The sequence below is a fragment of the Bos indicus x Bos taurus genome, chromosome 8 (assembly GCF_003369695.1).
Source record: "Bos indicus x Bos taurus breed Angus x Brahman F1 hybrid chromosome 8, Bos_hybrid_MaternalHap_v2.0, whole genome shotgun sequence".
NCBI classification, from domain to species: Eukaryota; Metazoa; Chordata; class Mammalia; order Artiodactyla; family Bovidae; genus Bos; species Bos indicus x Bos taurus.
Window position 1 is genome coordinate 31,380,429 of NC_040083.1, and position 72,089 is coordinate 31,452,517.

At 36.3% G+C, this 72,089-nt stretch overlaps 1 protein-coding gene across 1 annotated transcript; it reads right to left on the minus strand.

Moving 5' to 3' along the window:
- Positions 1–18,256: 18,256 nt before the first annotated feature.
- On the minus strand, positions 18,257–34,119 carry TYRP1 (tyrosinase related protein 1). Its single transcript, XM_027549254.1, has 7 exons — positions 33,659–34,119; positions 31,987–32,309; positions 28,824–29,028; positions 25,159–25,326; positions 22,507–22,686; positions 19,397–19,543; positions 18,257–18,541 (listed from the first exon to the last, which is right to left on the minus strand). The coding sequence occupies exons 1-7, from the start codon at positions 34,041–34,043 to the stop codon at positions 18,336–18,338; spliced, it is 1,614 nt and encodes a 537-aa protein (XP_027405055.1). The 5' UTR covers positions 34,044–34,119; the 3' UTR covers positions 18,257–18,335.
- Between the last annotated feature and the right edge of the window lie 37,970 nt (positions 34,120–72,089).

A 72,089-nucleotide genomic window follows, 5' to 3' on the forward strand; every position in this document is an offset into this window, starting at 1 on the left:
CATGGATGGCTTTGAGACATTCAAAATTCAGTGGAGGAAATAACTGCAGATGGGGTAGAAATAGCCAAAGAACTATAATTAGAAATGAAGCCTGAAGATGTGTCTGAATAGCTGCAATCTCATGATAAAAACTTAAATGGATGAAGAGTTGTTTTTTATGAATGAACCAAAAAAGTGGTTTCTTGAGATTGAATCTCTCTGCAAAGATGCTGTTGAAGATTATGGAAATTACAACAAAGGATTTAGAATATTACATAAGCTTAATTAATAAACTAGCTTCAGGATTTGAGAGGATTGATTCCAGTTTTGAAAGAAGTTTGGGAACTTCCTTGGTGGTTCAGTGGTTAAGATTCTGTGCTTCCACTGCAGGGGGCATGGGTTCCATCCTGCATGCTGTGTGGTTCAGCCAAAACAAAAAAAGAGGTTTTACTGTGGGAAAACCCTGACAAACAGCATTGCATGCTGCAGAGAAACTGGTTGTGAAAGGAAGAGTCAATTAATGCAGCAAATGCAAAACTTCATTGTTGTCTTATTTTAAAAAATTGCCACGGCCACCCCAGTCTTCTGCCACCACCACCTTGATCAGTCAAAAGCAATGAAGCATCAACCTCTACCATCAAAAAGATGATGACTCGCTGAAAGCACAGGTGATGATTAGCATTTTTCAGCAGTGAAATCTTTTTAAATTACTGTATGTACATTGTTGTTTTTAAAAGACACAATGCTATTGCACACATAATAGATTAGAGTACAGTATAAACTTAACTTTTATATGTACTAGGAAACCAAAAAATTCATGTGGCTTGCTTTATTGCTATGGTGTGGAACAGAGCCTGCAATATCTCCAAGGTTTCTGCCTGTGTAAGCTCTGTCACTTGATTTTATATGGCCTATCTGAGCTTCATTTTACCTATAAAATGTAATTAACCCTCTTAAAAACATGAACTTTGGGGCATGGTTAAGAGTATTTAAAATCAAGTAACTAATGTACTCAAAACAGCCTCTCCTTTGCCTTCCAGCTTTTGGAGACTTTATGCTTCCTCCATTCTTACCTTTTCAAAACCTTATGGGGGGAAAGGATCTGATAAGATTACTCATGTTTATATACAAATAACTGATATTGCATCAAGTATACTTGCCCTTATATATGTTTGTTGTTGTTTAAGTCCTGTCAGACTGTTTGTGACCCCATGGACTGTAGTCTGCCAGGCTCCTCTGTCCATGGATTTCCCAAGCAAGAATACTGGAGTGGGTTGCCTTTTCCTTCTTCAGGGGATCCTCCGGACTCAGGGATCAAACTCAGGTCTCCTGCATTGCAGGCATATTCTTAACTGCTGAGCCATCAGGCAAGCCCTTATATATGTTTATCTGGGGCCAAAGGTCTTAAGCCCAAAGAATGAATATGTAACTGTGAATTTTAGGAATTAAATTCTAATTAATTTTAATATTTTAAGCACTAATTTTTGAAGGAGATATTCATTGCTCAGATATTCACTTCCCATGATTTCTGTTCCACTTCTGGAAGTGGTATGCAGTCTGCATACTTAGTAGTCAAACACCCAAGTGGGCATTGGTGACTAATAAGTAAGACTTAAAAAAGAATGATTTTCTTGGTGGTTAAGTTTTTGTTTAAAAAGACACCCGGTTTCTTCTATTTCTTATTTTAGAAAGAAGTGTCTCATCCATAATTAGGAAGCGCGGAACTCCCAAACAGAATACTATCACTAACAATGACATTGTTACTCAAAGTTTTTTCCACTCAACTAAGGGAAGGGCTGGGATAGGAATTAAGGCAGTATCTGTATAGTTGCAATTGTCCAGGAGATATAAAGATGAGGCAGATGAGGCTTTGCTTCCTTAAAGGGAAAGAACACCTTCTTACTGGAGATAAAGGGCATAAAACATACATTAAGTTCAATTTTTCAGCCCCATTGAAAGGGTTAAACATAATTATCTGAATATAACATCACTGGTGGGATCAGCATTCTAAACTGAAATTTCAGATTTAGATCATAGTATGAGATTAATGGATAGAGGTTTGAGCAAATAATTGGCTACATCCTAGACTCACTCTTGCTTCACCATTACCATTAGACTAATGATTATTTCTTTTTAATGACTAATTTTTAAGTCAGTCCCCCTAGCAGTCACATGTGGCAGAGATTGCCGCAAGGTTCATTTTACAACTGAGAAAAATAGGCTTGTGTGACATGTTAAACATCAAAGCAGCAGGTGAAACAGATTCTAAGCCAGGCAGTCTGTTGAAACCAAAAGCAGTTTGAATTCTTTAAATTTGCTAAAGTAATCAAACCAGGAGGCCTTTAGACAAAGGTGGCTGTAATGCCATGACTGTCTACCTAAGCAAAGCAAAATCTCAGCTTGTAAGTGCCTCAAGGTTACAAAATTAAAAAGCTGAGGACAGACAATTACAAACAGTCAACTCAGCTTTAATCATGAAAATGAAAAGCCAGTACTTGGTTGCATCCGACTCTTTGCGAGCCCGTGGACTGTAGCCCACAAGGATCCTTTGTCCATGGAATTTTTCCAGCAAGAATACTGGAGTAGGGTACTATTTTCTATTCCAGGGGATCTTCCCGAACCAGAGATTGAACCTGCATCTTTGCATCTCCTGCGTTGCAGGCAGATTCTTTACCACTGCACCAACTAGGCTTTAAGCTATAGCCAATCAACCAAATTCCTTGCCTTCCTCCCCTCCCCTTTCTCTCTAAAAGTATTCCTCCTGGCTCTTCTCTGCAGAGTGCTCCTAACTCCTTCCTGTTTGGTGATTTGGCTTGCCCTGATTCCTGCTGGTTTTTTTTTTTCCTCAAATAAACTCTTCAACTTTTTAGTATGCTTCACGTTATCTTTTAATGAACTTTGAGAGCAGATGAAATTTATGTTTTTGATCCATCTAATTTCTCTGATAATAACCATCATCCACATCTTCGGTTTCTTTACTGTGCCAGGTACTTTATCATAGGTTACATAGTGTGTAGGCCTTTAACATCAGATTTTAAAGGTAAGCATCATTATCCAGATTTTATACTTAAAATTATGTATCCTTAAATTCATACAAAGCAAGGGCTCTTTGCTTGTAACCTGCCCCCCTCCAATCTTTCTATCCTCCTGTCTCTCTAGTTGGGAATGACTTGAATGATCTCAAGAGTAGAAATTCACTGTCCTGTCCACTCTTCAAAACCTTTGAGTAATAACACTATAAATGAAAAGGAGACCAGGTCCCTTTTTGTTCAGAAAGATTGACTCTAATAACTGCCTGGTAATTTAATATTTTTTTCAACTTTGCTTTTGAAAAGATCAAAAAGGTACCAAAATTGACTGTCCGTATGTTGCATTAGTATAAATGGGTAGCGTGAAAAGAGTTCCATACACACACATATACGTGCATGGGATACAAATACACTGTACTTCTTTCCAGTTTTGTGATTGGATCTCTACTGAAAATAAATAGTGCCACCTGGTGGAGTTTAGCAGACATGAAAACCTGTCCTTCAAGTTCGCTGGACTCAGTTTTGTTCAGTTTGAGAGTCTACATGTTTTTATATTGTGCTATGGAGAAGGCAATGGCACCCCACTCCAGTACTCTTGCCTGGAGAATCCCATGGACGGAGGAGCCTGGAAGGCTTCAGTCCATGGGGTCACTGAGTGTCGGGCACAACTGAGCGACTTCACTTTCACTTTTCACTTTTCTGCATTGGAGAAGGAAATGGCAACCCACTCCAGTGTTCTTTCCTGGAGAATCCCAGGAATGGCAGAGCCTGGTGGGCTGCCGTCTATGGGGTCGCACAGAGTTGGACACCACTGAAGTGACTTAGCAGTAGCAGTATCTATTTATTATGTATAAATTGTGTCTCAAGTAAAATTGATTTTTAAAGTTTAGTTATAGAAATTAACAAAATGACTAGACAGTGACGTTTTCTTTGACCTCAGGAGTGGTCCTCTTATCTCTTTGCTTCAGCAGAGCTCAGCTTCTCCACTAGCTTTGTCTTTGGAGTGTCTGGGTAAGAACAAAGCTTCAATTTTACTTCATTTGACGAACACCAGCTGTTCAGCCTAGGGTCCCATCTATCTCCAACCTCACCATTGATGATTCAGAGGCAGTGCAGAGGGAAATTACAGAAAGGCCAGGTGCTATTGTACTCACATTCACCAAGGACTTCAAGTATACGTTTTTTTAATATCATCTCCACATGAGATTATACATTCAGACTCAGATAAACACTGACAGGTTTGCAAGAATACAGTATCAGATGATTTTAAATTCATGTTCCAATATTAGCTATATTTCTTGTAATATAGCCTGAATTTTTATAAGACCTGTAATTGTCTCATGAATCACAGTTTCACATGCATTTTAAAAAAATATTTATTTGATTCCACTGGGTCTTAGTTGTGGCTCGTGGGATCTTTGATCTTCACTGTGGCATGTGGGATTTTTAGTTGGCTTCCTGTGGGATCCAGTTCCCTGAACAGGGATTGATCCTCCCCACCGCCCCCACCCCCTGCCCACCATATTGGGAGCACAGAGTCTTAGCCACTACATCACTAGGGAAATTCTCTTTTGAGAACACTATTCAAATTAAGTGTTTAATATATACTCTACATTTTATAACTGATTTGGCTTTTTTCCCCTTGTTAATGTACTGAAAATGCCACAAAGTGAAAATATCTAAGACTTTTTTACATAGTCAGAGTTAAAAGGATCAGAGAAAGAGAGGAGAATTGGAAGATGAATGAGCAGAAATGGTGTGATGTTGAGGGCCGGCGTGAGGCACTCCGCCCATGGCAAAGGTCATGAGGAAGGAGGCTCGACATACACAAAGGCGGGATCGAGCCTCAGGAGTTCCCCTGGAAATCCTCGAGCATCTACCCCCATAACCAGAGCCTGCCTACTTTACTACTTTGTGCTCTCACCTACACCTCTGACTTTACGGGGGCTGTCCCCCACCACCTCTTTTGGAGAAGGAGTTAACTTAGAGCTCCAGTTAATAATAATTCCTGGGCGTTACAGGAGTGTTCCAAACTTACAAACTCCTGTGCCTGACAGGCTTGTCTGGCCACATGTGATTGCTCACAGCCTCCCAACCGTGAGAGACACGAGATGCTTTAAACCTTCTAAAAACAGGTTCTTTAGAGAAGTTAGAAAACTATTAGTATAAGTATAGTGGGCTGATTAGAAATTGTATTGGTGAAGGGTTTTTCATTTGTTGAGCCAATATTTGTTGCTAAGTCTCCACATCCCCTGCCCTTACACACATTAATGAATATATAGAAGAAATAAGTATTAACCTTTGATATTAATCACATTAGACCTTAGGCTAAGTAAATTCTTTCCTTAACTAAAATCCACTACACCCTCACCCTATAGGAATGTAACTTCATTTGGGTGGCATCTGTTTTAAGAATAATCACCCCTGGAGAAATAAGTGTCCTGGTTGACTGACCGCTGTCACAAGGAGAGGGTCATAAATTGTCAGCAGGCCCCCTGGCCAGAAGATGATGTAACACCTCTAAGACCTCTGTATACATTTGTATGAAGCACCTGACTTGGATAAAAGTCAGGACTGCTGACCCCATGTGACTTTTGCATAACATCTCAGTGTATAAAAGTAGATCATGGAAAATAAAGAATTGGGATCAGTTCCTGGAAATACTGGTCTCCCCATGTCGGTCTCTCTCTCAAACTCTGGCTGAGTCTCCATCTAGAGCGCAGAACCCGCCATGCTTACTAATTATGCCTAGGCTTCTAAGATCCAACCAGGGAGGCCTTAGTGTCTCCTCTCCTTCGGGAGAACAGAAGGACGCCTGCGGCCTATGTAAGTGGTGCAAACTTCTTGAAGTTTTATTGGTCTCCCGCGTAAACCAAGCTACTCAGCCTCTTTTCTCCACTGATTTTTCCTACTGAGCTATCCTCATTCTATTACTCTTTATATCTCTAATTAATGTCTAACTGAAGCTATTGTATCCTGATCCTCGCCGACACCGTCCCTGCTTCGAACTCCCTGGATCAGCCGGGGCTGGACTCCGGCAGTGTGGATGAATTACAAAGATGGGATAGCTGACTGGAGGATGAAAGAGAAAGGAAGAACCCAAAATGACTCCCAGATTTCTTCCTAAACTTCTCATAGATGGTGGCAATTTTAACTGAGTCACAGGGTAAAGGAAGATGAGGCATTTTAATGTAGAGAAAAGAAATAGTTCCATTTTAGATATATAGAGTTTGAAGTTCTTGAGAGTCAGTCAGATGGATTTGTTTAACCTGCAGCTCATTATATGGAACTGAAGCTCACAGCAGTGGCTAGGGTGAACTATATACAGTTTGGGAATTAGTAGCATAAAGAATGGTTGAGATGACCTAAGGAGAGTTTGCACTTTGCAAAAATCATTGGACTGTGGGTGCCCCCCGGGACCCTCCTTAATTCTGAAAGGTATTTTAATAAAGGCAAGTGGGTTACTTTTCTTGTGAAAGCTGTGACAAATAAACCCATCTTGATTCCATAAAAGTTTATTTTTAAAAAATATTATCTATTTGGTCATGCTGGGTCTTAGCTGTGGCATGTGGGATATAGTTCCCTGACCAGGGATCAAACCTGGGCCCCCTGCATTGGGAGCTTGGAGTTTTAGCCACTGGAGCATGAGGGACGTCCCTATGGAAGATTTATGAGGACAGAGCAGAATCCTTCTGTATTTTTTACCATCTTGATTCAGCATCTTCTCTCATTGCCAGAAAAGAGACTAAGTATAATATTTTCATAGCAGTTTAATGAAGAAAAATGAAAAATTTGGAGCTGGGTTCATTTTTCTCTGTTGGTAATAACTGAGCCAATTTCCCAAAATGGGTGTACAAAGAAAGTATTTGTGGTAGGATGAAAATGAGCCTCCCATGGTAGCTAGATCCTAATAGCTGGAACCTATGAATGTTACCTTTTATGACAAATGGATTTTGCACTTGTGATTAAGTTAGGGATTCTGACATGGGGAGAGGTTATCCTGGATTATCTGAGAGGACACTGATGTATAGATCAGTCTTATGGACTCTGTGGGAGAGGGAGAGGGTGGGGAGATTTGGGAGAATGGCATTGAAACATGTATAATATCATGTATGAAACGAGTCGCCAGTCCAGGTTCGATGCACGATACTGGATGCTTGGGGCTAGTGCACTGGGATGACCCAGAGGGAGGGTATGGGGAGGGAGGAGGGAGGAGGGTTCAGGATGGGGAGCACAGGTATACCTGTGGTGGATTCATTTTGATGTTTGGCAAAACTAATACAATATTGTAAAGTTCAAAAATAAAATAAAATTAAAAAAATAAATAAATAAAAAAAAAGAAAGAAAGAAATATCCTAAGAGAAAGGCAGAGGGAGATTGACAGGGGAGAAGAAGGCCAGGTGGCAGAGCAAAATCAGAGCAAGAACGTATATGCTTTTGGCTACAGAGATGGAGGAAGGGACCATGAGCCAAGGGAAGCAGGGAGGAAAACTCTCAAAACTGGAGAAGACAAGAAAAGCGATCTTCTTGTAAAACTTCCTAAGGGAGCAAGCATGGTCCTGCCTACACTTCAGTTTCTGTCCAGTGCAACTGCTTTTGGATATCTGTCTTCCCAAAAGTGCGAGAGTAAATTTGTGTTGTTTAAAACCCATCAGTTTTATAGTAGTGATTTGTTAAGAGGCAAGTAGGAAACTAAAACAATTTTAAACTCATAAAATAATTAATATAGAGATCTCCTGAGTTATTAAAAAGAAACAAAAACCAAAAAGCTTTTGTTTAGGCAGAGAGAGACATTTTTCTTTATATGTTTTGACAAAGTGCAAAATGAAGCCTCCCAAAAAAGTGAGCATAGTTTCTAATCTTACTCTCTGGGGAACTTTGATACATGAACTTTCACCTTAACTGTGAAAGAGACATGGTCAATAGAGTTGGCCACAGAGCTATGGAAGCAGATTGAGTAGGACTGAGATTTAGGGCCCAGCACAGGCTAATCATCTGTCAGCCATTCAGACTGTTAATGAAAAAATATACAGTGCATTCTTTTATTTAATAGACAGCTTTAATTCTATCATAGAGTTTAGTTTCATTAAAAAAAATTCTCATGGCATTTGATCAGAGAGAGACCCCCTCTACATTTTGCCAGGATTTGTCTGTAAGGTCATTAGAACCATTTTTTTCTGAATTTTCCAGTGATGTCTTCCAGACCCATGTAGATTGGTAACCCAGGACATCTAGCCCTCTCTGTAATTTCTCCCTCCTCAGTTTACAGAGTAATGTTAATGATGTAAATCGTGAGGTGATCTGAATGTTCAGAGGAGACAGAGGTGGTGCTTGCTCTGTAGTGTGAGCTCTGGAAGGCACTGAAAAGATCCTCTTAGTGTTTTGTGATTGCACCGTATGTTTATCTGTCTGATTCAGGTTTCCAGTCCTTTCTGGGGACTACAAATCATCCTAGTAGGCAACTAGACACACTCATATATTCAGGAACCCTTTATGTGTCATATAGTATAATAATTAGACTGAAGACATCATGAATAACTGTCAGACTTATTTACATTCACCGAAGTTTTTGATTAACAAGAATTTTTTATTCCTCAGAAATATGTTCTACTTAAAATTAAATGCCAAAGTGCTTGTTTAGACAGCTAAAACATGTCATAAAATGTTAGTAACTAGTGAAATTAATGAAGTGTTTCATTGTTGTGCTTTTTCAGTTTTTTGAGGATTTGATGTTTTTAAAATAAAGTTTGGAGAAAAATTAAATGGTAAGGTGGAGTGAATTTCTGGAAGGCTCTAAATCTGTGGGTGAATATGTGTCACTGTTATTCTGAGTCTGATCACTGGGAGGCATCAGGATGATATATAGGTAACTGGGGAAGCTTAATTTGCAGAGAAGAAAGAAGAATTTTTTTTATGGCTGAGGAATTGGGGATTCTAGTGTTTCAATACAGTACATTTTGGGATACACATCAACTACATACTCAGTAGAATCTTTGTATGTTGTTGTGTTGCTTTTAAAATTCTGTTTGTCTAACTAAACAAATCTACACAGTTGGTGATAAGATATAATTCAAGACTCTGTGCCAGTGAGCATTACTGAATTGAGTCCAATTATTGTAAAGGATATCAGTAATTATCTAAGATAAAGTTTATTGAGTTTTTATAACTGTGTTAATGTCTATATAAAGAAGAAAATAAATTATAGTATCCAAAAATGAATGTTAAGATCTTACAGTGCCAACAAAGATATGGAAAACAATGTATGTGTGCTGAAATATAACCACATTTTATTCTTTCTAGTACAAAATCCACTATGTCATCTGCAGATGAACATTCACAGTTGTAAATTTAGCTTAGTTTTCAAAAGAAAAAAAATCTTTCAAATGTATAAATAGCATGGACTGGTAATAAGCAATTATTTTTTGGAGCTCTTAGTTTTTCATTACAGTTAAGGTTTAAGTTCTGGGACTATACTGCCACCTAGAGGAAATCAGTTTTAAGTATCATATTTGCAGAGCTTTTCCCAGTTCCTTGTATTATGGATCAAGCTCCTCTAGAGTGGTGGCTTATTTCTAAATCTTTAGTTTTTCTTTCTTTTTTAAGCAAATTTTGAATTTAGTTTCTATAGGAGTATCTCCTAAATTATAAAATTTTTAAAAATTATAACACAACATGGAGAAAAGAAGAAAAGTTGAGAAACTTCACTAATGGAATAAGAATTTGTATCAAGATTAAATTGTATCTTTGTCATTTATTAATGTGCTGTTGCTGATTCCACAGTCGTACTATGAAGTTGGTTGAAAATAATTTTAAAAATTTGAATCAAATTTTTTTTTTTTTTAAGTATGTATGATGTAATGTATTTTGAAGAATACAGTATTGGTACGAAATTAAGATATTACATGTGCATGCCTAACAGTTTCGGACTCATTGCTGTATGTCTATACACATATTAACATTTTATTTATGTACTTTAAATTGGAAAATACACTCTCCTTAATTTGGAAAATTAGTTATATGTAATCTGATTGTATCTTAAAAATATGTTCTTTTAGGGTTTAAACAGACACATCAACAGTGATTAAACAGGGTGGATTAAAAGTATTGACATAAATACAACATGAATATGGGAGAGATGTATTTTGAGGTCTCCTCACAAAAACGTGGAAGCACAAAAGAGGCAGACGGTGCAGGCCCAAATGAGGCTTCGGAAAGGAAATGTTGCCAAACCCAGGAACTCCCATAGCTATTTGCATAAGTGCTAGCAAAGTTCCTCAGCCGATCTGGTCCTGCACCCCAGACGCAGAAAAGCAGATGAGGCAGCAGATGACCGTTTGCATTGCCAGGGTGTGTGAACCAGCGAACATCCCCCACATTACTCACTAAGTAATGAGGAGGGGCTTTAGATATGTTCCACAATTCAGATGGGCCTGCTAGTTGGCCCCTGGGCTTCATTCTGTGTGATCCGTACAGAGCAGAGACACTCAGGAGGCGATGCAAATGAATCAACAGACAGCACCGAGGTCCCAGCAGCAGCAGGCAGGGTACTGCCTATGCAACAGGGCGTGATGACAGATAATTAGCTGTGACATGCCCCTTGATGGCCGTGGGATGAGAGCGTTCAGTTGGAAACCAGTGTGCAACATGGCATCGTGAACCATGAAGTTTAACTTCAGAGCAGAAATTCTTTTTTGCTGAACTAGTTTTAGGGAGGTTGTTGAGAAGAGTTAAGTTTTCAAGATGCTAGGAATAAAAGATAAAATTTATTAAGCACCTACTGCATTCCAGCCATGGGGAAATGTACTTACCATATAAAGTCGGTTTTAATGTTTAAAAAATTTTTATTTTGAAAAAAAAAAAAAAAAACTGCCCTTCTATTACAGATAACAAAACTGCAGCATAGAAAAGTAACGCAACTTGCTCAATGACATATTGCTAATAAATAGAAGAGGCACGAGGCCTTCCTAGGGCTGTCTGGGTTCAGAGTTGGTCATATAATTTACCTATTTCAATCAGATGTTGAGTACTTTTCTAAAAAGGAATTTAGTAGCAGTTCCCCACTTTTCTTCTACTATTTGGGTTTACTTAGTTTTATTCAACTTGATTTAAATAAGTTTTCCTCATGTATTTAACATTCTTAAATCATACTAAAATATAGTATTTCTTGTTTTAAGTATTAAATTGGTTATTTAAAAAAATTACTCTTTTGGAACAATTTCCTACGGACTATATATTGGAATATAGTGTTGAATCCATGTTAAATTTCCTGAAATTGACAATTGGATTGTGGTTATGTAAGAGGATGCCATTCTTCTTAGGGGACACACAGAAATAGGGACAAATGTTGGTCATGGTATATGCTACTTAACTTTCAACTTTGTCCAAGAAAATATTAATCATAATATGTAAATGGGTAATATGAAAATAGAGTGACAAAAATGCACAAAGTATTGACAGTTGTTAAATGTAGGAGACTATGCAGGAGTTCGTTGTATTTTTGCATCTATTGTCTAGCTTGGGTTCTTTTCAAAGTAAGGTAAAATGAATTGATACTCTTTTTAGCTTTCTAGTAGGCTCATTTTTCTTTGACAGCTTTAAGGTGCACATTTGCAAAGTTAGCCATGACTTTCATTATGTGTAGTCTCAGTGGCTGAGTGGAGCTGATTCCCATAGCAGACTAGCCCTTTAACCCTTGTCACAAATTATCAGTGTCTTTGGTGCTGGCATAATTATCTATTGTATATGAAACCATTTGGGTGATCTGCCACTCACTCTTCATTTTGTGGCCCAGAAGGGCCTCATGATAAGTGTTCATGATGAAGGAGGATAATGTATACAAGAGTTCTAGACAATAAGAAGACACATTTTTTGTCATTATAATTCAGTTGGGAATTTCAGCCATGTGGAGATTATTAATCTCACAGGCCATTTTTCCACCAAAATGAAAAATTGCATTTCTTCTGCCTTTCAAGGATCACATGAACATTTATTTTTTAAACCCGAAGAGAAAGAGCAGATGTCTTCACTGTTCATTTCGGTTGGAAACATTTGATGTCCATAATCAACATTTTGAAATGTGTTCAAAGCTGCCACCTTGTGGTAAGGGTCTGTTCAGTTTTTAGCAGATGCAATGAGCTTCTTTGATAGCTCAGTTGGAAAAGAACCTGCCTGCAGTGTGGGAGACCCTGGTTTGATTCCTGGGTTGGGAAGATCCCTTGGAGAAGGGATAGGCTACCCACTCCAGTATTCTGGCCTGGAGAATTCCACGGACAGTCCATGGAATTGCAAAGAGTCGGACACGACTGAGGACTGAGTGACTTTCACTTTCACCTTAATGAAAGTCTGACCAAATCTGAAGACTAGCAGAAAAGAACACTGCAGAAATACATTTTAGCACGTGTTGGAAGATCTGTTTTGAAGTCTACATAAAAAATACAAGAGTATATTTCCATGTGTAATTTACTTAATCTAATTGATTGATAACCTGTCTTGCTCATTTTGCTAACAGTTTCCATTTGAAAGCCATGACAGATTTTACTCATTGTTTGTTCTTAAACTCTTTCCGAAATTAAAAGTCTAAAGTTTCCTATTTCATAGGGGAAAATAAGAATAAATTTCTGCTTAGTGGCAGTCATTCTTTACCAAGATTTCAAAATAGAAATCCCTCTTTTCTTTTAAATCTCCTTTCAAAAAGTCAAGTTTCATGAAGGACTATAAAAGTCCCTTTGCTCCAGTCTTTCCCACATACAACTCATACTTGCTGGATACAGTAATTTTCAGCTCTTCAAGTTGATTCTTCTGATTTTGCCTCCTTATTTCTAAAGAGCATAGTTAAACTTCTTACCTTAAAAAAAATTTAGAGGTAGCATGTTTTAACATGCTACTGTGGCTAATGAGGATTCAGCTTTTATCATAGCCTGTTCAATTAACTTTTCCAGCAATTTTCTCATCCTCCAGATTTCAGCTTAATTCTTTAGTTCATCTTTAATCACCCATCTAAATTAGATGCAACCCCCCCCACCAGATTTTTTAAAATGAAAGCACACTGTATGTTTCTTTCCTTCTTCTACAATTGTTAGGTATCTTGAGTGCTTGTTTGTCTGTTGTTGTGGCAATACTCCCAGCTGCCACAATTCCAGTTTCTCTCTCTCTATCCCTTACAATTAGGTTTCTGATATTATTCAGGATAGTAAGCAACCAAAGCATAAACCACAACCAACAACAACAAAAACTCCCTCCATTTTCTATATTTTCCTTCCATGTGATAAACTTCTAATGTCATATAGGCAGAATTCGGGACGCTATTCATTTCCAAATAAAAAATATTTCTATGTGGGATAAAGTACAAAGATGTAGTAGCCATTTTACAGTACTGATAGTAAAAGTAAAAAGGTAAAACCTACACGTTAAAGTTGATGGAGAAAAATTATAAAGAACCTGTCCTCCTGAAGGCATCACTGTGCTATCTTACTTACCTTGGGCTGTCTTTCAAACTTCCTAGTTGTGAGAAAATAATGCATTCCTAAAACCATGCATAGGTTTTGTCATTCTCTTTCACTAGATCCCGAGCTCTGCGAAGCTATGAGCATTATGAAATTTGTTTGTACTTGTAGCCTTAGATCAAGTCTTCTTTACTTCAGTACTATTGACATTTTGGGCTGGATATATATATTATTTTGGCTGGATAATTTGATTTCTTTTGTGCATTGTTGGATATTTAGTAGCACCCCTGGCCTATACCCACTAGATGTCTGTGGTTCCCCAGCCCTCAACTGTCTCCTGGGGGTAAACTGCTCACCAAATGAGCGCCTTTGTCTTAGATGATGGGTTCAGTGCCCAGGATATAATGCTCGATAGATACTGGCTGTATTAACAACATTATGAATTCAATGGATGTGAGGATCAGTAGAATTCAGTTCAGTTCAGTCGCTCAGTTGTGTCCAACTCTTTGCGACCCATGAATCACAGCAGGCCAGGCCTCCCTGTCCATCACTATCTCCCGGAGTTCACCCTAACTCATGTGCATTGAGTTGGTGATGCCATCCAGCCATCGATGAGGATGCTGTGTTGTCCCCTTCTCCTCCTGCCCCCAATCCCTCCCAGCATCAGGGTCTTTTCCAATACGTCAACTCTTCGCATGAGGTGGCCAAAGTATTGGAGTTTCAGTCTCAGCATCAGTCCTTCCAATGAACACCCAGGACTGATCTCCTTTAGAATGTACTGGTTGGATCTCCTTGCAGTCCAAGGGACTCACAAGAGTCTTCTCTAGCACCACAGTTCAAAAGCATCAATTCTTCAGCACTCAGCTTTCTTCACAGTCCAACTCTCACATGCATACATGACCACTGGAAAAACCATAGCCTTGCCTAGATGGACCTTTGTTGGCAAAGTAATATCTCTGCTTTTCAATATGCTATCTAGGTTGGTCATAACTTTCCTTCCAAGGAGTGAAAGTGAAAGTGAAGTCGCTCAGTTGTGTCTGACTCTTTGGGACCCCATGGACTGTAGCCTATCAGGCTCCTCAGGCAAGAGTACTGGAGTGGGTTCCCATTTCCTTCTCCACAGGATCTTCCCCACCCAGGGATCGAACCCTGGTCTCCTGCATTGCGGGCAGACACTTTACAGTCTGAGCCACCAGGGGTAGAATTCAAAGGTGAGTTCCAAGTGTCCGTCTTGGGCTAGTGATTGTATCATTGTATCACTTAAATGGACATGTTCCAGTTAGTCAATGTTCCTCTTAAACCATGGACTCTAAGTCAAATGAATATTCCAGATGTGACTCAGACACCATAGATTTCTTTTCTGTACTAATGAAACATAATACCATAGTACTTCCATAGTATCTCTTTCTTCTTTGTCAATCACATAGCACCTTTATTGGCTACATTGCACTATTGCCTTATATTGACCTTGAAATTCACTAAAATCTCCTGCTAGTTTCAGTCTTATAATCCCATTTAATTTTTCGATTATGCTTTCAAAGTGCAAGACTTTGCATTATTCCTTTTAAATGTCATCTCTTTCATTTCAAGCTCTGTTCTTGGTTTGTTAATATATTTAAATATTTTTTTTTCTTTTTTAAAGTTCATATTATCTCTCTCCACCCAGTTTGATCTTCCATTGGTTGGTTGCTTGTGTAACAATTTTAACTAGGAAATGGCAAAGAACAAAATACATTGTGTTATTGGGTCTTCATGGACTGAGCTCAGAACAGCTATCTTATGACCAGTCCTTGGAACAGTCATTTTACTAGACAGATCTTTTCCTCTGCCTCCAGTTTTAAAGATTATATGGAGATGTAAGTGAGCGCCATCTCTGAGATCTGCTTATAAGAAAGAAGACAGAACATAACTTCAGAGGAATACAAAAGTAATAGCTTTTCATTCTTGATTTTATAGGAAGGTTCAATCAGACATTTTTACACACTCTGTTTAGACTGTAAAGCTCAGCTCAGTTTGTGGCATTGGCATGCAGTGGCTGCTTATGCAATAGGAAACTGTGGATTTAAGTGGTGTGCAATGTGCTTTCCAATGAGTGCATAATAATGTCATTTACTATGTTCTATAAGCAGCCTGGAGGACTGAGAACAATGGAAAATCTCCAAGATTGCAAAAAAAGTAATATTTGCAATAAATAATACAGCATATTATAGGAGGAGTAATGGTCAATTGATCGAGATAAGTCCTAAGATCTTACAGAGCTGTAAATAAATAGAAATAAGTCCTTGAGTAAAAGAAAAATAAAGCAGCACTTTTAGGGTAAAATTATCAAAATAATAGGATTCTAGGATTTCTTAGATTTAATGCTTATGTTTTGGGACAGATAGAATGAATTCCAAATTTCTTACTATTGCACATATGACTGATTTTATTCCCAATTTATCTCTCTACTCCCCTCCATGAAAACTATGCTCCAACCACACTGACCTGTTTTATATTTATGAATTTTCCATGTTCTTTCAAATTCCTGTGACTTTGCTCATGCTGTGACTTCCACATGAAATGCCTTTCTCTACTTTAATATCTGGCTTCTCTGGTGGCTCAGACAGTAAAGAATCTGCCTGCAATACAGGAGATCTGGGTTCAGTCTCTGGGTTGGGAAGATCCCCTGGAGAAGGGAATGACTACCCACTCCAGTATTTTTGCCTGGAGAATTCCATGGACAGAGGAGCCTAGTGGGGCTGCAGTCCATGGGGTTGCAAAGAGTCGGACACGAATGAGCACCTAACACATACCCTAATGTTTGGCGAACTCATCTGTATTCTTAAGACCCAAGTCAAATATTGTCTCAATGCATGTTCTTGACTTTCCCCTCCTCAAATCCATAGTGTGTGCTTAATACACACTATGAAATGAGTACTCAATAAATCTCCAAAAATATGAAGTGAAGAATTCAGTTTCATTGATGTTTTTATAAAATATTAATAAATCTTATATTATAAAATAATTTATCTGAAAAGCTTTGAATATATAATGTTTTAATAAGTCAAAATGTATTTGCGAGAACCGAGTGATGCTCTTTGAAAGTTAGAACAATGCTATTATTATACACATTCTCTTTTGCTAACACATTTTGAATATCTTGTATACATAGCCTGAAGATTGTTTAATATAGGGAAACCCAATAACTAATCAGGTGTATATAACTTTAGTCTTGTTTCTGTTTATTGAGATGGGAATGTCAAACTGCCCATTTTCTATAGTGCATGATTATTACTGATATTATTTATTTTTAAAATTTCATTTTAATTAAAATGTTTGCCCTCTATAACTAGCCTATAAGAGTTCTTCATTGGGAATATAATTTTAGTAATACAAGATCAAAAAGAGAAAAAATATTTTGTTAAAAGATAGGAAGAAATTAATGAATGACATTCTTGCAGAATTGTACAATGAGGGACTTGTGAAGTAATATTTTTTTTGAAAACATATAGCAGGCTGCTAAATGAGAGACAGTGATATTTGAATTAAACACAATGAACTGATGTTATTTGTAGAGCACAATGATGCATTTTCTCTACCTTATGCCTCCTTGTGGGCCTCTAAGAGGAAGTGGGAGGTGAACCATGGATGGGTAGTTCTTTTGTCAATCAATTGACAGATAGGAGAACACAGTTCAAGTACAGACACTATTAACTTTCTTTTTACAAAGTAAAGCTTTTACCTCTCCAAAGTGTGACAAAGATTGTGATTTTTCTGTGGCCTTGAACCTTAAGGGGAAGATCAGTTTTAAAAAGTTAATTAGGATCCCATTTATAATATCACATGATTAACTTAAACTACAAATGTAGTTTCCTTTATATGTGTTGGTCACTGCCAAGGAATGGAAATGTATTTACATCTTAACATTGTAGAAATGCCTAGTCATTAAAAAAAAAAAAAAAAAAAAAAAAAAACTTATTGAAGTATAGCTTACTTATAGTGTTAGCTTCTGGTATACAGCAAAGTGAGTCAATTTTATATATATATATATATATATATATATATATATATATATATTCGTTTTCATTATAGTTTATTGTAGGATATTGCATACAGTTCCCCATGCTATACAGTATGACCTTGTTGTTTATCTGTTTTTTATATGCTAGTTCGTGTCTGCTAATCGCAGCTCCTAATTTATCCCTCGCCTATCTGCTTTCTGCTTTGGTGACCCTAAGTTTGTTTTCTGTGTCTGTGAGTCTGTTTCTGCTTCATAAATAAGTCCATTTGTGTCCTACTCATGTATTTTAATCAGTTTACTATTAATCATGGTTTTTCTTTCCAATATAAACAAAGTACAGCAACTTATTTATATTGTCATTTTGTTGACCTTTAACATTTTAAAACATGCCCCAAATCTTCATATTTGTTTAAATACCATGGAATTGGTACAACCTACCATTTTAAAGTGAAAATTGCTCACTTGTGTCTGACTCTTTGAGACCCCATGGACTGTAGTCCATGGAAGTTTCCAGGCCAGAATACTGGAGTGGATAGTCTTTCCCTTCTCCAGGGGATCTTCCCAACCCAGGGATTGAACCCATGTTTCCTGCATTGCAGGCAGATTCTTTACTAGTTGAGCCACCAGGGAAGCCCCCACCACCACCGCCCCCCCCTACACACACACACACACTTTTATTTAAGTAGAACTGAAAAACTAGAAACCATTGAAAATATTGTGACTTTCCCCAGTTCTGGAAAATAATATCTGGAGATTGTAATTCCAATATGCACATGCACAGGAAGGAAGTAACAGAGTAAAGAACATACAGTTAGTAACTCAACCTATTATTTTCTAAGCATGTGGTTTTTATGATTCAAATGCATATGAGAATTACACTTGTCACTAGACCACAGACTGGTTAGGATTATGGATTTTTTCATATTCTTCAATGTAGTGTTGATACTGATCAGTAAGGAGAGGCTGATTTGCTTCATCCATGTTGCTTCTGGCACGAATCAGACAAGAAGCGCCCGCAAAAATGACCGCAACCAGTGATAATGCAGCCACTACTGCTATGGTGACAATCTCAGAAATGCTAAAACTCCGACCTGTTTGCAAATAAAATGAGAGCAAAAAATAAATAGTAAAATTGTTGCCAAAATTGATCTCCTAAATGTAGGCGTTGTTCCAGGCACTTGACAAAATCCTTGTATTTAATTTTTATTGGCCACATTGCCTTTTATAGCACCTGGCATCTTCAAAGCACTCCCCAGTTTCTCATAATGACTGCATCCTATTGGGATAGTTATTATATCTGCTCTGAAGGTGAGGAGATGGTGGCTCAGTGTTTAAATCACTTGCCCAAGGTCATTTGGTTAGTAGACGGTGGAGCTGGTTTTGGAGCCCAGATCTTTCAGGATCCAATTTTTGTGCTCTTCCACTGAACCCCATTGCCTTGGTTAAGAAAAGGATTTAAAATTAAACCAGGAGATTTTGAATTTCACAACCTCTCTTAAAACGGCTCAGAGTGCCTCACTTCATGTCTTTTAAGATAAACAACTAGAAGCACGTTCATGTCGTAGAAAAATAAGAGTGTATTACACAGGGCATATTTTACAGGGCTAAGCTCAAAATTCATTCTCTGCGCTTCTAGAAAGGTGATCTTTGATAATTACTCTTATCGCATCTTCCTTATTTGTAAATTGAGGATTTTAATACCTTCCTCAGAGGGTTGTAAGTATTAAACAAAATAGAGTGCTATGTAACCAGCTCAACCAGGTCAGAATGGGGTCCCAACAAATTTTAAATTCATTCTCTTTACCCCCAAATAAAAATTCAAACAAAGCTATTTAATCATAGTGGAAAGCTATGGGTTACTTTATCTCAGAAAACTGAGATTACTTTAAAGGTAACAAGTTTGATTTTGGAAATTTCCACAGTAAAAATACATTTTCAGTACTCACTTGGCCATTGAACTTCGTAAGTATAGCCCAGGTTGTCTGGAGCAGTAACAAACATTTCTATGTTGGTAACTGGAGGCCAAAATGGTACCATATTGTATTGTCTGTTATGTCCAATAGGGGCATTTTCCAGTGGATATGTGGATATATCTAAAATATGTCAAAGACACCTTGTTAATAGACATAATCAGTTTGTATTAATATATTATTATGTTCTGAAGGTGACTTAAAATGTTTAAGGGTAACAATAAAAGTTCTTTCATATTTTATACTGAATAATGACATAAAAAATTATAACAGCAGAACTGGGAATTGCATGAAACAGAGCTCAAACGCTTTGAGTACAATAGTAACATGTCATCCAATAGAAAAAGAAAGTTTAAAAGTAAGAAAGTTTTAGTATTTTCTTATCTATGATAATCATTAGTTGTTTTACTTCTAAATTACAGAAACTATTTTCAGTAAAATTCATTAAACTTATTTTCAAAGCTAAAGAAAGACTGAACCTGTAATTTGCTGTAGCATCATCTGTTGTTTAAATTTAGGAGGCAGTGTATCTGATGGAGGTTTGTCCTTGACTATGTATATTTCTGTTTAGTACTTTTCATTTTTTCTGTTTAATTAGAGCAATAAATGTGAGCTTATTCCCTGGGTTCTTACTCTGTTATCAAAAAGCATTTAACATTTTGAATCAAGGTCCTATAATACTATTTGTTTCTTGCCACCTTTCATCTTTCTACTTAAATACAAATCATAGGCATTTGTGTTAGTAGTGCCTTTTTGTTATCAGAGATAAAAGGAGTGATGCTCTTTGTGGCAAAAAATCTTTCTTTATTGTTGTTGTTTGTATTTATGTTGGTACAATTAAATGCCAAGTGGAATGTCACAAAACCAGAATTGGAAGTGGGTTTGGGCAAGACATTAGTGGGGATATGTTTAGAAGAGCTGAAATATGTGGGAAGGCTAGTTAAGTATAGAAGTATTGCAAGAAGTATATTACCTGGACAGTCACTGCAATCCTGTGAAGCATAGGAGAATTTTTTAACATCTACTCTAAAGAAACATTGATCATAGAAATGGTAGGTAGTGTTTATATTTTTGTAAATTTAAATTTAATTACTTTAAAATTTAATGATTTCAAATGTACTCTGAATTAATGGTAATTAAGTATGTATCCATTAAAGTCTATTGTGTTCCTCCTCATGTCAGGCACTGACCTAGGCACATGAGCTATAGCATTGAACCAAAGACAGGATTCATGACCTCAAAGCACTCATACTAATTACTTATTAAAGTTAGATATTAAAGCTAATAACTTAGATAATTTTTTAAGCTTCCTATTTTTTCTTTACTGAATCAGCCTCAACTCAGTTCAGTTTCAGCTGCATCAAAAAGTTATGTCCATTAAAATAAATGGAGGAAAAGAAGACTAATAAAAGTAACAATTGCATTGCAATATTACTTCCCTATGTCAGATCCTTCAATGGCTCCCCATCTCTCACAGAGTTAAATTCCATGCCTTTAAGGATCTGCTCCAGTTTTTCCTCTGGCCTTGTCATCTCCCTCCATTTTTCATCCCCCTCCCTCCTCTGCTCCAGCAACAGTGGCTCCTTTGTTCCTTTCTTAGGACCATCTTTCTTTCTCTATTTACACAGTCCTCCCTATCCCCCTTCCTAATATTACTTGTCTACGAAGAAACTCTCCCCCATACACTGTATCTAGTTACATATGCTTGTTGTCAGCTTATACATTGCTGTCTAGTTACCAGACATAAATGTCTAATAAAAGTGTGTTTTGTTCATCCACAAACCTATTAATTCGAGTTGTTATTGAAATAAAAGTAGTATAACAAAACATGTATAAACTGATAGTTATAAATGTAAAAAGAGAGGAATGTTTTTATAATAAATAAATGGAATGCTTTGGAAAGATTTACTGAGAATGAATGGCTATAACACTGCTATAGAATTAGGAGTGGGCAACTATGATTGTAAAGGGTTAGGGAAACTTTATGAAAATTTAGGATAATACTGTACTTAGCATCACAAGGGTTGCGAATTTCTTGTTTCACTTTAAAGAAATAGGCAATGCAAATTATAGATAATTCATTATGGTTGCATGTATATATATAAATACACATGAAAAATCAGGTGGAACTCCCAATCAGTGACTTCATAGAAGATTAATAAGTAGATAAATATTTATATTTAGGCTATTTATTTCTTAAATGGTTTTCAGTTGAAACAAACTCTTTTGACCAACTCATCAATTCATAGTCCAAATCAGGTTAGATTAGAATCTACTACTGTATTTTCTCTCTCTCTCACAAGCACACACACACACACACACACACCACACACGAGCACAGAAGTAAGAGGTGGCTGAATTAATAGATGGATCAGTAGATAATCTCCAATATTATGTTTATGTCCTTGATGAAATAAAAGTACATGAGCCAAAATTTAGAACAATTTTAAATGTGAAAATTTATGATGTTTTAACCAGTAAAAGCACATTCATCGTTCAAACAGTAATATAACCCTCTCAGCTGAGTGAAAAGAAAGTAGCCTCTAAATAACACTTTAAAGAATGCATTAAAATGAACTTAAAAGAGATGTTCTATGGTGTGATATAAAAACTAGCATTAACTTTTCAAGTTGAATAAAATTTCCATTTGTGAGAGGCTGTAACATAATAAAAATCAGAACTGCGGTTTATGAGTATAATTTTTCTGTCTTTGGGGTATCAAAGAAGAGCTCTTTAAGGTTTTCACATCCATATGAAAAGCAATGAGGATGTTCATTGGAAGATATGAGAAAGAAAAATTGGGGAAACATGGTAGTTAGTCATCTTTACATGGTAAAGTGGTGAAGGGATTAGTTTTTAGTCCTAGTGAATGTTAATAAGTCTCATCTTTCTATTACCATACTGAGAGACTTCTTATCTGCCTTTTGAGTGGTTTAAAATTTTTGGAAATAGCTAAATATTAGAGCTATTTTATCCTATTGTAAAGCGTAGTTTAAATGTGTCAAGTTCTTAGCCTAATGTGATAACTATGCCATCTGAACAGTCTTGTTTGCTGAGTTTGCAAAAAGCATATGAAAGAGTCTCACCAGCATTGTATCGCCTCAGCCATTCATCAAATACTGCGTCAGTGAATGTATGTAGGAGGACAAAAATAGGATCATTGGGAGATAAATGAGTTTGTCCCCCTGTTCCATTCAGGAATAGATGAGCCAAATTGTGAAGGCTTCGCACAGCAGGGTCATACCTTCCTGTGGGATGACTGTAACCTAGATATAAAAATAAAGATGAGAATAGTAAAATCCTTTACAAATATCTGACTTTTTAAGTCTAAAGCAGTAATTATATTGGGAAACAATTTTTCCTGAGCTTGTCAGGCCAATTTTTACCTTGGTGTAATAGCACTGCTTCTCTGTACCTATGGTTGGTGACATTTGTTTGCTGTAGTAAGAGCTAGGTTAGTTTGAAGCTAGTGGCATGACATTCTAAGTGTAGCCTCTAGGTTAAAAATAATGACCTGCAAAGGATACCAGTCAAAATATATAGAGCACTCTATTTTGACAAGGCTAACATTGGTCTACATGGAAATAAAGACAATGGAAATCTCTAGCTTCTACAAAAACTGCTGATACAATTGGGAGAACACAGCTCTGATTGCCCTGAACTTAAATTGCCAGATGTTACTTTAGTCTCCTGCCTTACTGCTTCAGACTGTCAGCATGTGTATTTTTAGAAAATTATTTCTGTGGAGAAGTTAGAATTTCTCAGAGCTTTTTTTATCATCTCTGTACTAGTTTTAAATATCTGAAAAGACTGCTGTCAAAACATTTATAGAACTTTTGAGAATGCTCTCTATTCTATATATATATATATATATATATATATATATATATATACACACACACACATATATATATATTTATATCTTCTCCAAAAACATTTCCATATTATGCACTACATATATTTCACATGTGTTTCATATATGTGCATGTATGCTCAGTTGCATCCAACTCTTTGAGACCCCCATAATGGTAGCCCTCCAGGCTCCTCTGGCCATGGGATTGTCCAGGCAAACATACTGGAGTGGGTTGCTGTTTTCTTCTTTAGGGAATCTTCCTGTCCTAGGAATTAAACCTGCGCCTCCTATATTGGCAGGCAGATTCTTTACCACTGTACCACCTGGGAAGTTGTGCATCATACATATCCCTGTTTATATATAATCCACATATTACACACCTATTACATGTAATATATACATTTCCCATATGTTATATATAACAGATATACTTCCCATATATACTTTCATCACATATTGTTCGTGTAAGTATATTAGGGAGAATACATGGATAGATCACCAATGGAAGTCGGGAGTCTCTGATGTGGGATGGAGTTATAAGTGTGTAGTTAGCTTGAAGACCAGAGGTGGGAGAGCAGGGTATGCCTGTATATTATAAAAGCAATATTAGAATTTGAAGTGCATTAAGTCAGTAGTGTAATTATAGCTACTCATTCATTCATTATTCTTTTTTATATGTTTATTCTATTATTTTTTTGACTCATAAAACATTTAAAGACTGCCTACATTGTACATGGTTAGGCACTAACCTTTTTGTACATTCTGTCTGGAAATCAGTATAATCTGTCTTTTGATTGGGCATCAATAAAATACACTCTTATATTCTTAAATTCTTTACAGAATCACTACTTAACAGCATTAGTTTATAAATACCGCTTTAGTCAAAATATGGTGATTATTGAGGAATCTCCAAATCAGTGCATTCATATGTAGTTATTAAAATTAACATAAAGATAGGAAAGAATGGCATCTAATTTTAATGATAAAAAGGGAGATAACTGAAAATAATTATCAGATCTATATATCAAGTATCTTAGATCAAGGGAAAGAGAGATCTATTCCCTTTTTCGGTTGGCGGGGAGGGTGGTCTAACATGTACGATACTGTATTTAAGGTAAAATTTGACAAGAACAAGTTTATAATAAAGTTAAACGTGATTCTGTTCTTTTAAGACTTTAAATATGTATCATGAATAATTTAGAGGTATAAAAGTTTTTTATATAATAATTATAAATGATATAATTTTTTTAGAGGACATAGAAATTTTTGATTTGAATCTGTGCTCTGTTACTAACTAGCTGGATATCTTTTCACTTCTTTGGACTTGGTCTCTCAACTTTAAAATACTTGAATTATTTAAAGAAAATCAAATTAAATATCTCTAGATGCTAGTTTGATTTTTTATAGTTCTTAAAAAAACTTTCAGGATGATACCTCAATAATACATATGCCCAAACCAGACTGTTTATTTGATGTCAACTATTGGATGTTCAGGATTTTTTTTAAGAAAAAAATTAATAATATCTCCAAGTCTTGAATATTATTTGTCTATACTAAAATTTGATACAGTTATATCCATATTGGCCAGCTACTTAACAGAAATTTGAGTTTAAATACCTTTTAGGTATTTTAAGAGAATGGAGGATCCTTTCCAAGGGATTCTCCTGTGATACAAAGAGTTTCAGGGGCTACGCTTTTCTTTAAGAAAGTTCTATTTAGCAGAGGACTGTGACTATATAATGATAGGCAGCCCTGTTCATATCACATACACATCACAGGATCCATACGGCATTCAAAGTTTTTTTTTTAAAGAGATTTAATTTGCACACTTGAATTTTTCCTGTAACAACTAGATCAATTCAGAGCACCAGTTTTGTTTACTTGCCTTCCACTGTGTTTCGGAAGCTGTTTGTAGAATTAGAATAAAAAGGAGGTGTGTCAAATGAACCAACTTCCAAGCACTGAGCGACATCCTGTGGTTCAGGAAGACGTTGCACCATTGGCCTGGCCACATTTCCAGCTGGGTTTCTCTTAATTGGCCCACCCTCAGTGCCTGGGAAAAAGAGGGGGTATGAGAACACATATAGAACATTTAGAGATCTTAGCTTTCCTTATTAAATTTGTATACATGGGGTCTTGAACACAGAAAGACAGGTTTTCCTCTGTAGAAGAGAAAAAATTTCAAATGCATATTCTGTGGTATTAAAGTGATAAAACCTAGGTTATCATGTCCAATTTCTGTGAAAAGGGAAAATATGTGATAGAATCACCTGAAGAAAAAGATAATTGTAAAAACAGATAGAGGTCCTTGTATTCGTTAAATCAGTATAATGTTATTAACATATCAGTATATGTTAAATCTCTTTTTTCAAGAGAACACATTAAAACAGAAGTTCCGTGGAAGATTAATTTTGTGAATACAATCTCATAAACCAAAATTCGACACTGAAAGCCATATTTCGCATTACATGGAATTTTGTTCTTTAATGTTGTTTCAAGCTTTCAAAGAAATAATGTTAAAACAACTTTAACTCTCTTTGGGAAGTGATCTATATTTCAATCAACACATATTTTTCAGCAATTAATGTGAAAAATAAAAGTTTTGAAAGTTAGTGTGAAGAAAGCTGAGTGCTGAAGAATTGATGCATTTGAACTGTGGTGTTGGAGAAGACTCTTGAGAGTCCCTTGGACTGCAAGTAGATCCAACCAGTCCATTCTAAAGGAGATCATTCCTGGGTGTTCTTTGGAAGGACTGATGCCAAAGCTGAAACTCCAGTACTTTGGCCACCTCATATGAAGAGTTGACTCATTGGAAAAGACTCTGATGCTGGGAGGGATTAGAGGCAGGAGGAAAAGGGGACAACAGAGGATGAGTTGGCATCACCAACTCAATGGCTGTGAGTTTGAGTGAACTCCGGGAGTTGGTGATGGACAGGGAAGCCTGGAGTGCTGCAATTCATGGGGTCACAAAGAGTCGGACATGACTGAGTGACTGAACTGAACTGAACAGAACTGAAGATAAACTGGTAAACAAAGGGCTGCTATACTAGGGATAATATATATCCCTAGGAATATAAAGATGCCTTTGGGGATACAGGCAGGGAGAGAAAGAAATAGGGAAAGGATGGAGGAGGGAAGGAGAGAGAGGAAAAAAAAAAGAGAGAGAGAATACTAATTCTTCCCAATTGGGCAGCTTCAGGAAGATTTCATTGGGTATACAGATTTGCAAAGAGCCCTGAATATCTGAGGAAAATTGCCAGAAGTAAAATAAGAAAAAATTTACAAGTCAAACATTTTTAAGCAGAGATAATAATAAAGGATGACAGGCTTTTTTCTGTGCATAATATAAGCCCCATCAGAGCACAAACTCTGTTCTTGATCACCAGTATGTCCTCCAGTCTTGATCCAGTAGATGGCATATGAAAGTGAAAGTGAAGTTGCTCAGTCGTATCCGACTCGTTGCGACCCCATGGACTGTAGCCTACCAGGCTCCTCCCTCCATGGGATTCTCCAGGCAAGAGTACTAGAGTGTGTTGCCATTTCCTTCTCCAGGGGATCTTCCCGACCCAGGGCTCGAACCCGGGTCTCCCTCATTCCAGGTAGACGCTTTAACCTCTGAGCCACCAGGGATGGCATATAATTGAAGCTAAATAGTTGTTTGGTGTATGTTGACTTATGAAAAGATAAGGTTGATCTGTATGAGGGAGCCTGTTAGGCGAACAGCTAGCCTGGAGCATGTGGCAATGGAAGCGGGTAGTGGATGGCAGGAAATATAGGAAGTTAGACCAGAACTATTTTATTTATTAGGCCCATGAAAGAAAAAAGGAAAAATAACATTTTATTGAATACCCATTAATGTGTCTGATATGATGCCAAATGCTTTGATAAAATATTTTTCTCACGATAATTCTTTCCTCCCTCTACTTTTCTTCTCCAGTAAAATTATCCATCCCTGTGGTTTCACTGGTCGTCTTTTACAGGACACACATACATGTACATCTTTAGAGTGAAGCTTCCCTGGACATCCCATGCATATGTTCTCATATGCTTTCTAGACAGTCTCTCTCCATTTACCAGGAATGCACCAAACTTGGTACACTAAAGAGTTATTTTGGAGAAGGAAATGGCAACTCACTCCAGTATTCTTCCCTGGAGAATCCCATGCACTGTAGCCTGTCAGGCTCCTCTGTCCATGGGGTCTGAAGAGTTGGACACAACTTAGTGACTAAACCACCACCAAAGAGTTATTTATTGACACCTAATATTCTTCCAGCCACTAAACTATCCAGCCACTAAGCTATTTTTAATTCATCATATGAAAGACATATTCTTTTTCTACACAATACTTCTCAAATCTACTTTCTGCTTCAGACACTCTGAACTTTTCATTCATTCCTGCATGGGAATCCCACAGGACTCTAATCCATAATAAGTTAATAGGTGCAATGACAGAAGTTGTCCATATGCAAGCAAATTAAAAAAAAAAAAAGTCACAGGGAGAGATGAATGTTTTGGTACCTAAATATACACCAATCCTCAATTTCATCTCATTTCACCAAACAAAAATTCTAATTTTATACTTATATAAAGTTTTATATATGGTTACTTCTCTTATTCCTATATACAGCTAAATAATCTAACGGTAAAAAATCTACCTAATTTTGTTGTTCTATTTAAAATATTCTAAGTTTACAATGTACTTTAATATTTGGTGCTTAAAAATATGTGCAGAATAAATGTTATGTGTACAATAATGAAAAAAATAAATTTCAATACCTGTAGTTTTTATATGGAAGAACAAAAGTTCAAAATATTTAGACATGCCTGAAGAAGAAAAATAAAGTGAAATAGAAAGACTCTGATAATTAAGACCTTGTGTTAGTATCAAGGGAGATGGTAAAAATAGGATCCAAGGAAGAGAACAGACAGCTTCACAGGAACTGTTCCACAAAAGACAGAAACATGACCTATGGCAGAAGGCATTCAGACCACTGGAGAAAGGATGTTAGGACAGTTGGTTAAGCATTCTCTTCATTAATCTAGTCAGAAGGTTGGAAATCAAAGTGACATAATAGTAAAAATAATATAATAACAAATAATAGTAATCTTTATATAACAATTATTATTATTAAATGTATATTTTTTTACTCCCAAGGTACTTCCAATTCTTTCTGTAGATTTCACATTTCCTAGGGACACATTTTCTGTGAAATTCCAGTACAAGACACATGACCACAAAGCAGTGCTGGGCTTACTAAGAGGATTAACTAATACAAATAGACATTTCCAAAATAAGAAAGCAAGCAATGCACCAACAAAGTTGTTCAGAAAAAGCAATGGAAAAATGTGTAGGTACTTTCTTTTTTCCCTGGAGCACCCCAGATTGCCTGGACTATCCTAGGTACTTAGTGAATATCTGTACACCCATTCTCTATAATAATAGTGAACTTCAGTCTGAAGTCCTTAATAGAATGAAAGGCCTTCTGGCAGCACATTTAATCTCTTTATCTAATAGGGAATTCCAAATCCTAGTTGTCATTTGAAACTTACTGTTGCAAAGGGTTCCCAGGGTATCATAATCTTCCAAGGATTCGCAGACCACTCGCCATTGAGAAAAGACAGAGTTCGGGCTTATAAGAGTGGAATCAAAGTTGCTTCTTGATCCCATCAAGTCATCGGTGCAAATGTCGCAGGTGTTCTTCCCAGTGGCAAAATTCCAGTAAGGGAGGGAGAAAGAAGGATCCTGCAACATTTCCTAGATCACAGAAACTCTGTTAGCATTCTCTGCTTTTGTTTAAAATGCTCCCTTTGTTTGGTTTACTCCCTGGCAGCCTGCTTCTATTAGTTTTCTCAGCCACTTGGGAACCAGTTAGTGTGTCTGCAGGGCTAGCGGACTTAGATCCCTTATTTAACAAAGCTCCTGATTTACGACAAGAAGTCACTTAGGCACTAGAGGGAATGAAACTCAATTCATTATACCAGAAGTTTCTGCAAATGCTTTGGGGCGATGTCTTTTCTTTTTCAGGCAAGTTGGTTATACTAAAAATTATCAACAATAACTTCTACTCTTTGACATTTTCGCTTCCTTCCATTTTCCTATCTCTAATTGAAGTATCACAAACTCTTGTCTGGAGTTAGATCCAGCCTTGAGATATATTATGTGAAGGAGTGCTTTTTATTTCATTTCTGTTTTTTAATTTAACTGAGTCAACTTTAGGCATTAGATTTTATTTTGGCCACACACTATAGAGACTTCTTTGAAATTAGCCTTATCTGCCTGGTGTTTTACTTAGAGACTCTGCTTCAGAATCTAAACTATGAAGACTCAGGCCTTTGCCAGAAACCAATATAGACAGGAAATGCTTAACGGAAGCTGAATATTTTTCTAAGCATGCTGTTCTTTAGCCCAGGGACCTAGTTTCCATTTAGAGCTGATCTCAACAAATAAAAAAATGCTGGGCTCAAGATCACATGCTTATTTTATTGGGTTCCTTTAAAGGTATATTTATTGTACTTATTATTCTCATTCCTTTAGGCCTTTGGGGAACTATATTTAGAGTGTGGGATAAATGTAGGGATTGCCATTGTTTAATCTCACCTTGCAAACATTGAGTATTTTTCTGCTTTTTTACTCTTAAACCCTTTCTAGGAAGCATATAAATGTAGGGATTGCCATTGTTTAATCTCACCTTGCAAACATTGAGTATTTTTCTGCTTTTTTACTCTTAAACCCTTTCTAGGAAGCATATCCTTGTCCTTGGGGTATTTTAGAGGGTCAAAAGCTTTCCAGTGCATCCCTCCTTATTGATCTCCAGGGCTTTAGAGGCCTTGTTGAGCAGCCATTGTTCTGGTTCACAAAGATTAGTGACAGCTTCTGAGGGATCATTAAGAGTCAGTTTGTGGTTCAGCAACTGGCATTTCGGAGCTGGAGCATATTCATGTGGCATTTCAACTGTGCATTACATTTAGATTATAATTTGTTGGATCGCTTGTGAAGTTGGGTTTTAAAAATGTAAGTCATAGAGGTTGAAGTTTACACAGGCACAATTGAAGCTTTTAGATACTTTCCACCTGCCCTTTCATTTTGATGCACTCGTGGGAAAATGACTTGAAGGCAAGAAGATCTGGAGTTGATTACAAATGACAGATTTATCTACTCATAATCTACTAAATGTCTTATGTGAAATCAGAGCTATAAAATATGAAGTTCAGAGTAGCAGCTGAATTCATTTAATCACTCTCAAACTGCATACGGATGGACTACGTACATATGAATATTTTTTTCTGTATTTTAGTGCTTGAAATCTCTCCCTTCTAACCATTTATTTTCTTGGATAATGCTGGGCATAAGTGTACTGCAAATCAATACATGAGTCTGCTCCCAGATATTTTTTCCTGCCCTCAGATATTTTTAGATTTTAATTTGTGGGGAGGGAATCATTGCTCTTATTTCACCTAGAAAACAGATTCACCTTGTTGATTTCCTAGTTGAACTCTAAGACTATTAAAGGGGTTAAGAATTAGTTTGTGATTGACAGTTGTAAACTATTATATATTATAATACATATATTATATATTCATATATATAATATATATAATATATATTCATATATATACACATATATATATACACATATATACATATATACATATATATATTCATATATTCATATATTATATATGAAATGGATAAAAAACAGTGTCCTACTGTGTAGCACAGAGAACTATTTTCAATACCCTACAATAAACCATAATGGAAAAAATATAAAAAAGAGCATAGATATGTATTAGGTTGGTCAAAACATCTGTGTGGGTTTGTCCATAACATCTTACTAAAAAACCCAAACAAAATTTTTGTCTAAACCAATATAACTGAATCATATTGCTGTAGAGCATTGTAAATCAATTTACTTCAATAATGAAAAACATTTAAATTCATTTGAAAATGACAATACTTTTCTTAAAATAGAACAAATAGTAAAAGAAACAATAAGAAAGTATCTTAACAGCTACTTTAATGTGATTTTAGTTTATCTGATTAAAAATAAACTGGAAATAACTGTTTAGTTTCACTTCATGCTAAAAAACCCAATGTCTTTAGATTAAAATGATGTCTGACTTAGTGGATATTGTTAGTAGGTTTCTGCTATAAGCCTCAAAGTGGTAGAGAACATGGAAACATAGGAGTTCAATTAGAATATGCCATTTTAAATGAAAAGTATTATTTTTGTAGTTTAAACCCTGTATATATCATACAAAATCATCAACTTATAAAATGAGCTATATATTTGGAACTTGGAAGACTGAAAAGTCATATACACTTTCCTCATCCAAACTAGGAGGGGCTATTGGTTTACATTTCAGAAGGGAGACAGATCAAATGAGAGTCCTATATTGTGAACTATATGAGGGTCATTTTTTCAATGACGGAGTTGTAGACTATGTCCAGTGCTTTAACTCACACCTACAAATACCTCATTTGGCTTCCTGACCATTGATGTGACTTTCTTTTCACTTCACAAAGGATAAAGATTAATTAGAAAGTAAGTGATTCGCATAGGGAGAGACTTAACAGAACACTAAAGGCAGGTTAATAACATGAAATTGCTTTGTCATGACCTATTTTGATCATTCAGGACACAGTGAATTAATGACTTACAAACAAGTTACCTTCTCTGTAAAGGATATGAATGTGGCCATGTCTCATGCATACCTGCATGTCTCTCTCCAGCTGCAGCAGGTGGTACCTGTGCCAGGTGAGAAATGCTGGTCCCTCGTGAGAGAAATCCACCTCACCAAAGCTTTCCTGTCCTGCTCCCAAGAAAGTCTTTTTGACTGAGTAGTAGTGTGTCCAAACGAAGTAGTTATAAATGGAAATGTTCTCAAACTGCGGTGTGTTGCCATCTGGCCCCAGTATTTCTTCTGACCTCCTTGTGGCAATGACAAACTGAGGGTGAGTGGTGCGCTTTGCCATATCCAGGGCCCGGACAAAGCGGTTCTTTTCTTCTGTGCTTAAGTCCAGAAGGTTTCTCCTGACTTTAGAGACACAAAATTCAAATGTGAAAACATCTGCCATGTGAACATGGATAGAGAATACTCAATCATCTTGTAACCCCATGTCCCACTAACCCATGAATGATAATTTGCATCTGTGCTCACATCATTTTATACTTTAAAAAATATCCCTTGCTAAAATCCCTTATTCATGTCTGCTTTCTCTCTCTGATCTCCTCCCTCTTTCTCCAACTTACTCTATATAGAGTAAGAGCTTTCCTTAATCTTGCCATGGACTTTATGATTCGATGATCCTGTTGTAGACTTCTGCTCACTATTTGCATATTTCTTGTAATTTTCTACCTTTTAATACCATAAATTTTGCAAAAATATAGTATGTGGTTTAGCATAGTGGTTAGGACCAGAGTCTAATTCTGTTACTTGGCACATATTTCTCTAAGCATCAGTTTTTCATCTGTAAAGTATGTGTAGAAATACCTGCTTTATAGAGTTGTAATGATTAAAGAGGACACACATAAAAAGAACAAATTTATGACTACCAAAGGGGTAGGTGGGGGAGGATAAATTAGGAGTTTGGGACTAACATGTACACACTACTATATATGAAATGAATAACCAACAAATACATACTGTATAGCATGGGGAACCATACTCAATCTTTTTTAATAACCTATAAGAGAAAAATCTGAAAGAAATAGATATGCATAACTGAATCACTTTGGAGTCCACCTGAAACTAACACAATAATGTAAATCTAAAACCGAAAGCTCAGTAAGGGTTCTGTGAAACTCTTGATCTCATGTTTGGGACAAAGAGAACAATCCAGTATTGCCGGCTGTTACTATTTAAATTTCTGTCATTTATTGTTGTTTAGGCTGCAGGCCAGGCTCATCCTGTAGAATGGCTGAACTTGATCATCAGAGTGGGGAACGTCTTTGTGGTCAGCAAGGGCTGTGTAAGAATCTCTGGATTAGAGCTGGACAGATCTCAGTGTGAACTCCAGGTTTCCCACACACCAGTTACATGGAGTTGACCTTTCTGACCTCCAATATGTATTCACAATTAACATAACTACCTTGCAAAGTTACTGAAAGGTCTAGTCATGAACATCTAGCATTGTTCCTATTATAAAGGGGTTGCGCGACAAATCTTTTGAAAGGAAATGTTATTAGTTAGAAGACCTGATTTTCAACTTTAACTCCTTAAATACATTTCTTAGCTTCTCTAAGCCTCAGTTTCCTCAGCTATGAAAAGTAAGGCTTGAGTTTTATGGTTTCTAGGAGTTCTTAAACCTCAACTGATTCAAAGGTCTGCAATATTAAATGTGTGAGTTCCATGCAGGACTGTGCATCCATTCAGTCTCTACTTACCTGTGAGAACCCTCTGGTCACAGGCAGCCCCTCCCCAGCCAGGGCGGCAGGTTCCACAGTTGTGTCCTGAGAAATTGCCATTGCAGTGGCATGTCCTGTTGAAGAAGCGTGTGGGCCAGCCCTCTCGGTCATCTCTGCCATCGTGCGGGTAGTGGTGGCTGTGGGGCCGGGAGTCGGCTATCACCACCTCACATCTGCCCCTCCCTGATGAGAGACCGCAGCGGTCAGACCCAGGCCCAGACAGTGGGGACAGGTCTGGGCAACACACGCCATTCCTCAAAGCCTCAATGGTAGCACACTCTCTTGGGAACTGAGCCCAGGCCTGCTGGAAAAAAAGCAGGACTAGGAACATGTAACCCAGAGAGAGGAGTGTAGGAGATTTCATTCTGCTTGAAGCAAGAATGCAGGACAGCTTCTGGTTTGCAGCCCTTTGTGTAGAGACCGAGGCACGTAGATAAAAATCAAGCTGAAAAGAAAATAGCAAAATGAAATTATGCAAGTTTTTTGTACCATTATAAATGGCATGAGGCCCTTCCCAACCCACCTTCAAAATGCTTTTCATGTCTGTAAGATGACATTACCAAAATGATAAAAATAGTAATTTACCTTTAAAAATTTGACAGGTATAGTATCTATGTAATTAAATCCCCTGTCCTAGTCATTTAATTTTCTTCATTTTAATTTCTATTTATATAAAAAATACTTCTCATGGATGTCACTTATTAAAAATACTCATTAACAGGTCAGCACCATTAATTACATTTATCCATGGAGCTGAAAGAAGAATTGGGGGCAGATTTCTAGCAAGTTAGTTTCCAGGGCTTCAAGTCCCCTATATTCTCATGGAGTTTTGGTGGGAATCCACCCACTCCCCGTAGAGTTTCTCTCTATGGGAGAGAGAAACCTTGAGTACCTTGAACTCCTGAAGGCATTCTCTGCTGAACCTCGCTTAGAGCTGAGTGTTTTATATTTGCTTGTTCCCTGATGTCAGAACTTTTAATTGCTTGTGGGTTTTCTGTCTGATAGCTAATCCCAAATCAGTGCACCCCAACTGGGAGGGGCCAGTCCTCTTTTCTACCCTTTACTAATCCTTTTTCACTTCAGTGAGTTTTTCTGCTCTTTAAGTATTTGGATAGCACATGATTGCCTTCCCACTGATTTCCTTGTGATGCTTAAAGTTTTAAGAAAAGGTCAGAGCCATGAATTTGGAATACAAATCAGAGAAATTAGAGAGCTTTTGTTTTCATTGCAGATAATTTTATTTTTTCCTTTGGCAACGTATCTTTAAAGGATGAAATGAGATTATTTACCTCTTTCTTGGTGATAAAGGGATAGGCTAGTGTTTGTACCTGATGGTAGCTTTTGATTATGTTTCATCTTGCGAACAGATACTTTATTTTTAACGTGCCCAGAGAGAATAATTGTAGTAGAAAAAGCATCAGGTACAATTGCAACAACTCACATGCCATTGCCTGCTGGCATTGACAGTTGGATACTCCAACTCCCTTTCGCCCAATAGGTGGGTGTTCATCTCCATCTCCATGGCAAAGGATCCCAGGGTCACTGCTACACGTAATGTTTAGAAAATGACCACTAAATAGTTTACTTTTCCTGCAGTCTCTGCAAGCAGTCTTAAGTTAATGGCACTTAGGGTAATAGATTCATATATTACAAAAGAAATTTTTCTCTGGAGTTGAAAACCCATACATGTGAAATTGGTCTTCAGAATAATCTTTAGTTTGAAATGCATAATTACTATGCAAAAGTTATCAGAATTTGTGATCAGGGTTAGCTGTTCTATTTGACTCTCAGTCATAAAATTGTCCAGAAACCTATATAAAGGACTTGGGCATATGGCACAAACAAAAAGCCAACCAAGGCTATGTCTACAAATTAAGATGAAAAGAATAAGGATTTCCTGTTCATAGGCTCTTGTTAAGACCACCAACATGATTTATTATAGCCTTATCAAACCATGGTTATTAAGATTTAAGTTTGTAAATCTAAAATGTTATTTTTTTAAAATTTATTTTTATATTTTGTTATGTATGTAACTGTCATCATTACTATATAAGTAGGCTTCAGTGACCAGATTTTTTTTCCACTATGTTTTCGAATGGAATACATAATTGTTGCATGTGGCAGTATTTTATGTTTTTTTAAAGGTCAACTTGATACGTCATTGTAAAAATATTTTCTCTCTTTTTGTATATATCCATTCTCTTGTTAGTGAACAACTGGATTATTTTCTTGGATTTTTTATTTCATTTTTTTGTCTTATTACAATGCTTCTATAAAGAGTCTTCTAAATGTTTCTTTTTGAACATATAAGAATTTCTCCTCATGAGTATCTAGGAAGTGGATTCATAGTCATAGGATTCATGAATATTTATGTTAGTTTTAAATTGTTTTCCAAAGTGGTTGTATCAATTTATTCCACCAGAGTGCTTAATATTGGTTCACGAACTTGCTAACACTTGGTAATAATAGATTTAATTGACATATACAGATACAGATAATTCATTCATCTTAATGACTAATATGTTTTAATACTATTCTTGTGATTTGATCCCTTCTGTTTCTTTGATTGTAAATTTTTTTCATGTGTAGTGCCCATTTTTTGTATGTATATTTGATTTTTTTTTTTACAATATATTAACCTTTTTATTTTGTATTAAAATATAGCTGATTAACAGTGTTGTGCTAGTTTCAGGTTGGAGAAGGCGGTGGCACCCCACTCCAGTGTTCTTGCCTGGAGAATCCCAGGGACGGGGGAGCCTGGTGGGCTGCCGTCTATGGGGTCACACAGAGTCGGACACGACCGAAGCGACTTAGCAGCAGCAGCAGCTAGTTTCAGGTGGACGACAAAGGGACTCAGCCATGCATATACATGTATCCACTCTTTCCCAATCTTGCCTCCCATCCAGGCTGCCACATAACATTGAGCAGAGTTCACTGTGCTATACAGTAGGTTGCCCATTGTTTATATTTTCTGTCTTTTTGCTGTATAAGACTTTTTTATGTATTCTGGCTTCCTAACATTCTGTCAGATAACTATATTGAAAATATTGAAAATATCATATTCTAATTTATGGCTTAGGTTTTGCATTCTTGACACAGTTTTCTGATGATTAGTAGTTTTTTCATTTTAATGTCATTGTGTCAGTCTTTTACTTTGTTAATAGCTTCCATATCTTGTTTAAAAAATGCTTCCCCTTGTATAAGCAATGAACTATTTTTTGATATTGCCTTCAGCATTAAAAATTTAAATATTACTTTTCACATCAGTCTTTAAATGCATATGGAATTGGGTCTTCTGCATAATGTGAATAAGAATCTCAGTTAAATTTTTATTTCACACCAAAACTCAGTTTTTTCTAAGCACCATTACAGACAGGTCTGTCCTTTCCCAATCATCTGCAGTATCACTCTTTCCGGTTTTCATTTATGAGTGGACTTATTTCTACCATTGCTGTTCTGTTCTGTAGGTGAGTTTGACTATCCCTGTGTCAATGCTATATATTTTTAAAAATCTAGTCACATCATAGGTCAGGAATCATTGTCAAAATACATGTGGAACACTTCTTGGCCCCCTGCAGAAATTATTTCTAAGATTTCTTTGATGGAAGCTAAGTTTTATACAATAATTTTGCATTTTAAGGTTAGCAGATGCGCACTATTATATATAGAATGGATAGATAGCAAGGTCCTACTATATAGCACTTGGAACTATATTTATTAACACCCTGTAAGAAACCATACAGGGCTTCCCAGGTGGCTCAGTGGAAAATAATCCACCTGCCAACGCGGGAGACATGGGTAGAATCCCTCGGTTGGGAAGATCCCCTGGAGAAGAAAAGGGCAACCCATTCCAGTATTCTTGCCTGAGAAATCCCATGGCAAGCTATAGTCTATCGGGTTGCAAAAGAGTCAAACATGACTTAGTGACTAAGCAGCAGCAGCAGCAGCAATAAACTATACAGAAAAAGGAACAGAAAAAAGAATTGGGCTATTCAGAAATACACACATGAGCAGGATATAAAGACTTATTAGTAACCACCATTAGTGTACATTCATATATTCAAAGCTGATGTGAAGCTCGTATCTCAAGAAAAAGGGCTAGTCCTTCCATCCTAATGTTTCCTTTGAAGTCTTACAATTGTCATTTATAAAAGATGGAATCAAAAAGCTAAAGGATAAAGACCAAGAATTTAGGTTAAGTTGAGGAGAAAAAGAGTTTCAGAATGCCTTTTTTCCCCAGAAATATTTCTGATGTATGTTAGTATATTTAGTGATCATTTGTGGCAAACAGTATTGAATATGTTCATTGTCCGATTGGATTGCATGTTATTAAATTATATGCTTAGTTATACTAAGCTTAGTATAATAACTAGAATACCAAAGGCATTAAGGCAACTCAGAGTCATCTGTTAGGCTGGTCATGTGGCTTTGCCTCATGGAGAAGCTTAAATTCTGTGAAAGGAAAGAGGAAGAATGTTAGGGTTGTGTTTTTGTGTCACTGAGCAGAGATTCAGTCAAACATAACATTGCTATTTTAGAATATTTCAAGTTGACATTTCAGACAATGTAGTTTCTGATCAAATGTGCCATTAATTTCTTAATTGAGTTTTCTAAACTCCAGGACAACAGATGATGAGATGGTTGGATGGCATCACTGACTCAATGAGCATGAGTTTTTGTTGGCTCCAGGAGTTGGTGATGGACAGGGAGGCCTGGTGTCCTGAGGTTCATGGGGTCTCAAAGAGTTGGACATGACTGAGCGACTGAACTGAACTGAGCACAGTATTGCAATTACTAGTGTTGGGGTAGTTAACAATAACTTGATTTCTGTATAGTGTAATTCTCTCTTGCTAAGTTTATATTAAAACAAAGTGTTTCTTTTACTGATGATTTCTGTTCTGTTTGTACAGATGGCCTTGTTAAGAGTTCCCTACAAAGAAATTTTTAAATATATACGTATATATTAGGTGTTTAAGTCAAAATAATAAAAAAATACCTGTTTTAGGGGTGGAATTAAGTAGTGCATTTGTTGTGTAGTTAAAATTAATTAACTACTCATTTCTAAAGATTATATCAGCACTATAAGATTTGTAAAAGATAAAGTTTCCATTATTTTGTGATTTTTAAACATATCTCTATGGTCATCATCATGACCATATCCTCTTACTTGGCATTTACTGGGTGCTAGGGGCCCAAACAGGGTTGATACTCTGAAAAAAACAGGGTAGTATAGCCATTATACTCCAAGTCTTTATGAAACAGTTAAATATGTGTGTAGTGAGCATATTGACTCATTTCTTACATTTTTAACCATGGTTTGGAATTATATAGAAATTATCAAACCTGTGTAATTTATCAATAGCATTGATCTACATTCTCCTTGAACTTCTATAATAATATCCATAGTATAAAGCATAGGAATAGTGATAGATTGTTCTAGCAAAACAAATATTTAAGAAGCCATAAACATTCTACAGTGAAGAAAGTCTCAATTAATACAAAATGAATACTCAACCATTTTTGTTTTCTTATTAACTACTTGAAAAACTTAATGTATCAGATATAATTTTAATTTATAAGTATAATATTAGTGATGTTACATGATTGATTTACATTATATAAAGCATTATACTTAAATATATATTATATACATACATAGAGATATTATATAATAGTATATAAATGTAAATGTGTATATATATATGTGTGTGAAAGTAGCTGTTATCATTTTCTACAACATTCCACTGCCTAGAACTTAATCATTTAGCCTTACACTATTATCAGGGAAATCTGTACGTGTGTCAAGAAGCAACAGTTAGAACTGGACATGGAACAACAGACTGGTTCCAAATTGGAAAAGGAGTACGTGAAGGCTGTATATTGTCACCCTGCTTATTTAACTTATATGTGGAGTACATCATGTGAAATGCCGGGCTGGATGAAGCACAAGCTGGAATCAAGATTGCCAGGAGAAATATCAATAACTTCAGATATGCAGATGACACCACCCTTATGGCAGAGAGCGAAGAAGAACTGAAGAGCCTCTTGATGAAAGTGAAAGAAGAGAATGAAAAAACTGGCTTAAAACTAAACATTCAGAAAACAAAGATCATAGCATCTGGTCCCATCACTTCATGACAAATAGGTGGGGAAACAATGGAAACAGACTTTACTTTCTGGGCTCCAAAATCACCGCAGATGTTGACTGCAGCCATGAAATTAAAAGATGCTTTCTCCTTGGAAGAAAAGCTATGATCAACCCTAGACAGCATGCTAAAAAGCAGAGGCATCACTTTGCCAACAAAGGTCTGTCTAGTTAAAGCTATGGTTTTTCCAGTAGTCAACTCGTGGATGTGAGAGTTGGACCATAAAGCAAGCTGAGTGCCGAAGAACTGATGCTTTTGAACTGTGGTGTTGGAAAAGACTCTTGAGAGTCCTGTGGAATGCAAGGAGATCCAACCAGTCAATCCTAAAGGCAATCAGTCCATAATATTCATTGGAAGGACTGATGCTGAAGCTGAAAGTCCAATACTTTGGCCACCTGATGCGAAGAACTGACTCTTTTGAAGAAAAGAAAAACTGAACTGAACTGATTATCAGGAAAGCTGGGAAATGTCAGCTAGCTACAGCCCAAGGAAAAAGCAAATAGAGTTGATGATCAACATAGCCAACGTGATAATTATAAGTATGTATTTTTTATGTCTAATATAGAAACATACAAATCTCATGTATAAGAATGATCATGCTAAAACATTTTGAATAAAGATCTTTGAAATACTATAAAAGATTGAATTTTTTGAAAAATTCTTACGTTAAAAATTAATCTTTGAAATATGTAGATAGAAAAGTGAGGATCTTGAAAAATAAATCATTTTCAAATTTACTAATAAAATAGAATGACATCTACATGCAGTAATGGATTGAGGAATATCAACTAGTTTTGATCTAGCAAGCTAGTTATTTGTTTATATTTCAAATAAATGTTCTTCATCAAATTAGCTTATATAATTTTCTGATTTATAAACAGGTAAAGTGAGACATTTAATAGGTTAAAATTAGGGGATCCAGAGAGATAAATGAAAAGCGTGATAACACAGAAAGACCTTGTGTACATGTATGATTACTGCTATTGTATCTTATGATTAGTCTTGAAGTATTTATATGAATTATTACCCATCTCTTTCTCCCATTTTTCTATATACATGCATGCACATATTTCTTACACTGAAACCTGTAAGGTCCATTTTGTTTGGTTATGTGAAGCAAATTTAGATAAGAAGACAAAGCTTTTGTTTGTTTTTCTTTTTTCAACTATGAGAAGTTTGAAGAGACATCTGGTTTTGTTACTACTCTTTTAAAAATGTCTCCTTAATTTTTAGATAACCTTCCAGAAGTCATACGATGGTAGACTCCCCTGTCCTTTCTACTTTTTCCCTAGAATCAAATTTTACCCTCTCCTTTCTCTCTCCTCCATTTGATAATCCAAGGAGCCTAGACATCAGAAATTACTCCAAAAAAGGGATGGAATGAGGAAGTGGTGAGCGCTGAAATGCTGGGTGTATGTAGAGGGCAGCAGGGGAAGGATGTGGACGTGGAGAGTCCTGCAAGGTGACTAAACAGGATTAAAGTTAGGAGAGTGAGCATCTGTGTGGGAGATGGTCCTCAGGGACACGTTAAGGACTCTGCATGGCTGAGAAAGGTCACAACTTTAAATTAAGCAGAGGATTAAAACAAGTTCTGTCTTTAACGGTGTGAATTTTATCTGTACGGCTTTTAACTGAGAGCACTCTACCAACCTAACCTCTCACATTAGAGTCACAGCACAAGGTTACAAGTGCTATCGGTAATATAAATGAGCTTCTGCACTTGATTGTTCTGGAACATTTAGTATGAGGGAGTGAGAGGAAACAGTATTCCCTGGGCAGAAATTCACATCCATGTAGAAAAGTGGAGGAAAATTTCATTATTTTGAGTCACTATAAGAAAGTGAGGCATGGAGGTTGGCGTGCTATTTATTATAAATGTTCTTGTGCCTGTTTATTCATATCTATTTCTTTCAGCACCTAAAAATTCTTGAGACCTACAAAAAGTTCTTGTTAATGTCAACAGTGGCTTCTTACCTTGGTAAAATATAAGAATCCCTAAGTATGACTTTATATGTTGATATAGACTGTAAAGAAAAAGCATTTTATTTTTAATAAGGAATGAACTATTAGCACTTCTTATTTTATAGTATCTGTCTTTCAAGGGATCATTAATTTCTATTTTTCAACTTTTATGCTTGCTTTTTGCTTGTTTTATAACAACTCTTCATCTAGACTGTTGATAATAAAGATACATGTCAATTAATCATTCATGATGAACCCTTTTGTCTCCATGGACATGAAAATGGGTAAGGAACTTATACTCTCAGAACTTACAATATTGGATACAAGTGTGTGGCATATATTTCATTTAATCCTCACACAAACTTTATAAGCCAGGTATGTTTATTCACAGAGGTTCATAAAACAAAAATGATTGCTCATGTTTACATACCAGTAAAGATGCAATCTGGGCTTTAATGTGTTTTTTTAGTACCATATCCAGAAGTATTTCCAGGACATTACAGCTGACTGTGGTTGTTACTATACAGTTTGAAATAAACATTACAGTTGTAGACAGAGTACAGGGATAGAGCAAGCAGAGAGGGAATTATAAAAAGCAGTAAACTGATGTCCGTGGGACTAAGAAATTGGTTAATAGAAGATGTGTTTCATTTATAAGCTGTGTTAATGACTTGTATTAACCAGTATAGACTATAACCTTTTAATATCAAGCTCCTGTTTAACCCTGGGGTAATGTTCCAGGTGCTATTTGAGTCTCCTTTTAGTCAGTGGTCATTATTAAATCATTTCCTATAATTTGAAATGAGTTCTACTAGTAGGTTATTTTCTTATTCAGAATTATAAGTAGGTCAGTAAAAAATAGAGCTCTTTATTCTTTCTGAAGTAGTCAGTGATTTCCCTCCAGAATGCACAAAAGGTTTTAATGAACAAAATAGAAACCTGATGAGAAGGAAAATTAAGCCCAGATACTAATTAGTGGGAAAGATCAAATGGAAAGCAAACAAAACTTTTCTTTTGAATAAGTGAAGCATAGAAATCCAATTTATGTTCTCTACTCATAGAACATATATATTCAATATTTCCATTATTATTTTAATCACCAAATTCAAAAGGGTCCTTAAAACTTTAGGCACTGCCATTGTTGCAGTTTATTATCTTTCAGAATATAGTGTGGTACACTAAACACTTTTACCTGACCTGTGGATTTAAAAATATAGCCCTAAATTGGTCAAAGATATTAAGCTTGCTTTTCTTATAATTTGAAATTTTCCACATAAAATTATTCTTTCAAAATAAAAGTGATACATAGACACAGCAACTAGAATAAAAAGGAAACATTTATTTTGTAGTAAACACCCTCCCTTTCCTCCCCCCCACCCCCACAACACTATTGCACCATTATTCCCATCTTCTGGAGAGTAGCTTCTAAGAAATTGAAAGAAAACTAATTGACTGATTATACATTGTAATTTCCCTTAGTATTCTTAGCTTTAAAAGTGATCTATTCTTTTCTCAAGTATTTGTTTATTCTTCATTCTTATAATAATTATGCCTTCTCCATTTTTTACCTTATTTTCTATAGTAGTTTTTCTTTGTTGTTTTTCAACAAAGCACAAATATTGACAGTGATAGAGTGGAACAAACTTTAGGAATTGTAAGGACACAGATTTGAGTTGAACAAATTCAACAAAGATGAAAATCATTAGCAATGATCCAAGAGTCTCTTCCTACTGGAGGCATTCAAGCTAAGGGTTGACGAAGCATTAGTGATATCCTGGAAGTGATGTTCAGATTAGGAAGAAGTTTGGACCACTGAGTGCTTAGTTAACTTGCAGATTCTATAATTGCTTCTAATATTGTGATAACCTTTGCAGTAAAGACTTGTAGGGCTCACTCATACAGGTTCCTGTCTTCTTACAAGTATGTGGGGATTATATTTTGCTGCCCATTGTAGCTAGGTAGGGCTATATGACAAATTTTGTCTGTGGATCATGCACAGAAGTGAAGTATCACTTCCAGGCTGAAACAGTTAATTGCTTGCACAGTTCTTATGTCCTTCTTACTTGTGCCTGATGATTAGGAAGGTAGCCCCATGGCAAAATGGTAGGGCTACAAGATCCATGCTGTCTGGACTACTGAGAAGCTACATAGAATCTCAAGCAATGCATGAGAGAGAAATACAAGCTTTTAATGTTAGGAGATTGGGCATTTCAACATAGTTAGCATGATATATTGGAGAAGGCACTGGCAACCCACTCCAGTACTCTTGCCTGGAAAATTCCATGGATGGAGGAGCCTGGTAGGCTGCGTGCAGTCCATGGGTTCGCAAAGAGTTGGACACGACTGAACAACTTCACTTTCACTTTTCACTTTCATGCATTGGAGAAGGAAATGGCAACCCACTCCAGTGTTCTTGCCTGGAGAATCCCAGGGACGGTGGAGCCTGGTGGGCTGTCATCTATGGGGTTGCACAGAGTTGGACACGACTAAAGCGACTTAGCAGCAGCAGCAGCAGCAGCAGCAACATGGTATATGCTGAGCCTTATCTTGACTAATAATGTGTCTTAACATTGAAAGGTGTGCTTAAGTTTATTTCTGAACTGGCACCTATATGAGGAAACACATTGTCTCATTTAGCTGTCTCAAAAGCTGTGCAAGATGGATGTGTCGACTCTCATTTTCCAGACAGGGGAGGAGCAAAGAGGTTAAATCAATAGCCAAAAGTAGTTGGGGGAAAAATTGGAATTCATACTTTTGGAAGTATTTCCTGGACACTCAGATAAACTTGAATTTCATATAACCACAAATACTTTTTTTCATGTATGTTGCATGAAACATGCATATACTAAAAAAAACAAAATAAAAAATCCAAACTCCTCTTTGTGTATCTAAATTTACCTGGAAATCCTGTAAGTTTATTTGCTAAATCTGGCATTCTTTACTTAGAGTCATTAAGGCACATACTGTGTCTATAATTTCATAATCACAGTATATTTTATATTCTGAAGAGCAGTGCCATTATTTAACTGAAAGGTTTAAAAAAGGCAGTTTATTATTTTCCAAATTATTTTCAAAAAATGTAGATAATTTTATATGAATAAAACCGATGTATTCATTGCTTCTCAACTGAAATGCAAAGACCCAGCGACCACCATTTGTTCTAAGGCAGCATATGACAGCAGCAGCAGACTAACCACAGGGAGTCTCCCCCTGTCCCTGGCTTTGTCTCCCTGCAGGACTTTTCCAGTTCTTGTGAATGTTGTTACTGTTGTTTAGTCGCTGAAGCGTGTCCGAGTCTTTTGCAACACCATAGACTGTAGCCATGTGAATGCTGCATTGCATCAAATGGTTATGAATCCCAAACCTAAAGCTTTGAAGGAGAAAGTCAAGTTTCCCTTTTGTTTCCCTGAGGTGGAGAAAGATTTAACTATTTGTAAATTTCTCCAGCTTTCTAGAAGTTGGGAGAGACATCAGAATTAGGTTATTATTATTTCTTGGTTTTCTAAGATGAAGCATTTGAAATTTATAATTCAGAAAATTCAGACATCAATGCTTGTGATTTGTCAGTAACTTGCTGCTGGATATTTCATATGACTTTTAGAGTAAGAACATGCTTTCAGGCAGAAATAGTTTGCATTCCTTTCTTTTTCTTTTTTTTTTTCTTTATAACTCATATGATCTTGGAATAAACCCCACGTTTGGAGGTTGAGATTCAACCTTTGATTAGTTAAGCATCTGAGTCTGGCCAAATAATTGTGTCTTTGTTGTGGAGAAGTAATAGAAACAGCTTTCTCTGTCTTCCTTTTGCCTTTCAGCTGCCATTTAATAACTCCATCTTTGGGTCCTGCCCTGGGTAACAGACCAGCATACACACACAGACAAATGAGACCAGCCCCTATTCTCAATGAGTTCACATCATTTAAAAAACATTAAGTGCTAAAATGGAGGTGGAGTGATTGGCTAATGATTTTGGATCATTATTTTAGTCAATAAATTATTGATCATCTTTGTGCCAGGCACTGTGAATACAAGGGATACAGATATGCCTGATGCAAAAGTGGTCCTGGTCTCAAGAAGCTTGCATTCTAGCCAAAAAAACCAGGATAAGCAGACACACACAAGCACATACACATACAGAACAATTACCAAATAAATGTGAAGCCCTGACATTTAAACTAAGACATATAAATTAAAAACATTACAATTAGTGATATATGATATGAAGGAAACGGACACAGGGTTGGAAACATGGGAACAAGGCTAGCAGTGGGGAGCTGGGAAACATACTTTATTTTAAATGAGGAGATGTGACCAGATGGAGTTAAATATAAAAAATGTTAAAATACTGCTTAAGATAGTGTGTACCTTTAGACTGAACTTGAAATTATATCCTTCCTCTATCATCTGTAACATGTAATTAATTTCCTGTCATTTTTCATTTCCATTATTCAGAGAGGAAATACATACTTGCATTTACTTGACCCAACTTCTCTGACTCACTGAATGATACATACATAGTTACACACAGAGCTGATAGCTGCTACACCAGTTGCTATTAGTTGTTAAAATATTGAAATACTTTGCCAGAAATAGACAAATAATTTCCCAGATTCCAGTCCCATTACAGCTCCTTTCTCAGCAAGCTTCATACCTTTTTATGTTCCAACAGTTAAGTACAGGGTTCAAGCCAGGTGCCATAGAACTTTGCTTTTTATATCTGTCCAACTGATCCATGTATCTCTTTTACTTAAAAAAATATTTTGAATATTACCCTTGATTTCATCTAATCATTATCAAAAATAATTGATCTAAAATGGAATACTGAAGTTGACCTCTTTACAGAGACTCCTGAAAGTTTCCAAAATAAGGAACATTCAGAGTCACAGATAATGGTTATATAATCATATTGTTGCAAAATTACAGTGAATTTCCTCCAAAGTTCTTAAACATCGGGATCTTACATTCACTGACTTAACATATTAATATTGATAGTTTCAGTTCTTCTGCTCCTCAGTCCTAGAGACACATTCTGAATCTTTTTTACTTTCTACATTAATTTGCCATTATATATGTTTTTACATCTCCTATTCTTAACTAAATGATATTTATCAATATTAAAAAATGAATTCAACATTAAGAAAATTCAGAAAGCAATATTTGTGATTTGTCAGTGAACTGTTAGCAGAATTTTCATGTGAATTTAAAAAATTATGACAATACTTTCAAGCAGAAATGGTTTGTAAAAGGTATGATTTGTTTTTGAAATAATAATTTTATTAGCTTTTTAATTTATTTCTCTCTTCTTTCTTATTTGAGTCAACCAGACTTTTGTGAATCTTTATTTGAACACTAAGAATAACATGAAAAAGACTGTTTCAGAAATTCAAAGCCAATTGAAGAAAGTCCATTTGATTTACTGACAAGAAAGGAAAGAGAGGGTATCTTTTCAAAGTTGATGCTGAAGCTTTCTTGGGTCAGGGAATGAAATAGGGGTTGGAGTGAGTGAAGGTATGTTGGGGGAGATTGTCCAGGGAATAATGGGACGCAGGAAGTGCTCTGTGGCAAAGAAACAGGGAGGGTGCCAACCCATACAAGTGTTGGTAGCATGGTGCACCTCGGGAGATGAAACTTGAATCACAGGATCCTAATGTGAAAGTCACTCAGTTGTGTCTGACTCTTTGTAGACACAACTATACAGTCTATAGAATAGACCATACAGTCCATGGAATTCTCCAGGCCAGAATACTGAAATGGGTAGCCTTTCCCTTTTCCAGGTGATCTTCCCAACCCAGGAACTGAACAGGGGTCTCCTGCATTGCAGGTGGATTCTTTACCAATTGAGCTATCAGGGAAGCCCCCACAGGATCCTACCCCAAAGTGATATTCCTTTATCAGATATGTGGCAAGGAATGGAGAGCCACTGGATTTTGAGTGGTTGCTCTGGACTTGGAGATGAGGTTGGCAGCAGTTACCATGATACACTGAAAATTATCATTCCTTCCCATAATTTCTTGCATCATTTTAAGTTTGAGTCTTATACCCTAGAATGAGGGACAGATTCCCATTACTCATAGGGATTTCTCACATCTCAGTGAGGAGGGAGTTGATATAAGGAAAATAAAATAGTGTTTCTCTCACACCTGAATCTGTGGCCCAAGACCTTCAACAGGCATAATGGAAAACACCACATTCTAAGGGGAAAACACATTTTATTTGGTTGGTCTAGAGTTGGGAAAAATGAAAGCAAGTGTTTTTAGACCAAGCTTGCACTTCCAGTTTTTCCTAGCCCTCATCCCTCAATTGTGTCTTCACCCTCCTGCCTGGCTCGAAATTCACTTTCCAACCCACCTACCCTCTTCTGTAAACAAAAACAGAGATCTTTAGGCTCTCAGACTTTGAGTTTTTAAAGACCAAACTTGGGTCTTTGGAAATTAATTCTTCTCAAAAACATATTCAGCAAATCATAATTTGTTTAATTTTTAAATTTATGATCTACCTTTTTATTAAGATTTTAATAAGCTTGCAAGAAATACATATACACAGCGAATATTGAGATTTAAATAATAAGTTGACAAGATTAGAGAACACAGAAATCAGAATAGAAGATCAGCATGGGAGAAACTAAGAATGCATATGCTTGCTGCTGCTACTGCTAAGTCGCTTCAGTTGTGTCCGACTCTGTGTGACCCCATAGACGGCAGCCCACTAAGCTCCCTGTCCCTGGGATTCTCCAGGCAAGAACACTGGAGTGGGTTGCCATTTCCTTCTCCAACGCATGAAAGTGAAAAGTGAGAGTGAAGTCACTCAGTCGTGTCCGACTCCTAGCGACCCCATGGACTGCAGCCCACCAGGCTCCTCCATCCATGGGATTCTCCAGGCAAGAGTACTGGAGTGGGGGTGCCATTGCACTTATATATGTGTAAATCATAGATTTCTAAAGAGTTGACAGCATACAGAATGCCCTCTGTTTAAGACCCTGGAAGGGCTTCCTCTCACATATGGAATAAAGCCTTAATTACCTCTTCATGCTACAGTACAGGCACTATCAATTTCTGTCCAGGTCTCTGACTTACCTGACAGCACACTAAGTCTAATACTCTTGCAGCCTTCTTCTCTTCCTATTTTTCATCAGCAGTCAAGATTCTTGCCTTTTTTTTTTTTTGTCCTTGCTATTCCATTTGTTTAGATGCTCTGATCCCAGCACGTTGGCAATTGTCCTGAATTAGTCAAAATTCAACTCAGTGTTGTCAGTTCATTTAATATCATTCATAACATTATCTCTATGAAAGTATTTTTCTTATGTATTTTGTTGTTTGTTTGTTTCATGTCTTTTCTTTCCAGTCTCCATGCCCACAAGAATAAATGTTCCACAAGAACATGTCACGTTCAATGTTTCTTTTCCAGTACCTGGAACATAACAACTTCTGAAATAAAATGTACAAATATGATAAGTAAAAATTGAATAAATGAGTAAGTGAATTCTGAGTTTCCAACCAATAGAAGGGGAAAGAAGAATATGATTAGTTATATACTTTTCACTGTCTAATTAAAAAAGGTTGTCCTGATTAGAAATCAAAATCTTTTTGTCAATAATAATGAAGGGATTTCACTGATGGAGTGTCATAATGGGAGAAACACATTGTATTTTATAATGTCCTAAAATATCCTGGAGGCCTTCTTAAAAAATATTTTTTCATGACACATTATATTTTAAAATTATTACTAAGCTCATTTTGATAAGTTTTTGTTTAGAATTTTATGTTTTTCTTGATGAGAAAGAATAGCCTCTAATTTGCTTCCTTGTATATCCTGTCAGGTTTTGGTGTCAGTGTCATTCCTGATTCAAAGTATGAGTTCAAAAATTTTTCCTTTTCTTATGATCTGGACAACTTAATGAAGATTGGTGTTAGTTTTTCTTAAATTCTTGGAAAAATTTTGTTGAATCTGGGGCTTTCTTTTTGCTTATACCAAAACCTGTTCTAACGGTGTTGTGCATCTTATCATGGGACTTTTGACCATCTCTGTTTCTTTTTTAGACAAATGTTTGTTTAGGTCTTCTGCTCCTTTTTGAGGGGCTTCCCAGGTGATGCTAGTGGTAAAGAATCCACTTGCTAATGCAGGAAATGCAAGAGACGTGAAGTCAATCTCTGGGTTGGGAAGATTTCCTGGAGTAGGAAGTGGCCATCTGCTCCAGTATTCTTGCCTGGAAAATTCCATGGACACAGGAACCTGGTGGGCTACAGTCCATGGGGTTGCAAAGACTCAGACATGACTTAGTGACAAAACAGCAACAACACAATAGAATAAGAAACTTAGAAAATGCTATCATTTAGTGATGAACCTCTGCATAATTCCACATTTGAATAATCATAAACACATAGCTGTGTGGCGCTGGAGCAACTGTAAGGAGATACTCCATGTCCAAGGGTAAAGCAGAAGCCCTAGCAAGGCAGTAGGAGGGGCAAAATCGCATTTATAATCAAACCCCATACTTGCCAGAGATGCTCAGAGGGCTCAAACAAACCTTGTGCACAGCAGGACCCAGAGACCCCACAGAGACTGAGACAGAACTGTGTGTGTCTCCTGAAGAGGTACAGGTCAGCAGTAGACTGCCACAGGAACAGGGGCTCTGGGTGCAGTAGACCTGGGTATGGCATAAGCCCTCTTGGAGGAGGTTGCCATTAACCCCACCATAGAGCCGTGATAACTAACACAGTACTGGGAAATAGACTCTTGGAGGTCATAAACAAAACCTTGTGTGCATGAGGACACTGGAGAAAGGAGTAGTGACCCCACAAGAGACTGACTCAGACTTACCCATGAGTATCCAGGAGACCCTGGTGGAGGTGTGGGTTGGTGGTGGCCTGCTGCAGGGTTGGGGGCACTGCATGCCACAGTGCGTGCCCGGGACCTTTTGAAGGAGGCCACTATATTCAGTAGCTCCACCGTAGATCGGCCTCGGGTCAAATAACAGGGAGGGAACACAACCCAACCAACAAAAGAAAACTGGATTAAAGTATTACTGAGCATGGCCCCGCCAATCAGAACAAGACCCAGTTTCCCCCTCAGTCAGTCTCTCCCATCAGAAAGCTTCCCTAAGCCTCTTATCCTTCTCCATCAGAGGGCAGACAGAGTGAAAACCACAGTCACAGAAAACTAACCAATCTGATCACATGGACCACAGCCTTGTCTAATTCAAAGATACTATGAACCATGCCTTGTGGGGCCACCCCAGACAGACGCGTCATGGTGGAGTGTTCTGACAAAACGTGGTCCACTGGAGAAGGGAATGGCAAACCACTGCAGTATTCTTGCCTTGAGAACCCCATGAACAGTATGAAAGGCAAAAAGATAGGACACCGAAAGATGAACTCCCCAGGTCAGTAGGTGTCCAATATGCTATGGGAGATCAGTGAAGAAATAATTCCAGAAAGAATGAAGACATGGAGCCAAAGCAAAAACAACACCCAGTTGTGAATGTGACTGGTGATGGAAGTAAAGTCTGATGCTCTAAAGAGTAATATTGCCTAGGAATCTGGAATGTTAGATCCATGAATCAAGGTAAATAAATTGGAAGTGGTCAAACAGGAGATGGCAAGAGTGAATGTCAAGTTTTTAGGAATCAGCGAACTAAAATGGACCGGAATGGGTGAATTTAACTCAGATGACCATTATATCTACTACTGCGGGCAGGAATCCCTTAGAAGAAATGGAGTGGCCATCAGAGTCAACAAAAGAGTCTGAAATACAGTAATTGGATGCAGTCTCAATAATGACAGAATGATCTCTGTTCATTTCCAAGTCAAACCATTCAATATCACAGTAATCCAAGTCTATGCCCCAAGCAGTAATGCTGAAGAAGCTGAAGTTGAACGGTTCTATGAAGACCTACAAGACCTTCTAGAATTAACACCAAAAAAAGATGTCCTGTTCATTATAGGGGACTGGAATGCAAAAGTAGAAAGTCAAGAAATACCTGGAGTGGCAGGCAAATTTGGCCTTGGAGTACAGAATGAAGCAGGGCAAAGGCTAACAGAATTTGACAAGAGATCACACTGGTCATAGCAAACACCCTCTTCCAACAACACAAGAGAAGACTCCACGTGGACATCACCAGATGGTCAATACTGAAATCAGATTAATTATATTCTTTGCAGCCAGAGATGGAGAAGCTCTATACAGTCAGGAAAAACAAGACCAGGAGCTGACTGTGGCTCATCATGACCTCCTTATTATAAGCCAAATTCAGACTTAAATTGAAGAAAGTGGGGAAAACCACTAGACCATTCAGGTATGACCTAAATCAAATCCCTTGTGATTGTGCAGTGGAAGTGAAAAATAGATTCAAGGGATTAAATCTGATAGACAGAATGCCTGAAGAACTATGGACTGAGGTTTGTGACATTGTACAGGAGGTAGTGATCAGGACCATCACCAAGAAAAAGAAATGCAAAAAGGCAAAATGGCCGTCTGAGGAGGCCTTACAAATAGCTGTGAAAAGAAGAGAAATGAAAGGCAGAGGAGAAAAGGAAAGATATAGCCATTTGAATGCAGAGTTCCAAAGAATAGCAAGGAGTGATAAAAAGCCTTCCTCAGTAATCAATGCAAAGAAATAGAGGAAAACAATAGAATGGGAAAGACTAGAGATCTCTTTGAGAAACTGAGAGACACCAAAGGAATATTTCATGCAAAGATAGGCACAATGAAAACAGAAATGGTATGGACCTAACAGAAGCAGAAGATATTAAGAAGAGGTGGCAAGAATACACAAAAGAACTATACAAAAAAGATCTTCATGACCCAGATAATCATGATGGCGTGATCATTCAGCCAGAGCGAGACATCCTGGAATGTGAAGTCAAGTAGGCCTTAAGAAGCATCACTACGAACAAATCCAGTGGAGGTGGTGGAATTCCAGTTGAGCTATTGCAATTTCTGAAAGATGATTCTGTGAAAGTGCCACACTCAATATGTCAGCAAATTTGGAAAACTCAGCAGTGGCCACAGGACTGGAAAAGGTCAGTTTTCATTCCAATCCCAAAGAAAGGCAATGCCAAAGACTGCTCAAACTACTGCACAATTGCACTCATCTCACACGCTAGTAAAGTAATGTTCAAAATTCTCCAAGCCAGGTTACAACAGTACATGAACTGTGAAATTCCAGATGTTCAAGCTGCATTTAGAAAAGGCAGAGAAACCAGAAATCAAATTGCCAACATCTGTTGGATCATCAAAAAAGCAAGAGAGTTCCAGGAAAACTTCTAATTCTGCTTTATTGACTACGCTAAAGCCTTTTACTGTGTGGATCACAATAAACTATGGAAAATTCTTTAAGAGATGGGAATACCAGACCACCTGACCTGCCTCCTGAGAAATCTGTATGCAGATCAGGAAGCAACAGTTAGAACTGGACATGGAACAACAGACTGGTTCCAAATAGGAAAAGGAGTACATCAAGGATGTATATTGTCACCCTGCTTATTTAACTTATATGCAGAGTACATCATGAGAAATGCTGGACTGAATGAAGCACAATCTGGAATCAAGATTTCTGGGAGAAATATCAGTAACCTCAGATACACAGATGACACTACCCTTATGGCAGAAAGTGAAGAAGAACTAAAAAGCCTCTTGATGAAAGTGAAAGAGGAGAGTGAAAAAGTTGACTTAAAACTCAACATTCAGAAAACGAAGATCATGGCATCTGGTCCCATCACTTCATGGCAAATAGATGGGGAAACAATGGAAACAGTGACAGACTTTATTTTGGGAGGCTCCAAAATCACTGCAATTGTAATTAAAAGACACTTGCTCCTTGGAAGAAAAGTTATGACCAACCTAGATAGCATATGCAAAAGCAGAGACATTACTTTACCAACAAAGCTCCACCTAGTCAAAGATTTGATTTTTGTATTAGTCATGTATGGATGTGAGATTCGGACTATAAAGAAAGCTGAGCGCTGAAGGATTGATGCTTTTGAACTGTGGTGTTGGAGAAAGCTCTTGAGAGTCCCTTGTACAGCATAGAGATCCAGCCAGTCCATCCTAAAGGCAATAAGTCCTGAATATTCATTGGAAGGACTGATGCTGAAGCTGAAACTCCAATACTTTGGCCACCTGATGTGAAGAACTGACTCATTTGAAAAGACCCTGATGCTGGGAATGATTGAAGGTGGGAGGAAAAGGGGATGACAGAGGATGAGATGGTTGGATGGCATGACCGACAAAAGGGACATGAGTTTGCGTAAACTCTGGTAGTTGGTGATGGACAGGGAAGCCTGCGTACTGCAGTCCATGGGGTTGCAAAGAGTCGAACATGACTGAACTGAACTGAGCTATACATAGTCACAAATAAGTATTTATGTATTAAATTTGTTTAATAAACAAATTTATTTTATTTGTATGTGCATTCTCAGTTGCATCTGATTCTTTTTGGCCTAATGGACTGTAGCCCATCAAGATCCCCTGAGTAGGAAATGGCAATCTGCTCCAGTATTCTTTTTTTTTTTTTAATTAATTTATTCATTTTAATTTGAGGATAATTACTTTACAATATTGTGGTGGGTTTTGCCATACATTGACATGAATCATCCACGGGTGTACATGTGTCCCCCATCCCAAACCCCTCTCCCACCTCACACCCCAACCCATCCTTCTGGGTTGTCCCAGTGCGCTGGCTTTGAGCGTTCTGTTTCATGCATCAAACTTGGACTGGTAATCTATTTCACAGATGGTAATATACCTGTTTCAATGCTATTGTCTCAAATCATCCCACCCTTTCCTTCTCCCACAGAGTCCAAAAGTCCGTTTTTTATATCTGTGTCTCTTGAGAATTCCATTGCAGAGGAGCCTGGTGGTCTACAGTTCATGGGGTCACAAAGAGTCAGACGCAACTGAGCACACACACAGTGCTCAATGTTCTTTTTCAAACTGAGTTTTTTTTTCTGTTGTTGAGTTGTATGAGCTCTTTGTCTATTTTGGAAATTAAGCCATTGTTGGTTGTATCGTTTGCAAATGTTTTCACCTATTCTGTAGATTGTCTTTTCATTTTGTTGATGATTTCCTTTGCTGTGCAGATGCTTGCAAGTTTGATTAGGTCCTATTTATTTTTTATTTCTATTGCTTTGGGAGACTGAGCTAAGAAGATATCGATAGGAATTATGTCAGATAATATTTTGCCTATGTTCTCTTCTAAGAGTTTTATGGTATAATATCTTATATTGATGGGCTTCCCTTGTGGCTCAGCTGGTAAAGAATCTTCCTGCAATGCAGGAGACCTGGGTTCGATCCCTGGGTTGGGAAGATCCCCTGGAGAAGGGAAAGGCTACCCACTCCAGTATTCTGGGCTAGAGAATTCCATGAGCTGTATAGTCCATGTGGTTGCAAAGAGTCAGACATACCTCAGCAAATTTCACTTTCACTTTTCATCTTATATTGAAGTCTTTAAGTCATTTGAGTTATTTTTGTGTATGGTGTGAGGGTGTGTTCTGACTTCATTGATTTACATGTGGCTGTTCAGTTTTCCCAACACCACTTCTGAAGAGACTTTTTCCACTGTATATTCTTGCCTCCTTTGTTGAAGACTAATCATTTCCTATTCTTTAAATAAAATAAATCCTATAATTTTGTTGTATTATTTCAGTAGACTTGTCATTCATTAAGTTTATAGTCAACCCAAACCTGAATTTTTACGCACATAGCTAATAAGGAAATCACTCCTCTCATTTTTTTTTTTTTTTTAACATTACACTTCTGCTTTTGGAGCTTGATTGTCCCTGTTCTGCTTCACTTGCTCAATTTTGCCAATTTTTAAATTTGATACAGTATGTTGTAACCTATTATTTTCCTGATCTTTATGTCCTGTTCTGTCACTTGTAAATTTGATACACGTCTACTATCTCTATTAAAAAATTTGACTCAATTTTTGTAGCTAGGTTTTACAGAGTTTTTCTTTCATATGGGTTTTGCTTGTTACTAATGACGAATCTCTCAGCCCATTGAATAATCTCTCAGGCCACTGAAAAGCCACTTGACATTAATTCAGCACTTATTGTTTTAGTGTTTGCAAGATGAAATCACAAGACTATCAAGAGGCTATTCAAAATCAGTCACACTATGCCTATAACATTTTAGTATACTTGTAATAAAGATGTAAAGATTAAAATGAAGAATTGTAAAAGGTTTCCAAAAATTGTTCACAAGTCAATTTATGACAATTGAATAAAATTTAACTAAAAATAATAATATAGATGATTATTGTAGCTTTTTAAAGAAATATATTTTATAGAATGCAATGTCCTCATTGATATTAGTACTTGTTTAAAAGCATGCCTGTCAATGTGAAGGAAGAATGATAATCATTATAATAACAAAAGTTATTGAACACCCATCACATATTAGACACTGTAAAAGTATTTGTGAACATATCTTTTAAAAAGATCTTCCCTACAATTCTATGACATAGGACCTATTACTATCATTATTTTCATATGAAGATACTCAGAGTAAATGGATTTAAATTAATTAGCTATGAATAAATGCAAGTAAGTTAAAAAATAACTCTGAATTCAACTTCAGGTCATTAACATGGTCCACAATGTCCATATATTTCATCACCTATTAATTACAATATGTTGCATAAGGATCAGATCTCAGAAATTATCAAATCCACAGAATCTATTTAATTTGAAGAAAATGAAACTCAAAAGACATGAAAGGAATTAATTATCTTGACCAAGTCAAATTGGAGAAATTCCAGGGAAAGAAAATTAAAACCGTTGTACTTTTTTAAATGGAAGGAAATGCCAAGGGAATAGATACAAAAGGAAATAATTTAGTGAATTTCATAAATGCAGTTCTCATGGATGCCTTGATAACTTGGTATTGTTCATTGAGCCAAGTGACGTCAGTCATGTACGCACACATGTGTACAAGTAACCCGTGACCACATGACAAAGAATACAATATTGTGTTTCCCTCACAAGTTTGAAAGTCACCAGTTTAAACTCTGAAAATGTGTTCTCATAAGTTCTACAGCACCATACTTCCTTTTCTCTAATTAAGTTTCTCATGCCACAGAAACTGTTCCACGTGTAGTAATCTGAGATTTAAAGACATTAAAAAGAAAGTAGCACCTTGAAATGAGTGCAAATAGTTGGAGAACAAGTTATTAGTTTTAAAGACATTCTGCCAACTACTTAGGTGACACCTCACCTAGAATTGGTTCATCAATTATGCATTCACAGCAATTAACTTACGGGGAATAATTAACTCCAAAGAAAAGCTATAAGATGTACAAATCACATTAGTTATTTAAAGGGAATATGGTAGAACTATTTCTTTTTAAACTGATAAATAAACCCACTCCATATAACCACAGAGTAAAAGTCTTATACTATTGAGTAGCATTAAAATAAGACAAAATGAAACACATGAAAGAAACAAAAACCAAATATTATGTTGGTATCAAAAGTCAGGTGTGGTGTAAAATCTATGCTGTGAGTAAACCTGTTTCTGATAAAAATAAACTCTTGATGAACTAATAACAGAGGACTATTTCTTTAACTTCTCTACATTAAAGAGAAACCTCTGACAATGTAAATAAAAATCTTCCCCCTCTATATTTGTATAGCAATTCCTGGTTTTCTTTGGAGTCCAGATGTGATCTTCAGTATCCGAAGAGAGTTTTGGGCACACTGATGTACTGATATGATTATTAAAAACTTGTAAGAAGAGTTAGGATAATCCTAGTCCCAATTGTTTATCTGTCATAGAAACAGACTGTTTTTATTGCATGAAGCTCTAAAAACCCTATTCTCAAACCTCACAATGACAATGCAGAAAAACAAATGTACATACAAATCTCACATTGGAATATAGATACAAAACTTTTACACAAAACACCAAGAAATAAATTTCAGTAGTTTATTAAAATGTAATAAATTATAATCAAGAATTTATTTAGGGCATACAAATGGGAATTTAATTTTAGGAAACTGAGTACTATAGTCTATCAGTACAGAAGAGTATAAACACTGAGGAATTCTCAGTACATTCTTAAAAGGCATGTAAGAAAATATAATACCAGTTTCTGATAAAAATAAATTCTTGATGAACTAATAACAGAAGACTATTTCTTTAACTTCACTAAAAAATGCACATATAAGTCAACAGCTAGCCATGCAATTCAAAGGGAAATACTTAAGTAATTTTTATTAAGATCACAATGAAACCATCATGGTAGCTATCACTGCTATCATGAACATTGTTTTAGCAGTTCCATCTAATGTTATGAGACATGAAATAGAAAAATATATTTACCACCTGGAAATAAAGAGATGAGTTTAAGATGCTGCTGCCATGCTGATGGGAAAGAAAACCAAGTTAGACATTTATCTCATATGTTATATCAAGAAGAAAAATAAATGATTAAAGCAGTTTGTGTGAAACATAAATCTCTATGAAAAGAGGTAAATAATTAAGAAAGCACTTTTCCAGTGTGAAGCCATTTTATTCAAAGGAAAATATTTATAAAAATTACAGATTGAACCACACAAATTACACTTAGGGATCCATTAAAGATACCATCAGTTGACTAATAAGCAAATATTTTGCACAAACAGTTTAAATAATAAAAATACATGTTACCAATGAACTTAAGAAAATCTATGCAATGTTTTAACAAATAAAGCCAATTTCAGATTTTTTTGACTATTAAATTGACAAAACTTTAAAACATAACTTTAATAGCATTGAGGTGTAATGCTATCCACATTCATACACAGCAGGTGGGCATGTGAATACTTATCAAATTCTTTAAAGAAATTTTACAGAATGTATCAAAAATATTAAGCTATATATGCTTGTGACTTAGGACATTTCAAGAACTGGATCATTAGGTAATTATCAAGTATTTGAAGGACATATTTATAAAAGGCTTTCATTGTGCCTCCTTATTCTAATGGTAAATAATATTGTCCAAAAACAGTGAATAAAATAATTAATTAAAGCAAAGCCATATGAGCCACTCAGAGATCCCTGATAACAAGAAACTTATTTCCCTGTTCCTGCATATAGAATGGTGTCAGCAACATAGTATATCCTGAACGACCACTTGTGGAATAAATGAGTTGAAAAAAATATGAAAACATAATATTTATGCTTATGAAGATTTATGAGGAGAATAATTAAAACATAAAGCTATATTAAAATGTATAAAATTCTGTATACAATAAGATATCAGGTTTTAAAATAACATATTTAAACTTAAAATAGAGATATTCAAGAGAAAATTATCAAGGTTTTTTAGCTTTTTAACTCTTTTTTTCTGTTTTCAAATCTTCCCATAACACGCATGTATTATTATTACTATAAAGAAGATGTAACTATAATCATTTGTAATTTTAGATGTATATCGAGCCAGCCAAAATAAGCACCCTTTGTTCAAAGAGAAATACTGTTTTGAGGACATGACTGATCTATCCTGATGACTTTTCTCTCCCAACCCCTCAGCATGTTGTCTGAGAAGAGTATGGGCTCAGTATTCACTCATTAGATGAATGAACCAGTTTTGATTATGATGATTATACTTCAGAATCAAGTCCTTTAGGGTAGAGTACCTTACAGATAATAATGACTTCAGTATTTTGTTCACTCAGATTAGAGATAACCTATATTGATTTTATTTCCATCATTTAAATTGTGTCAATTTAATTTTGTGTGATGTCAAATTACTCGTTTGACCTTGAAATATTTTACAATTAATAAATAGCCCTCTCTATGATGTGTGATTTTATTCCTTTTACTAACAGAACCTCTTTGAATCTTCCACCTTACTTACTTAGGATGTTTTTCTATTGTATTCAATAGTAATAGTAATTATCATCGTGTCTGTCTGTTTCCCAATCACTTTGACTGCTAACTATGTATCCACATGCCCACTTTCTGACTGTTCCAGGCCCACTTTCTGATCTCCATTAGAAAGTGATACATGGTTTTTTAAAAATTATCATTCCATATTTTAACACAGTTCCCAGCATACAATAGACAACCTATGTTTGTTGTTCTCATCACACAGCAGTGTCATTCTATCAGTAACTATTACATGCTCAGTATAATGTTAATCATTCCATACATAATTTATGTGATTCCACAGAGAGAGAAATACTGATGTATATGAAAGATTAGCAAACAATACAGAAGTAAGCAAATCTAAAATGGTGTGGAACAGACCACCATGCCTTTGAAGATAAGAGGAAATTGTGATCATTGAGGCTGGAGTTCATCAGGGCTGACATCAGAATGGAGGTAAAAAGAAGTGTAAATTGAAGTCTACTTGCTGGACTCCAAATGTTGTTGCAGCCTGAGACATTGATCTGTTAAAGAAGTTAAGTATCTCACTCACTTTTGCAAATAAAATATTAATTTGAGTTCACAAATTTGCTTTTAGTGGGTAGATATTAAAGTGTTCATTGCATCACTGGTGTTGAATTTTAATTAATATTTCAGGTATGATATGTGAATTATCTGATGAAATATTAATGGGACATTACTTTCTTTTGGTGTCCTCTAATATCATGTTGCTAGCCAAGGTACAGCACCAATGCCAAATATTAGGGAGTAAAATAGGCTCTCTTTATGGGTCTCTACCATGTTTCTCCTCCAGGAAACCATGAACTGACCTTGTCTGGTACACTTCCACCAGATCTCACAGTGCCTCACATTTCAGGTATCTTTTTATACACCTGAATGAGTAAGACACTGATGAAAAACAGTTTTCCTTTATAAATGCATATTTAAGTTTTGATTGATAATTTATGTTAATTTAGGAAATTATTTAGTTAGCAGCAGCATATTCTACAATCAGGAACTGTCAGTCTTTTCAATGCAAATACTCTAGGTGGCTTGTAAGTCAGCCTATGACAAATTATGGGACTTTGAAGTCTAGTAATGTTAAATGTATCTTAAGTGTTTGAAATATGTAAAACTGTGTGCATCAGATCTGAATGAACTCTTTTCTTTAGGCTGCCAGTAATAGGGCTTATGGTAGGATTTTTTTTTTTGGTCTTCTGTTATTTTATAATGGGTCAGAGGTTATTTAGGCCTCATATGCATATTTCTGAAAGGGCAGCATGCATTGAAAAATGTCACTGCATTAATGTGTGCCATTCTTGGCTTCCTTGGCCATGCCTGCTTGTCACAGTTATTGCCAAAGCAATGCCATTGTGTGTCCTGTGATTCTCTGCCCATGCAATTTAGACCACCCCATTTCCATGTTCTTAAGGTAATTATGTCCCTCCAAATGTCAGCTAAATGACTTTGACATTCAAGATTCGTTAACAGCTTTTGAACACCATGTTATCTGTGCTATTTGTAATTCATATTCATGCAAATCCCCAGCCCCAGACACCACACCATTCCATCTGCTGAGAAGGTTCCTACTCCCTTCGCCTTTAAAGTGTAGCTGGCTGGAGAGTCTCTACACCTTTTGACACACTTTTAAGGTATTTAATGTCTCTGTAATTCTACTATAATTAGGATATTCTGATCATTAGAAGTGAAGAAACACCAAGATATTTATGTCAGAATGACTATTCTTTTCTAAAAACTTGGCAATTAATTGTTATCTTGGGATAACATGTAAGTAAATATATATAACTACCTTCTTTCTTTAAGCAGTAGCAATAACTTTCCTAGATTATTGTTTGGCTATATTCATTTGGGGTTATTTGTAAAATAAACAAAACATGTACTTGTGAAACATCTCAATAGAAGGAAAATGTCCAGAGATATGTTAAAACAGATCACCTTTACATTCTTACGTGAAATAGGCAAGTGTCTTTGACTGGAAGATACACATATAACATTTGTTCAATATAAACTAGAGAGCTAGTGAAATTATGCGGATAATCTAGATAAGTTATTGCGGTTGTCTTAAGATGGCAACCCACTCCAGTGTTCTTGCCTGGAGAATCCCAGGGATGGCGGAGCCTGGTGGGCTGCTGTCTATGGGGTCACACAGAGTCAGACACGACTGAAGTGACTTAGCAAGATCTCTCTGCTAGATGGTTTTAAAAGTCTACTTTAAAATTTTGTTTTAAAGAATTATCATTGTGTAGTATTACAAATCAAAACCAATCACATAGTATCATGTTCATAGACGGCTAACCCTTTGAGAATAGCTCTTTATTCTGTAGCATTATTAGCCCCCCATGCTTTTATCAGCCATATGAATTTATGTTTGGTTAGCTGACCTCTCCAGTCATTCCTGAGGAAAATAACTTCCCATCATAAAATGAATATATTCTTGATGCTACTCACCCGAGAAATATACTTCCTAGAACTGCTCGTGTGAGCAGCAATTTAATCACAAATCAATGTTAGTAATTTTGTGTCTGTCCCTGTGAATTACACTTTAAGATTCATATTGGAATCATGCCATTTACTTCTGATTGGGAAATACAAGGGCCACTCCTATTCCTCAGCTTCTGCTACTTTTAATGCTAATTGTCTATCTCATTTAGATGTAGCTTTCCTTTGCCCCAGATCCATGCAAAGAAGACATTGTTTATGCTACATGGCCTAGAAGTAATTATAATAGAAGACATAGAATCTTAATGATGAATTGAGAATATCAGTCTTTTACTCACAAATTCATTTAAAATAATTGAATTGTCAAATCAAATTAGACTTCCATCACTTCTGTTTGGAACTGTTTGGAAATATTTTCCATTATATATTTTAGCTATTGTTGTTTAACAACATTTGGTCAGAAACAAAGTGAAAGTCAAGTGTTATATCCTTGATATTATTACATTGCAATAATTAAAACAGATGACTTACCTTTAATGGACAGTCAACATTGTTCAAGAGTTTGCTATTTGACCAACAGTGTAATTCTGTTATACATTTTGAATCATACTTTGCAAGAAATCCATATTATTAAAAGGGAATAAAATCCACAGTACATTTCACAGAGAGAATTTAATTACAGAATGAAAGAAGCAGTTTGCTGTAATTGCTGCATATTAAGCATAAAATTAGCTTGTACTGCTAGGAAGGGAAGAAAAATAGTAAATATTTTTAAACACATGCTGTTTTCAGCACTGTCCTAGGTTATATGTTCATAATAAATGTGACCACATTTATTCTTCATGATCATCTTTTATGTTTATTGTTTTATGTATATTGCAATCAGACAATGAGTTAGAAACTGAGGATACAATGATAAATAGGATCTTAGGCTATGGTACTGTATTTTCATGTCATGAATAATCAAGAATTGAAAATGTGTTTGAACTAATGATAGCAATACCGAATGAAAGAAAGTGCAGTCTGAATAGTCTGTGTGAGAGACAACAGTGATTCAGAAGATGAATTGTTTCTTCCATTACCCTGTCCATTTGACCTTTTAAAACCTGAAGTATAATTTAAATACAGTCAGGTGACTGAATCTTAAGTATACAACTTGAAATTTTTTCTGTATGTATCCGCCTGTGTAACAACGACCTAGAGCCATCCATAGAACATTTCTAGCAGACCTGAGAGGCTCCTGCATGCCTCTTTCCAATTAATATGCCTGTGTAGTTAAAGACTGTCTTGAACTCTTCACTCAGCATATGGCTTTGAGGTTCATCCATGTTGTTTTCTGTAGCAGAAGTTGCATTTTTTTGGTGATTTCTATATAAATAATTGTGTACATGTACTACAATTTATTAGTTATTCAGCCTTAAACAGGAATTTGTATTGTTTCCAGTTTGGGGCTGTTACAAGTATACAGAATGAATGAACACCTAGTGGAGTATATTTGATGTGCAGAAGTACTCATTTCTCTTGGGTATGTACTTCAGAGTTCAATTGCTTGGTCAGGGATTATGTGTATGTACAGTGTTAGTGTTATTTCCAAATTGTCTTCCTAGGAGATGTACAAATTTAGACTCATACCAGCAATGTATGGGATTTATCATTTGCTCTACACCTTCCATTTATTTAGGTCTTTAATTTTTCTTAGCTCTATTTGTGATTATTAGTTTAATGGCCTTATATAACTTTCATTACTTTTAGTCATAGATTTTTATATTTAATGATTGGATGTTTAAATGGCATTTTAAAATTCCTTTTTCATTTTTATGTCTCTAGAATATAGAAATGCAATTTATTTTTTATGTATTCTGACCTTGAATGCAGCCACCTCACTAAATTCCGATATTAATTCTAATAGTGGTTTTCTGTAAATTCTTTTTAAATTTTCTTTTCAAACAATCAGTATATCTATGCATTAAGTCAATTTTAGTTCTTCCATTCAAGCTCCTTACATTTTATTTTCTAGCTTTACTGCCCTGATAAGGTCCTCCGACACAATGTTGATTAGAAGTGGTAATACTAGGCATTTTTTCCTGTTCTTAAACACAGTAGGAAACAGTCAACATTTCACTAGTAATAGTAACGTTACTTGTAGATTTTTTAAGGAAGTATCCTTAATCAAATTAAGGGAATTCTCTTCTATTACTAATTTGCTGATACAGTCTTAATATTATAAATGGAGGTTGAATCTTTTTGAATCTCTTAAGATTCTCATATGAGTTTTCACTTTTATTCTATTCATGTGAGAAATTACATTGATTTATTTTCTAATGCTAAATAAACTTTGGATTGGTGGGATAACTCATTATGTGTTATACTTACAGATCACTAGATTTATTCTGCTAATATTTTTCTTTAGGAAATTTTTTTGCATCTATGTTGGGAGTTGTTTGCTTATTGTTTTACTTTAACATCTTGTCACGAGTTTGTGTTAATATTATCCTGGCCTCATAAAAAGGGTTCTTCTTTCTGTTGTTAGGAACAGTGTCCTAGATATGTTAATTAATTAACATATGTTAGTTTTTTTGTTGTGTTAAGTCGCTTCTGTTGTGTCCAACTCTTTGTGACCCTATGGACTGTAGCCCCCAGGCTCCACTGTCCAGGGATTCTCCAGGCAAGAATACTGGAGTGGGTTGCCATGCCCTCCTCCAGGGGATCTTCCTGACCCAGGGATCAAACCCACATCTCTTCTATCTCCTTAACTGGCAGGCAGGTTCTTTACTACTAACACCCCCTGGGAAGCCTTCATGTGTTAATTACGTATTTATTAAAATTCACTGGTGAAGCAACCTGGGGCGTGGGTTTTTTTGGGGGAAGAACATCAGTTACGTATTGAGTTATAGTATTATTCAGATCAGTTATGGACTGAGTTATAGCACTATTCAGATTGAGTTATAGTATTATTCAGTTATGTTTTTCATTTCCTTCTATTCATCTAAGTCTGAATAATTTTTGCTATCTTTGGGTCATAAGATATACTGTGTATGATTTAAATCCTATAAAATATGTTTAGATCTGATTTATGACCCAGAATATGTTTGATTTTAGTAAATTTCCATATCTGCTTGAAAAGAATTTATATTCTGCATCTCTTCAGTAAAATGCCCATTAAACATCCATTAAGTAGATTTGGTAAATAATGTTCAAATCTTCTATATTTCTGATTTTTTTTAACCAATTTTCAAACTATGCATGAAGCTTTCTTTTGTGCCTATCTCATATATTTTGCTTTTATCATCTTATATTTAATTTCCCTGTCTCTTATAACCTTCGTTTTTGAATAGCATTATATTACATATAATATAAAGAACCTAAGTTATCAATTATTTTCTTCCAGCACTTCCCATACATAATTTTTAATGCTTTGGATTCTGTAGTTTCTATGGAAAAGTCAGTGGTAAGGCTATTGTTGACTTTTAAACTTCTCCCATTTCTTTTCTGAGGCTGCTTTTAAGGCTTTCTCTTTAGGCTGTGGGTCTCAACAGTTTCATTACAGTGTCCATATCTGAGGCTTTGTTCTTTTTAGGGTTTGCTGAGCTTTTTGAATCTCTAGGCTATTTTTTTTGGTCTCAGATATTCTCCATCCATCATTTCTTCAGATATTGCTTTTGCTCTTTCCTTACTCACCTTGTTGATCGCCATTTAAATTCATCCTAGACATTTTGACTGTCCCATATATGTCTCATGTTCTTTTTTGATTTCTATTCCTTTCTATTCTCTTAACCTCTGTGTTTCATTCTGAATGTTTTATATTTTTTATTGACGTCCTTATTTCACATTATTTAGTTATGCTTCTTCTTATTCCACTCTGAATAAACTCATCTAATAAATTCTTAATTTCAAACATTATAGTTTTCAATTCCAGAATTTCCATTTGAAAAACTAGATTCTGTTTTTTCTGTTGAAATTCTTTAATTATTTTGTTCATCTTATTCTCTTCTTTTTAAAAGATCTGATTTTAGTCCGTATATAGTCCTTGTCTTCTAACTCTGATACTCAGGTCACCATTGCACCAACTTCTGTTGTCTTACCTCTTTACTTTTATTTGTGTTTTCTCATCTCTGCTACTGCTAAGTCAATTCAGTCATGTCCGACTCTGTGTGACCCCATAGACGGCAGCCTACCAGGCTCCCCCCCGTCCCTGGGATTATCCAGGCAAGAACACTGGAGTGGGTTGCCATTTCCTTCTCCAATGCATGAAAGTGAAAAGTGAAAGTGAAGTCCCTCAGTCGTATCCAACTCTTAGCGACTCCATGGACTGCAGCCCACCAGGCTCCTCCATCCATGGGATTTTCCAGGCAAGAGTACTGGAGTGGGGTGCCATTGCCTTCTCCATTTCTCATCTCTAGTAGCTTTAAATGTTTTATTCTGGATATCATGCGTTAAAGAAGATTGGAAGTTATAGATGTTATTATATTTCACCAGAGAAATGTCTCCTTCTATCTATAGGCATCTAAGATGAAGAACTAATCATCTAAATCCAATTGGAGGTTGAACTATTACAGAATTATGTTGATACTTTAGTAAGATTCAGTGTATCTCTGTTTAATCTGTAGGTTCTCTGTCTTCTTGGTCCTAAGATATTAGAGGCAGTCCACTTCTGCCCTTCAGATTTTCTCAGTCCTGCTCTCTTCAGTTCAGTTCAGTCACTCAGTCATGTCTGACTCATTGCGACCCCATGAACCGCAGCATGCCAGGCCTCCGTATCCATCACTAACTCCCAGAGTCCACCCAAACTCATGTCCATCGAGTCGGTGATGCCATCCAACCATCTCACCCTCTCTCATCCCCTTTTCCTGCCCTCAATCTTTCCCAGCATCAAGGTCTTTTCAAAATGTCAGCTCTTTACATCAGGTGGCCAAAGTATTGGAGTTTCAGCTTCAACATCAGTCCTTCCATTGAACACCCAGGACTGATCTCCTTTAGGATGGACTGGTTGGATCTCCTTGCAGTCCAAGGGACTCTTAAGAGTCTTCTCAAGCACCACAGTTCAAATGCATCAATTCTTCAGTGCTTAGCTTTCTTTATAGTCCAACTCTCACATCCATATATGACCACTGGAAAAACCATAGCCTTGACTAGATGGACCTTTGTTGACGAAGTAGTGTCTCTGCTTTTTTAATATGCTGTCTAGGTTGGTCATCACTTTCTTTCCAAGGAGTAAGCATCTTTTAATTTCATGGCTGCAGTCACCATCTGCAGTGATTTTGGAGCCCCCAAAATAAAGCCAGCCACTGTTTCCACTGTTTCCCCATCTATTTGCCATGAAGTGATGGGACCAGATGCCATGATCTTAGTTTTCTGAGTGCTGAGTTTTAAGCCAACTTTTTCACTCACCTGTCTCACTTTCATCAAGAGGCTATTTAGTTCCTCTTCACTTTCTGCCATAAGGGTGGTGTCATCTGTATATCTGAGGTTATTGCTATTTCTCCCGGCAATCTTGATTCCAGCTTGTGCTTCCTCCAGCCCAGAGTTTCTCATGATGTACTCTGCATATAAGTAAAATAAGCATGGTGACAATATACAGCCTTGATGAACTCCTTTTCCTATTTGGAACCAGTCTGTTGTTCCATGTCCAGTTCTAACTGTTGCTTCCTGACCTGCATACAAATTTCTCAGGAGGCAGGTCAGGTGGTCTGGTAATCCCATTTCTTGAAGAATTTTCCACAGTTTGTTGTGATCCACACAGTCAAAGGCTTTTGCATAGTCAATAAAGCAGAAATAGATGTTTTTCTGGACGTCTCTTGCTTTTTTGGTGATCGAACAGATATTGGCAATTTGATCTCTGATTCCTCTTCCTTTTCTGAAACCAGCTTGAATAAGACAAACCATTCAATATCACAGTAATCCAAGTCTACGCCCCAGCCAGTAACACTGAGGAAGCTGAAGTTGAATGGTTCTATGAAGACCTACAAGACCTTTTAGAACTAACACTGAAAAAAGATGTCCTTTTCATTATAGGGGGCAGGAATGCAAATGTAGGAAGTCAAGAAACACCTGGAGTAACATGGAAATTTGGCCTTGGAATATAGAATGAAGCAATGCAAAAATTAACAGGTTTGCCAAGAGATCACACTGGTCAGAGCAAACACCCTGTTCCAACAACACAAGAGAAGACTCTACACATGGACATCACCAGATGGTCAACACCAAAATCAGATTGATTATATTCTTTGTAGCCAAAGATGGAGAAGCTCTATACAGTCAGCAAAAACAAGACGAGGAGTTGACTGTGGCTCAGATCATGAACTCCTTATTGCCAAATTCAGACTTAAATTGAAGAAAGTGGGGAAAACCACCAGACCATTCTGGTATGACCTAAATTAAATCCCTTATGATTATACAGTGGAAGTGAGAAATAGATTTAAGGGACTAGATCTGATAGACAGAGTGCCTGTTGAACTATGGACAGAGGTTCATGACATTGTACAGGAGACAGGGATCAAGACCATCCCCATGGAAAAGAAATGCAAAAAAGCAAAATGGCTGTCTGAAGAGGCCTTACAAATAGCTGTGAAAAGAAGAGAAGCAAAAAGCAAAGGAGAAAAGGAAAGATATAAGCATCTGAATGCAGAGTTCCAAAGAATAGCAAGCAGAGATAAGAAAGCCTTCCTCAGCGATCAATGCAAAGAAATAGAGGAAAACAACAGAATGGGAAAGACTAGATATCTCTTCAAGAAAATGAGAGATACCAAAGGAACATTTCATGCAAAGATGGGCTCAATAAAGGACAGAAATGGTATGGACCTAACAGAAACAGAAGATATTAAGAAGAGGTGGAAAGAATACACAGAACAACTGTACAAAAAAGATCTTCACGACCAAGATAATCACGATGGTGGGATCACTCACCTAGAGCCAGACATCCTGGAATGTGAAATCAAGTGGGCCTTATGAAGCATCACTACAAGCAAAGCTAGTGGAGGTGATGGAATTCCAGTTGAGCTACTTCAAATCCTGAAAGATGATGCTGTGAAAGTGCTGCACTCAATATATCAGCAAATTTGGAAAATTCAGCAGTAGCCACAGGTACAGAGTTTAAGGGGAAACATATCCTTGAGCAAGACGAGTTGTTTTGTTGTGCAGTCATCAGCTCTGGGCTTAAAGAAAAAAATATTTGTCCTTTTCTCCTCCTTGAGAACTCCAGACCTCCATCTCCTCCTCAAAAGCCCCAGATCCCTCTCTCCTCCTGGGGGACCCTGGACTTCTTATCAACCTACATAAAAATTGACTCTCTCAGTATTTTAAAGAAAATAGAAATAATGAAATAAATTTTCTTTATTCCTTAAGGCACTTTATCTGGTAAATTAGTTTACAGTAAAGTAAATTAATTCAAAATGATATAAATTCTAATTGGCCTAGAAATTTGTTATTTTAATAGTCATTTCCTTCTAAAATGAATATAAATTCATTCTTTCCTGCTGTTACTTATAGCACCCAGACTACTGTATTTTTTGTAGGAACATAAAGGCATATCATATTGCTCAAATTCTGTGGCATATTTGGTTCTTAATTGTCTAGGAGTATCAAGTATTTTAAAGAAAATAATTATACTCTTTTGAATATCTTGCTGATAGACTTTCTTAATTATATAGAAATAAAAAAATATAGTGGCCTATCAAGGTCCCTTTTGTTCTTATTAATTCAAAGTTTTTAAAAATACACTGTGTCTAATGATCTTGGAAATGGAGAGAGAGGACCAGACTTACGTTTAAGCTCTGCTATTGATTTCTTGCTTGTCTTGATTACCTATTTTTACCCCCTTTCTATTTTCCTCTACCATGCTTTATGTTCTAAGATTGTTCCTTATCCTTTGGCTTCCTGTTGGGTTCAACCAATATAATGTGAGGTAAATGTAATTCATTTCACCTGCTCCTTTTGAAACTGTTGCTCATGGTGGATAAGGCACTTCTTTTTACCTCGTGTCAGATAGTCCCTTCCATTCACCTTTTTCTCTAGATTCTTGTAGGTCTTGTCCCTGAGGTATCTTAAGCTTAGAGATAGTAATCCCTTCCTACTAAACCTGCACCTTGTTGATTTCCCTACATCCTAATTGTATAAATACACAGCCCCTTTATTTAACTCTCCTCAGTTAACTTGCTCAAGAGTGCCATCAATTTCCTGCCAGAACTCAGACTGATATGCTAAGCTACCTTGAACAATCCCATTTGATAAATGAGTTTTAACTACCACTTTATACAATACACATAATAGTACCCATCACCAGCATTGCTGAGGTGGGTTATCTCTGCTCTCAAGATAAAGTTCAAAGCTTACAACATCAATTCAAGGCTAGTGTTTACCTCTTCAGGTTTCTCTTTTGCCAAGTTCCCTGTCAGTATTGACACTTCAGCCATATTGAAATATTTTCAGCATCCCTGTCCCCACATTACCCTGTGCTTGATGGAGTATGAACAATTTATATCATCGGAAATCCTCTCTTCTTCTTGTCCTCTCCTCTGTTCCTTTCAATTAGGTCTTCTGAGAATCAATTAGACTAAAAAGCCTATTCTGACTAGTCTCATTCCCAACCTAAATTGCACTCAATAATTTTTTAAAACTTTCTCTAGTTGCCTTTTATTGCACACATTATGGTACTTAATTTCCTACCTTCTTATCAGTTTCTCATTCCAGAATAAAAATTCCCTGCATTCAGAACTAGGTGATACTCACTGGCTATAGCACAATCCAGATCTCACAATGAGCAATATAAAAAAATTTTTGTATGGCTATTTACAAATAAAAACACAGGATTTCTTTGAGCTTTTTAAATATATTTTTAGAATATTAATTATTAAGTCATTATAGGACAAATATATAATCAAAACAATAAGAACAAAGATGCCTTATTAATCTCCTCTTCATCACTTGCAACTAATTTGAACTTTACATCTTTCCGAAATCTGTCATTGAAGGCCTGGGTAAAAGGGAGTACTCTCATCCCAGGTGTTCCTGAGACTTGGGCCAGTGAGGCCCTGGCAAAACATCTGAGGCTATTTCAGATTATATCTGGCTCCAACCTGACAATACTTCAACAAAAAGGGTGCACAATGGTATCAGAAAGTAAAACTTAATCAGACTATGTCCCTATTGGTAGTGTTCTGAGAACCAAGCCCATCATTTGTTAACTTCTTTAAAATTTAACAAGATTTGAAACTAAGTTATCTGGACAATTGTCTCATTTTTTCAATTCATGATTTCTTATAAGATTTGATATATTTAGCATACTGTGTGAAATAATTTTCAAGAGACCTAGAAATACAGCCTGGCTAGTTTCTTTGCTGTCTATTGCTTTCTTGTTTATGCTTGCACAAAATAGATTGAATAAGCAATGTTTTATCATGCAATTTTGATTTACATTCTGGGTGATGGAGAACAAATCTGCTGTGCATGTGAAACACATTCAGCAAAGATTACATTTTTTTCTCCCCAAATTAAAAAAAAAATGTCTAGGAAATTCCATTTCCCCTTATTTGAAATATATGATTACTCAGTAGAAGTCTATTATATATCTGTTTTGTAGATTGTGCTTAAAAACTTCTCGTCATTTTAGTAGTGTTATTGGGCAATAAAAACTATTTTTAAAGCATGGCCATTGACTTTTGATATGCCTTTCACATCGTTTCACATCTTGATTTGAAATCATTTTCATTTTTTCCCAGAGACAGCAGGAAATCACATTAAATGCACAATAATGCTTGTGTTGTGATAGCAAGTCATTGAAAAATCTTTTAGTAGGTACTTCCAAATAAAGATAAGGTTTCTGGGAGGCAACAAGCATCAAATAACCAAGCATGGCTGTCAGCTGAATTATACGTCTTGATCATCTTGTTATTGTATTGTTGAATCTGATAATCACTCTGATGAGTTTTTCAGTCTGACATGACCTTTTCACCACTTGTGATGGAAAACGACACACAGCACATTTACTAAACAAGGAT

Coding starts and splice junctions, on each gene's coding strand:
- TYRP1 (XM_027549254.1), bottom strand. CDS start 34,043: ATGAAATCTCCTACACTCCTCTCTCTGGGTTACATGTTCCTAGTCCTG. Junction 22,687..25,158: donor CTTCCGAAACACAGTGGAAG/GCAAGTAAACAA, acceptor TTTTATATCTAG/GTTACAGTCATCCCACAGGA. Junction 18,542..19,396: donor TTACGAAGTTCAATGGCCAA/GTGAGTACTGAA, acceptor ATTTGCAAACAG/GTCGGAGTTTTAGCATTTCT.